The sequence below is a fragment of the Elgaria multicarinata genome, chromosome 6 (genome assembly GCF_023053635.1).
Source record: "Elgaria multicarinata webbii isolate HBS135686 ecotype San Diego chromosome 6, rElgMul1.1.pri, whole genome shotgun sequence".
NCBI classification, from domain to species: Eukaryota; Metazoa; Chordata; class Lepidosauria; order Squamata; family Anguidae; genus Elgaria; species Elgaria multicarinata.
Genome location: NC_086176.1, coordinates 103,605,539 through 103,677,627, shown reverse-complemented (window position 1 = coordinate 103,677,627; position 72,089 = coordinate 103,605,539). Strand labels below are relative to the sequence as shown.

Sequence of the window (72,089 nt, the reverse complement as noted above, 5' to 3'; positions counted from 1 at the left end):
TACAAGAAGGAAAGTCCTGCTGCAATCCAGTCCTGCTTATGGCTTTCCCATGGATATCTAGTTGGCCACTGTAGTGAATAGAATGCTTGACTAGACAGCCCTTTGGTTCGATCCAGCATGGCTGATCTTCTGTCCCATATCTCCATAGGGATGGCTACCTGTACAATCAGAGGAAGCTTGCTGTAGAACTATTAGGTGTGGCCCAGAGATAGGCCTAGGGTTGGTCGATAACTGCATGGGCGAGGAAACTCTTATATACTTTGGGTTGTATCCAATATTAGTCCTACTTAGAGCAAACCCATTGAAATGAATGGAGCTTAAATTAGACTAACGCTGGATAGAATCCATTGCTTTGCATGCCTTGGGGAAAAGGGAGGAAATAAATGACCCAAAAAATATGAGCATATCCTGTGGAGGCATCCTCTGCAGATCCGCTTCCTTTGCATTTTTGCTAACTGTTTTGCAGGTTGTTTGCTGCTGGACGTCTTCTTCCCTTCTTTCCCAATGACATTTAGAACTCTTCCTTTGGGATAGTGTGAAGAGTAGGATTGGAATTTCTTTCCTGTAGGATGCTGTTCTCCAACCCCACCCCATGCTTGCCCTCCTCTAACCACGAAGCCGCTGTGTGTTGCATTTAGTTTCAGCAGCTGAGCAAAGCAGCAAGGACAGCCAGACGGAAACTTCGACAACATGGCTTTGAATGAGCTGGTTTGACCAGGATTTCCAAATCCCTGGCCAGCAGCTCCCTCTCTTCCCCAAATTGATCTCATCCCCCCAGAGATTAATTTTTACACAATTATCCGAGAGTCTGTGATAATCGCTCCATAAAAAAAATGAAGAGATTTGAGGGGTTTTGAATGCAGAGGATTAAGCTTTAATACAAGTAATCTGTAGGAGGCTGGGCTGAATCTATGCCACTAATCACCCCTGCAACGTTTTCAGCTTCAGCCCTTCATCAATATACACTTTTGGAAGCTGTACTTCTATTAATGCAGCCCAAAATAGCATTTGCTTTTTTCTTGCTTACTCTAACCCCAAGCAGCTCTGGGTACTAAGAACAGAATATTAAGACCATACTCTAATCTAGGGATGTGAAAATCTGTAAAATTCAAGCTTGTTGAGGCTCCCCAATTTCCATCTTGGTGCTCCTCCCAACTCGGGTCCACATCGAATTGTGAGCTTCCCTGCCCTTTATTCAGAGAAGCATTCATGTGTATTTTGGTGTGCATTCTTCCAAAGGTGATACATTATCATGTTCATTAAAAAAAAAGCACTTTTCTCCCATTGATTAAAGTGTGTGAATGCGCATGTACATTTCTAGTGTACGCAAGCTCAGAAATGTGCCAACTTCAACCGCAGAATGCATTTGAGTCCGTGTTTGAGTTTGGGAGGTGCGAATCTCTTAAAATCTGGTCTAAACGAACTGAAATGAAATTCTCAAACATGCCTACTTCAATCGTCCTTATCTGTGTCACCGAAAGACAGTTTAAATGATAATGTCTTAAGTTGCTTCAGGAAGATGTACAGGCTTGCACTTTAGGAAGCATCTGGCAGAAGAGAATTCCAGACTGAAGGGAGACCACTGAAAACACCTATGTGCATCCTTGGGGACCTGGCTTGGTGTGTTTGCTGGTATACTTAAGAAAACATTCCTAGTAAGTCTTACAAAGTTTGGGAAATGCCAAAAAAATGACACACACAAAAAGGTTTACTAGACAGCTAACCCAAACATTCAGTGGTTTATAAATGTAATATAACTGTAAAAAATGTGTATTCCACAGTTGGCTACAGAATCAGACTCAAAGCGTGCTTATCAATGGTACCTTCTCAAACTGAAGGGGGGGTAACAAGTGGGGTACAGCAGAGCTCAGTCCTGGCCCAGTGCTCTTCAACATTTTTAATGATTTGGACAAGAAGGTGAATGCTTATCAAATTTGCAGATGACACAAAATTGGGTGGAATAGCTAATACCCTGGAAGACAGAAGCAAACTTCAAAGAGATCTTGATAGGCTGGACTGCTGGGCTGAAAACAACAGAATGAAATTTAATAGGGATATATGCCAAGTTCTTCACACTAGGAAAAAGAAACCAAATGCACAGGTACAAGATGGGGGATACTTGGCTCAGCAATACTACAAGCGACAAGGATCTTGGAATTTTTGTAGATCACAAGCTGAATATGAGCCAATACTGCAGGCATGTCTAGACCAGGGGAAGGAGGGGCGGAAGATCTCTTGATATTCTGCTTGCGAGATCCTCAGCTTTGAACACATGCAAGCACAACAGCCCGGGTGGAAGGAGGGATTTTGCACCCTTCTTCTTCTTCTTCTTCTTCTTCTTCTTCTTCTTCTTCTTCTTCTTCTTCTTTAACAGAAGATGAGCACACGTGCGCTCTAACGGAAAAGTAAGTTTTTTAAAAAAAAAAACATCACCCTAATCCCAATCCCCCACCAGCTCCAACAGGCATGGAGTGCCTGAAGAGCCCCATGCCTGTTTCCTGCCTCCTTGCATTTACTTGTGAGGAGGCAGGATGGGTGCCCACACACCTCCTGAGATGGCGGGAAGAATCAGAATAAAAGTGGTCCCACTTTTCCCAGGGAAATGGAGGGATCATTCCTCCCTGCTCCTGGGATCCCCTGTGCGTCATGTGGATGCACAGGAATGATCCTGGGGCGATCTCTGGGATAAACACTGGTCTAGACAGCCCTTGTATAGCTTCCAAATTGTGCGAGGTACTGGTTCCCCTCTATTTGGCATAGGTTAGGCCTCACATTGAGTAATGCATCCAGTTCTGGGAATCACACTTCAAGAAGGATGCAAACAAGCTGGAGCGTGTTCAGAGGAGGGCAATGAGCATGATCAGGAGTCTGGAAACAAAGTCCTATGAGGAGAGACTGAAAGAACTGGACATGTTTAGACTGGAGAAAAGAAGATTGAGGGGAGACATGATAGCACTCTTCAAATACTTAAAAGGTTGTCACACAGAGGAGGGCCAAGATCTCTTCTCGATCCTCCCAGAGTGCAGGACACGGAATAACGGGCTCAAGTTACAGGAAGCCAGATTCTGCCTGGACATCAGGAAAAAACTTCCTCACTGTTAGAGCAGTATGACAGTGAAGCCATTGACCTAGGGAGGTGGTGGACTCTCCCACACTAGAGGCCTTCAAGAGGCAGCTGGACAATCATCTCTTGGGTATGCTGTAAGGTAGATACCTGCACTGAGCAGGGGGTTGGACTCAATGGCCTTATAGGCCCCTTCCAACTCTACTATTCTACTATTCTATGATGTCCAATTAATTAAATCAATAATTGGCCATTTGCTATCAAGCCCCCCACCCCCCGCCCATCTTTCACCGGCACCACCAGCACCATCATAAACTGGAACTCAGTCTTGAACCTTTTCTTGGTCCCCTCTCTACATCCTCTTTTCTCTACCTTTTTCTAATCCTGTAAGACTGTGTTTCTTCAGCAGGGTGTGTGTGTGTGTCTGTGTCTGTGTCTGTGTCTGTATCTGTGTCTGTGTCTGTGTCTGTATCTGTGCCTGTGTGTATGTAAGAGTTCATTCCATAGGGTGGGATTGGAAATATCCCCATAAGGCACCAGAACTGTGTGTAGTGGAACACGGTTGGGAAATACCGCTTGATTTGACTGTTCACCTAACATCCATGCCTGGGCTTTTCATTTTCTTGGAACAAAAGAATCTGAAAATCCTTCTTCTGCATTCGCTCCATCCCAAGAGGGCCCCCTTTGACAGAACTGCAGCTCTGGGGGTTGTGCTGCCATCGGCGAACTAGGAAAAAATCTGCCCTTTGCCCTAACCAGGCACCTGCGCAAAACATACAGCCACTAGTGTACATCATATCTACTGCTTATCTTGCATTTACTGCATACTGGCCAACATTTGAAAAAAAAATCCAGAGAAGGCTAGATTTAGCCTCTCTCCATTTCTCTGCTCCAGCATGGAGGTTTTCATCCTCTCTAAACTGTGTCAAAAGCGAAAAGCGTGCCATAAACTCAGATCTGATGTTCTAAAACAGAGGTACATTGAGATCATATCCTATAAGACTCTGTGAAAAGCAGAAGCATTAAGATGCTTCTTATTAGCTGTATTTATTTACTTGATTTATTATTTATTTCCATTATTTATAAGGTGCCTTTCAGAGCAAGCCCTTCGAAGCCAGCATGCAAGACGTTTAAAAGCAATGCAATGAAAATTACAAGTCATAATAAATTACTAAAAAGAGCAACAAAATAAAATAGATAAAAGGCCAGAATGGATCGTATGACTATTTAACCATACTGTAATAAAGTGGATCCAGGATGTTTTTTATTTAGCTCTTATTTGTCGATTCTCATCAATTGCAAAGGCTTTTCTTTGGGCAAACATTGTATTTTAATTATGTTAGATTAAATAACCTGTTCAGTGTGCCTGTAAGTGTTTAAGACATTTTCAAATGATACCACCACTACAACTGAAGTGAGAAGAAGCTTGGGCCGTAGCTAGACCTAAGGTTTATCCCAGGATCATCCCGGGTTCGTCCCTGCCTGAGCGCTGGATGCCCTGTGTGGCACTTAGATGAACAGGTTTGACCCCAGGACAATCCTGGGATAAACCTTAGGTCTAGCTACGGCCTTGGTCATGGAGACAGAAGGTTCTTCCATTTTTGTGGAAATCAATTATTTTCCCCTCGTTCGTTATTTCCAGAGTAAGCTTATACATAGGGCCTTGCTAGACAAGGTCTTAGCGTGCTGTGAGGCCCGGTTTCCCTGCTGTGCGTCCAGATGACGCACAGGGGAATCCGGGGTCAGGCCGCGCTGAAACCACATTTGACGCACTATAAGCGAAGTCGCTTATGGCGCGGCTTTTCCGCAGCCCCGGCCTGAGGCCAGGGCTGCGGAACGTCTAGCAGAGTCCGTGGCTTTTTGCGGCTACTCGCGAGTAGCCGGGAAAAGCCACGGACTGGGCATAGCGCTCATACGAGCACTGTGCCCATCGGGCCGGGGGGATCCCAGGGGGGGAGATGGGGGGAAGGCCGGACCGGCAGGAGAGGGGGATGGCGGAGGGTGGCACATCTCGGGGGCGGGGAGGGATGGCGGGGGGTGGCACATCTCGGGACGGGGAGGGATGGTGGAGGGTGGCACATCTAGGGGACAGGGAGGGATGGCGGAGGGTGGCACATCTAGGGGAGGGGGAGGGATGGTGGGGAAAGAGTGGGCAGGGGGCATGGAGCTTAATTTAAAAAAGGGTGGGGGGGCTTAATTTTAAAAAAACCCACTTACCTTCTCCCACTTACCTTCGAGGCGCACGTGGCCCCTTTAACACAAAAAAAATGGCTGACGCTGCAGGGCTTCCAGAGTCCCTGCGTGTCGTGCGTCTAGGAGGCGGGGCAGCGTGCACTAAAGTTAGCGCGCCATCGCCCCGCCTCCCTGCCGGCTTATCCGGCATGGTCTAGCAAGGCCCTTAGTCACAGTCGCCCAGATTTTATCAGCCCACTGCTCTTTAGTTGGTTGCTTTGGAGACTTCCAACTGCATGTTATACATGACGTTGCAGCTGTACACAATTTCTTAAGAAGGTCTTTATGCAGGATTCCAGGATCATTAGGTTCAAAAAGATGCCACTGGAATCCCTGGTGCCACTGGAATCCCTTCCTCCATGCTTCTCTGTACACAGGGAAAGGAGTCCCTTGCACTGTACACGCGGAGAAAGGGATTGCTCAAGGAGGCAGGGACAGGAGATAACAGTGGGGACCTCCATGGGCCACATCCTGCCTGCCATCCCTGCCTACAACATAGAAAGCTGCCTTTATAACAGCTTTCCATTCTAATGGGTTGAAATGCCTCTGCGAAGGTTTAGATACTGGCAGTAAGAGCTTTCAGCTGAAAAGAATGCTGGGATTTTTTGGTACTAGTGCAAATCCTGTGTCATCATGAGGGTTAGTAGTCTGAGAAAGATTGAATAAAAAATTGTTTGCCTGTTTCCCTTGCGACTAGAACAACTTTATTATTTTAAAATAAATGTAATACACATAAACCTGCAAATGTGAAAACATAAGATGTTCTTTTTAAAAAGATTGTTTACCATTTCTTGAAGAGATCTAAGACTGATGTCTCTTTTTTACTATAATGTCCTTTCAGATCTTTCTCCTCAGCTTCTCTTCCTACTACTACTACTACTATCACCAACTGACTTTTCTTCAGCCCGTTTCCCAACATTCTGTGCCAGTCCTTCACTGGCCCAGCACTCAAGGAGCTCACGTGAGTAAGCATTACTACACATGCAGACTCACACTATGTCACATATTACCTTACATGTGCAATGCTGGACATATGCATTACCTCCCCTTTCCCTCAGCCCTCTCCATTCTCCCTTCTTGAGCTGCCCAAGGCTCGAGTTCACACTTTTTGAAAGTTTCAATTTTTTCTGCAGCTCTACACTGTTCAAATTTCAGTTAAAATGAAATATGAGCAAAATCGGTCTGGTAGATCTCGGGTAAGACCTTTTTCAAAATAGATGGCAGTCTTTAATGAGAGTTGCCAGCAACTGAACCTGGGACCTAGAACTGGGAGGAAATCACATTCCCTTACCGTGGCTCTGCTTCCTGCTTCTCCTCTGCATTTGCAATGAGCTGCAATTACAGGAGGAAGAGAGCAGCAACCATGTGGCTTGTACAGCTCAATGCGATTGAATGGGACAGTGCCTTCTAATGAGCATTTCATAGCACAACTTTGCTTGCACATGGCAGGAAAAGCTGACAAATAACGATGTCACCCAGAAGTGTCAGGTTTTCTGAGGTTTATTTTTTAGCTCTAAAGCTGGAAAATAAAGCGGGAGATGCAAAGGAGGCTGTTGTTGTTAGGTGGCTATAAAACACTCATTTAAAGAAGCTGCTACTGCAGAAAAAAGCATCTGTGCTACCACTGTGCTATGGTCTCTGCTGACAGTAAAGCCCACGCCACTGACCAGGCCCTTTTGAAGAATAGTTTTGGGGTTGACATTTTCTTTTGTTTTTCTTTTCATTTGGATCTTTGCTGTGTTAGTGACTGGGAGGGAATCTACACATTGTACTGAAGGTGCTTGCGTGCGCCTCCAGTGTGTCCTCAAAACGATGGTGTAGATGGAGAAAGAAGAGATGGAGGAAGAGGCGGTGGAGGAGGCGGCTGGGGAACCGGCCGCGTCCTTGCCGCCACCGCCGCCACCTCCACGCCGGCCTCCTGCTGCCAGGGTAAGAGCTACCCAGGTCGGAATGCTCAGCTGAAGCGGAAGCCGAGCTCTCCGACCTGGGTGGCTCTTACCCCGGCAGCAGGAGGCCGGCGGGGAGGCGGCGGCGGCGACGGCAGCAAGGACGCGGCCGGTTCCCCAGCCGCCTCCTCCACCGCCTCTTCCTCCATCTCTTCTTTCTCAGTCTACACCATCGTTTTGAGGACGCACTGGAGGCGCACGCAAGCGCCTTCAGTTCGACGTGTAGATTCCCTCTGGGTTTTATGTTTTTCCTGATTTGTAACTATTAGCTGCCATAAATTGCCTGGAGTGTTTCTAATAGATTTATTTGTTTTATAAACACAGATCAAATGTATTGAAACCTGGGAAGTAACTGGGAGGCATTCCGAAGGTGGTGAGAAGAAGAGTATGGCTGGGTTCAGAAAAGGGCTGTGCATTGTCCGTCCGTCCCCCCAATCGATTGATTGATTGATTGATTGCATTTATATACCGCCCCATAGCTGAAGCTCTCTGGGCGGTTTACAAAGTTAAAAACAGTAAACATTAAAAACAGACATGCAAAGTTTAGAAACATAAAAAGCATAAAAACAACAATATAATTGCAACAACAGCTATTCTGGGGTCAGTTAGAAACAAACAAACTCAGCACATGTTGTTAACTGCCTGGGAGAAGAGAAAGGTCTTAACCTTGCGCCGAAAATATAACAATGTTGACACCAGGCGAGCCTCATCGGGGAGATCATTCCATAATTGGGGGGCCACCACTGAAAAGGCCCTCCCCTTGTTGCCATCCTCCAAGCAAGGTTGATGAAAATTTGGAGAGTAGAAGAAGTGGTTAAACTCACAGAGGACATGACTACACCTAAGGTTGAAGAGGGAGGGAGGGGGGATCGTGGACTTACCTGCTTCTGCGAACCTCCCCCAGTATCTAGACGGCAGTGCGGCATCCCAGAAGGGAGGAGGGACATCATGGCCACCATTTTTCTTCTTTTTTACAGAAGAGGAGCTTTGTGCGGATTCCATCTACAAAAAAAGGTTAAAAAAAACACTGCGCCCCCCCCCCTGCCATCCTGAGGATGGTAAAATTGTTGCCCCCACCCCACTCCATGGGCACAGAGCCACCCTGCTCAGCTTCATGCCCATTTCAGGCTCCTGGGAGCACACATCACACCAGCCATGGTCCTCGGGATGGTCCCAGAACCGCAGCGAAAATTGGGATAACTGGGCAATCAGTTATCCTGGGGAAATGCAGGGGCCGTCCCTGCCTGGCCCCGGGTTGCCCTGTGCATAATTTGGATGCCCAGGGATGACGTCATCCCCAGAAAAAGGCATGGTGTAGAGACATGCCCAGAATTTATAAAACTGAGAGATGGAAGACAAAAAATAGGGGATTGAAATAATAATTGCTTCCCTTTATTCATGGAATCGAGGAGGGGATCTACACTAGTCAAGTTAGAACATGTCTTACAATTTTTAAGTGTGCATTTGGTAGTATTTTGCCACATGACGTTCAGTTTGTGATGTTTTATTGTTTTCTGTTCTCCATTTTTATTTTGAACTTCTCTGAAATAAGTCGTTCTATTTGGTATGATGTGGCTGATTTCATCATATTAAATGGGTTTTCCGTAGTTCTTAATTAGGCAATCACATTCCTGGGGTGCATGTTTAAGTAATTTCCGTGCCCAAAGTTGGAGCCGTTTTTTTCTTTCAAGCCTCTTTTTTGCAGACACTTTTAGTTTCACTTTTGGGAGGCTGCTTGCTGGATTGTTAGTAAGTGGAGGATTCTCAGAGAGAAGAGGAAGTGGGAGGGGAAATTGGCAGATGGGGAAAAAGAACAAACGGATTTCTTTTCTTAGTGTGGCCAAAAGGAATGCATTCCCATGGAAAGGGAAAAGTAAACGTTTTAAAAACTGCTGCGTTTTAAATCGTTCAAAAACAAAACGTTCAATGACTGTAAAAGCAACGTTTCATATACTAGTGTAGATCCCCTTTAGGTATAACTTAGATGTTTAAAATATAAATGTTTCTCTTTGTGGTAAGATAGGCATTTATTTATCTACTTATCTAAATATTTATTTGACATGAAATTGCTTTTGTAGTTTTTTGGTATAGTTTTTGGTTCAATTTCTGATTGTTTGGTATAGTTTGAACTGTATAGGCTAATTCAATTATTAATGACTATGGATAGGGTAAGATAGGGGATGGGGAAAGGCTCATGCACAGTGTAATGAAGTATGTTGACAGGATCCATTCAAAGGAGTGGAACACTAGTTCAAGATATGTTTGAAGGAAAATTAGAAGGAAGAAGAACAACAACAGGAAGAAAGGCCTAGAAGATGCCCTTACATACATTAAGTTGAAGACTGTGTGGGTGGGTCGGTGGGTGTGGAAACAGAGGAGAAATATGCTGACCTAAAAAGGTTTGCACAGGATAGAAAGGACTGGAGAGAGAGGTAAGTCCATTGGAACTATATTTTTGCAAGAAGCTGTATGGTGTTTCAGCAGCTCAACTCTTGCACAGCTTATTTATATTAAATACCATGTTTGTGTTAGCATAGGCAGTCTGCAAAGAAAGCTGTGCCCTTGTGCATTGCACTGTGTTAATCTAACAACACAGTTCTTGTAAAATTAATCATCCTCCGTTTCTTCAGCTCCTGGATTTAGCACTTACTCCTCTGTTTGATATAGTTCTTCGTCAGTTGCATTGCCAGAAAACATAGATTCAAACATAGATTTTCTACAGTGGAGACTGAAGTCAGCAATTCCATTCGCTTCTTTGCAATTTCCCTGTTTTCCTCCAGTATTACTTTTACACCTTCACAATCTATCAACCAGTCCCATCCTCTCACTGGCCAGTTTCTTTCATCTGTACAGTTTCAGCAGGGTGTTCCTCAAATTCCTTCTTGTTAAATTGGTTCTGACAGAGTTTGTCCTCCGTTTGATTTGTTTCTTTTTATAGGCCCCTTGACTCCGCTATTTAGCCATGCTGGCATCCTTTCAGAATGGCTCATGCCTCCTGCAACCTTTGTCCGATTTTGGCAGGGCCTTTCTTGTTATTGTAAGCCCATGGCTCTTCGCTTCCCATTCCACCCATTCTACCACATTGTCCTTGCTTGCACCATTAGCATCTTTTCGAAGAGGAGATCTGGGCCTTAGCTAGACCTAAGGATTATCCCGGGGTCGTCCCTGCCAGCTCCCAGGATCCCCTGTGTGTCATTTACATGAACAGGGATGACCCCAGGACGACCCCAGGATAAACCTTAGGTCTAGCTAAGGCCCTGCTCTGCTACCTCAGTACCACTACATTTCTTGCGTAGCCCCATTTAATTCACCTGCCTGCACTGGTGATTTGATCGCCAATGCGAGACAAGCAACTAAACTGCGTGCTGCACACCGCGAGCAAAGTTCTCCCACTAAATTGTTAATTCTTTTCGATACGTTTTTCCTGGACCTCAAATTACAACCATATACTGTAATTTACTGAGCAGAAAACACTGGATGTGTTATAAGATTGCCCTTAATTGGGTTGTTGATCTGTGGCACTAAATTGTGAAGCCATTAAGACCATTAGAGAAGCCAAAATAAGTGAAACAAGGGAACTGTTACACATAGCAGTGAGGAGGCAGCCTTTGTTTTTGCTGTAATTACAGCCATTGTTCACTTAAACAAAGGATGGGTAACCAGCGGTTGGCTGGGCAGATCCAGCCCTGAGTTAATTTGATGTGCCTCCTCCCCCTGAGGCCCTATCAAATGTTAATTAAGGTACGATAAAATGTTTGCTCACCGTTTAAATGCCTAACAGAGGCAATGCAAGTTTAAGGGCCAAAGAAGATGTGATGCTCATTGCATGAATGCCAGTGATGCAGATGTTTTTGGTAATGTAAATAGCAACACCGGGGTGGGTGGAGGCTAAGCAGTGGAATGGGGAAGAACTTCATCCTTCTCCCCTCTGCCATAATGCTGACAAAAAATGCCCACACCCCACTCCAGCTTCTCTTTGGCCTAATCTACACCAAGCAGGATATTGCACTATGAAAGCAGTATGGCAGCAGTATATAAAAGGCAGGAGCCAAACTACTGCTGTATAGTGGTACTGAAATGCACTGACAATCATTGGGGCCCATGGACACATACCATATACCGCTATCATAGTGCAATATCGTGCTTGGTGTAGATGGAGTCTAAGTCAAGAGTATGAAACTGGGAGGTTTCCACTAGATGCATACAGCAACTTTGGTAAATAGGTTAATATAAATACTTGTAGGAGATGCTAGGCCTGAACTTGGGTGCTCTATAACTGGGAAGTGCTTTCATTAGATGTTTATTTATTGAGAGCCTTCATGGCTCATTGCACTACATTTCCAGAAGGACACTGACAAGTTAGTACAGGTTCAGAGGAGGACAACAAAGGGCGTCATCAGATGAGCATTTTATAGCATGCTCGCTACTGCCCACTTATGGATGTTCGGGCATCCTTTATATGATGACATCCGCCTCCCGTGTGCCTCCTGCTCCTTCCACTCATTTTTCAGTTGCAAAATAGACCCCTTTTAATCTGACGTTGTTAAAAAAAAACACAGAATGTGCCGCGATCTGGTTGTTGAGATGATAACATTTGGATAGGGTGAGGACTATGTCTGTCTCCTTGGAAGAAAAGCAGACTATCAATGAAGTAAACAAACGTAGAGGTCCATCACACCAGTGGTTTAATGCACTCTCGCCACGTCTGGTATCTGGTTTTGTAGTGCAAGATTCACATGACGTCGTCCCTGTCGTCAACCCATCTCGTCTCTTTTCCTCCATTTTGCACATTATTTTGGTGTGGGGAAAGTCTGGATTATTTTCCCCAAGTGGATTTAATGCACCCTTAACCGCCCAGAGAGCTTCGGCTATTGGGCGGTATAAAAATGTAATAAATAAATAAAATAAATAAATAAATAAATTAAGCCTCCTTGTATTGCTGTCCTCATGTTTCCTCCTTTGTTGGGGGCATGTGCTTTGAATGGAGTCTTGCTGATGAAAGAGGAGGGGAGGGTGGTTCTCCTCCTCCAGCACACCCTGTTGAACAAGCAGACTTATGTTTAGTCGGTTGAATTAACTTCTTACTGCTCCAGCCCCACCCTCATTGCCCGAAGAAATGTATCCCAGCCAATGAAATGTTAAATCAGTAAATTGCTAGAAAACAGAGCTAGAGCGAGGGGGTGGGAAGAAGCCCACTTCCATCAGAGTACCACAACCAATGAACTGAAGGTGGAAGGAGAATGGGCGGGGTGGAGTTGAAGAGCAAACAAGCAGAAGGGAGGTTTCACAGTGCAGTGCAATACCACAACCCCACGTGAAAGGGACCATTACCTTGACGCGCTTATGAAATGGAGGTAAAAAACGTGGAAGCAAACCAGGGAGGGGGAAAATAAGTGTGATGGAGCCCACACTTACTGGGGAATAGTAAGTGTGGAATGTACTCTGTTCTGAGTAAATATGCATGGAGTTGTGATTACAACTCCACCTTTACTGCGCAAGCCCCTGACTCTGCGAGACCAAATGACATGAAGATTCTTAAGAGAGTGTTGCGTACAAACAAGCTCTTTACTGCATTTTTCCCAAGGGAAGGCTTGTTGGCTGAGTGTACAAAAGTAGCAGAGCTGGTAGTCACAAGAGTAGAAGCTAGAGATTAATAAAACTGCTTCTAATCATGAATTCATAGGGCTTCACACCCCAGCAAAGACTGACAAGCATCTGTTTTGAAAGAGTTGATTAAAAAAAAAAAGGAAAGGAGAAAAAAACCAAAGAAAAAAGAACAACCCAGCAATCCTATTTTAAGCATTGCTGCTTTGAGGCTATATCTCTAGCATCAAAGGGAAATCTAGTCCTAAAAGGGTTCACTTTGGAAGGTGCAAATCTTCAAAGCACAACTTCTCTCTGGAGTTAAAAGGGCTGTCCTGTTTTTTTATGAATAAGTCAAAATGCAAGAACTTTTCTTAAGTGCATGCTCGGCTCAATGGATTTTATTTTATTTTTAAAATTCTGGGCAGCTTCAAAGTGAATAAGTGTGGTTGACTTCTTTTATGTGGCATACTTGCATTTTCTTTTTCACAGAAGGAAAGGTTGTTGCCTTCCCTCTCTGATGATCTAAAACCCCTGTGTCATATTGGCACACACCAGAGAACCTTTGTTCTGACCTTCTGTTCAATCTGGCAATATGCAGACCGAAATTCCCTTCCATTTGTATTTCTGTGCTTCAGGTTAGGGCATCCATGTTGTCCTGATTCGAGGCTATTGTGGCCATTTCATACAGAGCCAGTATCAAGGGTAGGCACTCCCCAGCAGGGGCCATTAACATGAGTTCCCTGGAGTTGCTCCTCTTCTTCATTGTCATCTGCTTGTTCATCTGTGTTTTGCTCTGGCCCAGACAATGGTGGTGGTAAGAATGAGAAGGAGCAGGAGGCACCCCTGCCTCCCTACTCACTGGTTCTCAGCCTGTCCAGCAAGCAAGGGGTAGCAATGATGACAAAGATGATGGGGACCAAGAACAGCTGGTGACAATGGCAATGAAAAGGAAGGCTAGTCGCTGAGGGAAGGGGCTCATGGTGGGTGTCTTGCCCATTTCTGGTACTGTGCTTACTCTTGTATAAGTGGGCACCAGGCGGGACAGGCACCCACAAGTCCCATGGTCTCGGGATGGTCCCAAGACCGTGGGAAGAATCAGGTTTTCCCAGGGTTTCTTTATCCCTGGGAAAACCCGTGCCTGTCCCCCCTGCCCCCGGGAGTCCCTGTGCGTCATATGGACACACAGGGATTTGGCCATGACCAGCCCAGACTATCAGGCTGGTATAGACATGGCCCATGTGTCCATGTGAAGATCTGAAGCCTTCAGAGGTAAGATAAGGTCAGGCCTAGAGGCCTGGGGTTTTCAGTTGGGAGCAGGTATCCATGAGAGCAGTAGTTTCAGTTCTCCAGTTAAGTTTCATTTTCCTGGTTAAGTTTCATTTCTCCAGTTCAGTTTCATGTCTTCAGGGTTGAAATGGCACTTTCAGTTTTGGGGGAAGAGGGTGTAAAAAGAGAAGAGAGAGCCAGCCAGAAAGAGAGAGAGAGAGGACGAGAGCATGAGGAAAGAGCAGGAAGAAGCAGACTGAAGAAATAAATGCAACTAGGCTAAAAGAATTTGCATTTTTGCAAATTTTCTTTTCTTTTAATGCCTTTGTGTCACTTAGCTCTATTGCATAAATGCCTATATTGTAACTTCATAGTTTTAATTGAGTAATAAACTGTTTTGTTAAGCCACAAGTGTCTGGAGTGTCACTCACCCCTCATCTACAGCCTAAACCCCACATTATGGGGTGGGAGAAGTAAAAAGAAGGAAAGTGGGACTCTTAAAGCAAGAGATTCTTAAAGAGTTGCTCAAAGGGTCTAGGACACGGAAGGAACCTTGACAGTCCAGCATTACATCAGCCTCTATTTGAAGGTCTGACCATCAGAAGGAAGAGCTGGACTTTGAAACTGTCCATCAACATTTAGCACTTGGATAGCAATTTGAGCAGCCGCACAGGTCCCCTGGTGACAGTCTTCTGCACTATGGTGAGATGTATTGTATTTCTATTTAAATTATAGTTATCATTGCTAAATTTCCATCTCTGCATATACCGTATTTCTTTGATTCTAAGACACACTTTTTTCCCCATATAAACATCTCTAAAAACGGGGTGTGTCTTAGAATCACGGGTGCATTTATTATTTCTTAGAATCAAAGCTTTTTTTCTGTTGGTGGTACTGAAATTAGTATGCGTCTTACAATCGATGGCGTTTTAGAATCGAAGAAATACAGTATATCAACCTATGCCAACCTGTGTCCTCTTTTGGGGGCGATGCCTTTCCCTTTTGGGCAATTGTGTAAGTAGCTACCCTACGTGTTACATGGGAGATCCAGGATTATTTTTCTTCTTTTATAGCAGCCATGGGGGTGGGGAGAATTGGATGTAGGTCACATTGGGACTGTTTGGAAGGTTGTGTGATGCATTTTGCTAAATCCTGCTCACTCACTAACCACAGTCAGATCGTCTATAGCAGGGTTAGTGGCTCTAATCATGGCTTAAAGTGTTGGGTGCGACAGCACGGCTTGTGGTTAGTGCTAACCACAGAGAACCACCATTTTTGCTAACCACAGAGACTGAAGTGTTATCTGAACAGGTCCAATATGGGGTTTCCTTTCTTACCTAACAGTCCTGGTTTTAAATTGTAATCATCAGCCTTGAGAATTATACACTGAACAGCTGGATAAAAGGGGGTAATGATGATAATTCCTTTATTTTTTTAAAACAAAGGTCCTGGTGGGGTGGGGAGCTAAGAAATGAAAAGTGGTTTTCTTGCTGAGAGAGCGAGAGATCCTATATGGCACTCCAGTCCTTCCAGTGCTTGTCAGCAGGGCAGAAGTTAGGAGAGAGGTAAGGCTTCTTGCAGTTTTCTTATTGTTTGTGGATGGGAAACAAAAACTAGGGATGTGCTCCGCTTCTAATCGGACCGGCGACTTAGAAGCGGAGTGGAGGGCTTCGCCTGCCCTTAAAGCGGAGGCAAAGAGGATTGGGGGGAAGGCGGAGCATGGCGAAGAGGACCGAGATGAAGGCGGATCCTTCGCCTCAATCCGGAGCTCCGCCGGAAAGGTAAGTGGGGTTACTGGGCCCTGCCGCTGTCGCTGTCGCCCATGCAGCGACAGCGGCAGGGCCCTGTAACCCCCCCTGCCCTCCTCTCCCTTACCTGCCTCCGTCCGCGGTCCGTCGATATCTTTAATTGAGCCCGCGGTTCAACCAGGAAGTCTGGGCCGCTTCCTGGTTGAACCGCGGGCTCAATTGAAGACGCCGACGGACCGCGGACGGAGGCAGGTAAGGTCCCCCTCTCCCTTGGTCCCTTACCGGGCTCTGCCGCTGTCGCCACATGGGCAGCGACGGCGGCAGGACCCGGTAACCCCCCCGCCCTCCTCTCCCTTACCTGCCTCCGTCCGCGGTCCGTTGGTGTCTTCAATTGAGCCCGCAGTTCAACCAGGAAGTCTGGGCCGCTTCCTGGTTGAACCGCGGGCTCAATTGAAGACACCGACAGACCGTGGACGGAGGCAGGTAAGGGAGAGGAGGGCAGGGGGGGTTACCGGGCCCTGCCGCTGTCACCGCATGGGCGACAGCGACAGCGGCAGGGCCCGGTAAACCCCATTTACCTTTCCGGCGGAGCTCCGCATCAAGGCGAAGGATCCGCCTTCCTCCCGCCCTCCTCTCCTGGCCTTACCTGGCGCCACTCCCCTCCACTGCGGAGCTCCGATTCGGAGCCGGAGCTCCGCGGCGAAGAGGAGCGGAGTATGGGCGGAGCAGCGCGGAGCGGGCAGATCCGAAATTTTTGGATCGGCCCGTGGGGCGGAGCGGGGGGGTCCGTGCACACCCCTAACAAAAATACTCCTTCCCATTGCTGGATAGCACCCAGGGCCTGTGCTACCATTAGGCCAACTAGGCAGATGCCTAGGGCACAGACCTCAGAGGGACGCAGTACTGACCTTTAAGGGTCACAGTTTTATACAAATTAGCTGTTTTAAGAAAAAAACATAATAAGTTCAAGTTTTGTGTTTTTTATTTTTTCTACAAAACATCTGTTCTTAAAAATCGAAGTTGGCAAAAAAAAATAATTGGGGGGTGCAAGTAGCTCACCTTGCCTAGGGAGCAAAATAGTCTGGCCCTGGCCCTGATAGCACCTTATAGAATCATAGACTCGTAGAGTTGGAAGGGGCCTACAAGGCCATTGGGTCCAACCCCCTGCTCATTGCAGGAATCTACCTTAAAGCATACCTGACAGCTGGCTGTCCAGCTGCCTCTTGAGGGCCTCTATTGGGGGAGAGGCCACGACCTCCCTAGGTCATTGGTTCCATTGTCATACTGCTCTAACTGCCAGGACATTTTTCCTGATGTCCATCTGGAATCTGGCTACCTTTAACTTGAGCCCGTTATTCCGTGTCCTGCACTCTGGGATGATCGAGAAGAGATCGTGGCCCTCCTCTGTGCGACAACCTTTCAAGTATTTGAAGAGTGCTATCACGTCTCCCCTCAATCTTTTCTTCTCTAGGCTAAACATGCCCAGTTCTTTCAGTCTCTCTTGGATAGCTCTTTTAGACTTCTGACTGAGAGCTCCATCACACTTCCTTTTTTTATCCAGTTTTCATCTGTGGTTTCCCCCTTCCATTTCCTTAGCGAGTCGAGCGCTGGGCACTTTCACGTGTAAGCATTGTTGTGCTCTTTCAGCTCATGTATCTTTTCACCTGGAATGCTACTATGCCGGCAAAATCTCCCACCCTGTCCCCTACGTTCTCCTTTCCCTTGCAGTTATTTTTAATTTTAAAAAAAATATTTCTTTATTTCTGCACAAATACAATAATACAGCAGCCTGTGTAATCATGGTAAAATGATACACTATACTTTCCCCTAAGATCATATTAAACAAACTCCAAGGAAGGGAGGCCGTTTGTTGGAAGCAGGAGGGAACGCATGGGCCGAGACTGTTGCTTCCCCTTGGCCTGGGAAAGGTTTACAGGAGAGGAGGAGCGAAGGTTTGTTTTGCTCCTTTCAAATGGTGGGCAGATGAACAATCATTTTAACTAATTTCTTTTGTAAAGGTGGTCAGGTCCTCTCCTTTGTTCATAAGTAACCAAAATACTTACATCTGCTTAATTTTTAAAGATAAAGAGATCAAACTTGGCATGGTGATAGCTCTTAAGGAGGGCTTTAGCTATGCCAAGCTTGAATCAGATCTGCTCATGCCTAGATTTTTAGGATTTTTTAAAATGGAAATTAACAAAAAATGCTTACATCTGCATAATGTTAAAGATAAAGAGATAAAACTTGGCACAGTAATAGATCTTAAGGTGGGCTTTAGCCATGCCAAGTTTGAATCAGATTGGTTCATCCCTTGAATTTTTAGGATTTTTCCTGATAGTCCACCAGTGCAAAAGTCCACCTGTTTGAAATTGTGAGGGAATCTGTTTACCTTTACTTTGATCATGGGAAGCTATGAATCTCTAGTTCATAAAACAGAGATCTGCTGGTTCCCTTATTGAAGAGTAAATCCCATTGATTTTTAACTGCATTTACATCCATGTCACACTAAAATACAGTGCGTGCTTACCTTTGAGTAAACCCCATTAAACCCCATTCTGGCAAATGCAATTGAATGCAATTCTAGTAGGCTGAAATGGTGTAATGATGCAATGGTGTACTTAGGGGATTAAGGGATTAGGAAAAGTCAACCCCTTGCATGTCCACGGACTGGTCTACCTATCCTCATTTCAACAAAGTATTGTTGCACTATAAAACGTAGGAGAAAGGGTGGGGGGAGAACACACATATAAACCTTGATGGAGGACCAAAAGTACAAAGGACCAACTCAGCGAACTACAGGGGAGGTGGAGCAAACTGTGCTACAGTTTGGTACAGGGCACACCAGTACCTCACTCTTGTCTAAAAAAAACCAACCCCAAGTCTTTAATTGTGAAGCTTCACAGTTCTAGGGAAGTGGAGGGGTGAAACACCACCACCCCTGTTCCAGTGCATTTTCCACATTACTTTTAAGGTGAAAATATACCCCGGTCATGCCTACTCAGGAGTAAGAACAGAGTTAAATGGGACATCTCTCCCTCACCCTTCATGGTCCTCTTTTGTTAGCGAGACTGCCCTTAGGCACCCCCCCCCAACAAAGGATGGAATGGTCCGATAGTATGCCATGACAGCAATACACAGGAGGGAGGAGCACATTTATTTCACATGGAGGGGGGAAAAGCAGAATTTCCCTGCTCCAAAAAGAAAGAAAACGTGGAGGGGAAGAGGCGAAATGAGTGCAGGACGTGGACCACATCAAAACTGCATACTAGGCATGGAGCATGTGTGATAAATCACTGGTGTGATGGAACTCTGAAACCCGGAACGGATTGCCTGCCCCACTGATATTGGAGCCAACAGCCTCCACTGGTCAATGCCTTGATGTGAGACCACTTGGAAACTCTATGAACATTGCCTTGAACCCCATAGAAGGAAAGCAGAACATGTAAGTATAAAAGTTATATATAAAGAAATAGTATAATAATATCACAATGGTGGAGAGGGAACCTTTTTTTTCTTTTTCTTTTGTTCTTAACTACTCCTCGATTAAAATTCTAGTATTGCCACGGAGAGGCTTTGCTCTAACATTGTATTTTGGGCTGGATGCAGCCTATGGGTTTATGTTCACCCATCCTAACCCTTGAGGATACACACTGATCGTCATGTCTATTTCTTACTGTAAATTTCTGTTCCTTTTTCTTCCTTTCTTTTAAGCTTTGATGCAATGTTTTAAATTCTGTTTTTTATGGTTTGGTATTTTTTTATGATTTGATTTTTTTAGAAAAAATCTTTTTGTGAATATTTGAGGAGGCCGGACAGAATGAGAATACATTGATTAAATGCATGTTTACGAAGCCCTTAAAATGATATTGTGGTTGTTATTTTTTAAAATTTATTTTTTAAAAAAAAACAATTTAGCAAATGGCAGATCTTTCTGGAATTGTTGGATCAGGACATTTGGAAGTGCTAGAACTACCAATGCTTGACTCAAATTGCATGCTCCACCACCACACTCAATACCCTGTGCCTTGTTTCAGTGATGGATATATTTATAACCCAAATGGGTGGAGAAACCCGGTTATCCACGAAGACAGCAATTGCTATCAGGCCCTGCTCCATTCCCTCTGGTGTAAATTCTAAAATTCAAGCTGACTTCCCTGGTGTGGATCACATTTGGAAACGGCTTCCCGTAGCTCCATTTTTTCATTAAAATAAATTGCACAGGCATCTCGGTGACTGCACAGGTCATATCAGATCTTTTGCACTGAGGAAGGCCCCAGGTGGCTCAAATATTGTCTGCTTCGCCAAGTTAATGAAGAGCAAAACAAAGTCATATCTGAATTTTCTTTTCTTTCCTTTTCGGCTGTGGAGTGGGGGATATATATATATATATATATATATATATATATATATATATATATATTCCCATTTGTTGAAATTGTTTCGGAGGGAGAGTCTACTGCATGTTTCAGGGCACAGAATGTAAAGTTGGTTTGGAATTATAAATCTGAATTCCATGTTGTTATTATTATTATTATTATTATTATTATTATTATTAATTTATATAGCACCATCAATGTACATGGTGCTGTACAGAGTAAAACAGTAAATAGCAAGACCCTGCCACATAGGCTTACATTCTAATAAAATCATAATAAAACAATAAGGAGGGGAAGAGAAATCAAACAGGCACAGGGTAGGGTAAACAGGCACTGGGTAGGGTAAAACTAACAGTATAAAGTCAGAACAAAATCAAATTTTAAAAGCTTTAGGAAAAAGAAAAGTTTTTAGCTGAGCTTTAAAAGCTGCGGTTGAACTTGTTAAACGCTGCATTGGGGGTTTGTGGGAGGGGATATTACATGGCAGAAGATGGGTGCTGCAAAATTATTTTCGGTATATATCGTTGTCTGTCCTCATTCCTGTGTCCCTAATACATGAGGAAAGATTGTTTCTAGATGATGATGATGATAATGATAATGATAAATACGAGCTGTCTGAACAATCTGCAGATTTCAATCCTCTAGAAATGCTCTATAGTTAATAAGTAACTATGCTCTATAGTTAATAACTGGCCGGCGAGATCACATTACGCCAGTCCTTTTACAACTTCATTGGCTGCCAGTCCAGGTCCGGGCCCGATTCAAAGTGCTGGTATTGACATTAAAAGCCATAAACGGTTTGGGGCCAGGTTATTTGAAGGAACGCCTCCTCCCATATGTACCTACCCGGACCTTAAGATCATCTACAGGGGCCCTTCTCCGTGAGCCCCTGCCAAAGGAAGTGAGGCAGGTGGCTACTAGGAGGAGGGCTTTCTCCGCTGTGGCACCCCAGTTGTGGAATGAGCTCCCTAGAGAGGTCCGCCTGGCGCCTACACTGTACTCTTTTCGTCGCCAGCTGAAGACCTTTTTATTCTCTCAGTATTTTAACACTTAATTTTAACTTAAATTTAAATTTTATTGTTTTAACTCTGTATGTTAAGCTTATATCAATTTTGCTGCGTGGTTTTATCCTGGTTGTGCTTTTTATACTGTATTTTGTATTTGTGCTTTTAACCTGTTGGTTGTTTTATCATGGTTTTAATTTTTGTGAACCGCCCAGAGAGCTTCGGCTATTGGGCGGTATAAAAATGTAATAAATAAATAAATAAATAAATAAATTTGCAATACTGTGGCCAAATATATATATATATATATATATATATATATATATATATATATATATATGTGTGTGTGTGTGTGTGTGTGTGTGTGTGTGTGTGTGTGTATTGTAAGTGAACAGTCATTCCTGTTATTTGCCCCCAGCATTTGGCAGTTCCATCCAACTAGTGCTGTGCTGAATCCTGGCCCCTCTTTTCAGGAACGTTTTCTCTCCCCACAAAAGAAGCATTGCTTTTTCTGCCTATTTCGCAGGGAGAGGGAGAATTTTGGAGAATTTCTCCTTGGGGAAGGGGGCAGTGTTTCCATGTAACTTTTTACAGTGTAGCCAGTTGTTTAGGGATCTTCTTTCTAATATTTATTTATTTATTTATAAAACATCATTTGGAGGAGCCCTGCAGTTCTTAGTGGATGCCTGTTGGCGATCATGTGACCTCACCTCAACAATTGCCTACACTTAAAAAGGTATGTGGAAACCCTGTTCTCCTCACCAAGGAGAAAAATCTCCAAAATTCTCATCTTGCCCAGCCTCTTTCACTAGAGTTTTTGTTCCACCCACCCACCCATGCTGAAATGCCGAAAATGGAATAATCAATCACTTTTGGCACAGCGCTACATCCAACTATGAATAGTTTTCCATATTCTCCAATATTTGCTTGAGTGTTCAGGTGTTGGCCGTTCCAGACACTACACCATTGGAAATGGGTGGGGGCAGCAGTGGATCTATGCCAAGTCTGGATCTATACCAAGGGTTTCTCAGATGATCATGCCCCTTCCCCTGGCCACACTCCTTTTCTCCCAAACACGGATCGTTTGGAGGATTCCTGGCTTTTGTGCAATTTTAAAAGGTCAGGATGCCTCTCCTAAAGCTTAGTTACTGGCAGCTAAGAGCTTTAGGCTAAAATAGGGTGACCAAATGAAAAGGAGGACAGGGCTCCTGTATCTTTAACAGTTGCATAGGAAAGGGAATTTCAGCAGGTGTCGTTTGTATACATGCAGCACCTAGTGAAATCCCATTTTCATCACAACAGTTCAAACTGGAGGAGCCCTGCCCTCTTTTGTATCTGGTCACTCTAGTATAGCTCCTGCAGCTTTAACTGTTGTGATGAAGAGGGGATTTCACCAGGTGCTGCATGCACACAAATGACACCTGCTGAAAATCCCTTCTATACAACTATTAAAGATACAGGAGCCCTGTCCTCCTTTCCATATGGTCACCCTAAAATATGCTAGTCCTTTAGTCCTACTCTTTTTGCCTTTGCCTCACCACACCTTTTGTCTTTGGCCCGCCTCCACTGGAATGCAGCGTCCAAGATCTTCCCTCACATACATGTGGGTATGGGAAGAGTAGGTAGCATTGGCCCAGGTACTTAGAACCATGATTTGGACCACTTTGGGCCTTGGCCCTGCCCACAACTGGCACGTGGTGCCCAGAAGGTTACCCATGTTTGAATGCAGTACGTGGAGTGAAATACAGGTTCATCACCTCTAACCTAGTGAATATTTCAGAAAATAACCTTATGAAACTGAGATGGTAAGCTCAGTCCTCTTGCCTTTACCATTTTGAAAATAAGTGACCCAAGGAACCGCTGCCCAGGTAAAACGTTGCCCAGACCAACCAAACTCATAAATAAATACGACACCAGGGTTCTATGCTCAGCCTTATTGAGCATTATTTGTAAACCTACCAAAATTAATCTCAGTGTTGGATTTATTATATGCCCATGAGAGCTTCGGCTATGGGGCGGTATATAAATGTAATAAATAAAAATAATAACTGTGTTCATACTGTTCATTATTCTTTTTATTCAAAGTATATCTTGTAGATTGTGTAACCCATAGGGCACATTTATTAAGTAATAAAGTGTGCACAGCATTCAGCTTCCATTGTACAACGTTCCAGCTCTATTAAGTTGGGTGATTTACTCACAGATGTTTGTTTGTTTGAATCAATTGTGAGGGCTCCTCCTTTGATTTTTGATTTTTTGCAGCCTTAAAATCTTAAGCATGCAGTGAAAGGGAGTGGGGGAGGAATCCACCTGTTTATCTGTCTATAACCAGCTTGATTGTGAGTATAACTGGGGATTCCAAGTAATTTGTGAGGGTAACTAATCCATGTCAACTGATTTTCCGTATGTGCCCTCAGACTCACCTATCCCCTGCCAGGCAAGCCCTAATTCTTTGGGGGGTGTTCAAAACATCACCCTTTTATATTACACTAAACTCCTCTTGTCCAACTTCTCTCCTTAACAACCATTAAAACAAATTGGAGTTACAGCTCCCCACACTCTGGGGAGGGTGCAAGGGGGACAGTGGGGTGTGGCTATCACTTAGCACTTGTTAGCCACCCCTTTGAATTCCCAGTCCCCTTGGCCAAGGAACGGTAAACTAGAAGATTTCGTCTGTGTTTCCACGGTGTGCTTAGATGACTGCTGCTTATACAGATTTGCTACTGTGATTTTCCTGTGCTTTGCAAAACATAAACAAATGCATACCTCTGGGAATAAAGTGTATGTGAGAGACAGAAAGAGGAAGAGAGATCTTGCATATTCTTTAAGAACATTTATGCATGTTTAGACAGAGGGAAAAGCCCTACAATTGCTACGTGCTGGGAGTTGTAACATACATAGCATTGCACCCTTAATAGTCAGATTCTTCTCTCTCCTCTTTCAAAGCCACGTTTGAGAGGGGGTTGGGGGCAGTGGCCTTCTTGCCAAACTACAATTCCCAGGATTCTTTGGGACAACGGGTTCTGAATTTTAAAAAGCACTCTCATCACACAGTGGCTAATCAGCTGTCGACCAGGGATCAACAAAGCAGGAGAGTGCTGTTGCACCATGTCCTGCTTTGTTGGTCCCTGGTCAGTAGCTGATTGGCCACTGTGTGAACAGAGTGCTGGGGGGATTCCACACGTCGTACTGAGGGCGCTTCCATGGTCCCCCGCCTTCTTCCGCTGAGCTCTCCGACCCGGCAAGGACGCCTCTTCCTCGTCTCTTCTCCAGGCAAGCTACACAATCGCTTTGGGATCGCACTGGGGGTGCATGGAAGCGCCCTCAGTACGACGTGTAGAATCCCCCCTGGACTGGATGGACTTTCGGTCTGATCCAGCATGGCACTTCTTCTGTTCCTAATGCTGGAGAAAACCCTGGTTTGTGGGCATGCTTGTTCATTTGTTCATTCTCTCTCTCTCTCTCTCTCTCTCTCTCTCTCTCTCTCTCTCTCTCTCTCACACACACACACACACACACACACACACACACACACACACACACACACTAATTTCAAGTCACTAGTTCTTTGTGGAACCAGACCCTACCCTCTTGCAGAATCACAGTAGGAACCCAAACATTATAAAATAAATAATACAAATTAAAAAGGCTGACCACTCATAAGAAAGACCATTTCTGTAGCAAAATATATTTCTGCCCCCACTCCAGCCTCTATTTGGATGCCACAAATGAGTACTGAAAATATAGAGGTTCGCCAACCCTGACAGAGTCTCAACAACAACAACAAAAACAAGGCTGGCAGCAGCCAGTTAAATATTGTTGAGCTGATGATAGTCATCTGATATTAAAATCAATCCGTTATCATTTGGTCACATTTTCATAAATCAGCTCATTGCCAAACCCATTAATAGGGAGGACCCCAAAGAACAGTAGTTGGGGGAGAGGCCATAGCTCAGTGATAGAGCACTTGCTTTGCATGCAGAAGGTCCCAGGTTCAATTCCATGCATCTCCAGGTAGGGCTGGAGAAATACCTGGACAGCCGCTCCTAGGCTAGATCTACACCAAGCAGGATATAGCACTATGTGGCATGAAAGTGGTATATGGAGGCAGGATCTACGCTACTGCTTTATAGTGGTATTGAAGTGCACTGACAACTGTTGGGGGCCATTGACACATCTACACCAAGCAGGATATAACACTGTGAAAGCAGCATGAGAGCGGTATATGGTATGTGTCAATGGGCCCCAACTGTTGTCAGTGTCAAAAATCCTTGGCAAGATACACCAAAGGCCTGACTCAGTAGAAAGGCAAGTTCCTACGTTCCTGGTTTTAAATAATAATAATAATAATAATAATAATAGTCAGATCAGTTTGTGAGTGGCACATAACCAATATGATCACACTGGGCACAACCTGCAATCCTATGCACACTTCATTGGGAGAAAGTCCTAATGAATCCAGTGGGACATATATCCAAGTAAACATTTGTAGGAGCACACATAATTTTCACCTGTGTGCAATATGTTTGAGGAATCCACAGTAATAGTCCTAGAGAGTAGGAAAACTTACAGATCATTTTGAATGGAATAACGGGCTCAAGTTAAAGGAAGCCAGATTCCAGCTGGACATCAGGAAAAACTTACTGACTGTTAGAGCAGTATGACAATGGAATCAGTTACCTAGGGAGGTTGTGGGCTCTCCCACACTAGAGGCATTCAAGAAGCAGCTGGACTACCATCTGTCAGGGATGCTTTAGGGTGGATTCCTGCATTGAGCAGGGGGTTGGACTCGATGGCCTTGTAGGCCCCTTCCAACTCTGCTATTCTATGATTCTATGATTCTATGAATTTGATAAAGGCCATGACGTCTGCTATACTCTAGTAGCCATCACTAGTCACGGTTTCCATGAAGATGTTCATCACAGAGATCCAGTACGTCAAGTTCTTTTTTCGCTGTGAATTTTCCAGCAACACTGTGTCACGAAGACTGCTTAATTTTCTTGAATGAACCATGGGAATGGGAGGCCTATCAACCCAGACACTTGTCCGGAGCACGACTGCAGTTTGTTTGTTTGTTTTTGAAAAAGACAACTAATTGAGGTGCAATTTTGCACCGGTCATAGCAAAAAGCCGCTTCCTGTACATGAGGCCTCACCACATCTTTAGTTTAGAAGCCCTAAGGCAAACCTGGCTTCTGTGTCAATTATAGAAAAATCAATGAAGATACTATTCGGGGCTTCTTTTCGCCATTCAGTACGGATGATATCCTTCAGTTTCTAGCAATGATTCATTTACTTCCACCCTCTCTTGGGAGCTGCTGACATCCTGCTATCTTTAAACTTTAAGAGTTTAAAGAATGAGAAGCAAAAACAAACCAACAAAGCCATCCCCAACATGCCTTTTCTTTCCTTCTGGAGCACATTGCGATGCAAAGGACATTCACCTTGACTTAAGCGGTTACTTTGGTGGACCACTTCACGCATTACACGGTGTGTGTTTTTAAAGTGCTCACTTTAGTTTGTTTTTAAAACTATATGTGCCTTTAGAGGGATCCTACAACTAGGGCTTACTTCACCCCAACAATATATGAAGAAGAAAAATTATTTCAGGGCTTTACGACTCCAGACCGGTGGGGGAGGGGGAGGATGGAATGATTGAATTCTCCTTCGTGTTGAAAAAAGAAAACGCCTAACTTCTACTCGTGTGGGTTCTATGGGGCTTAATTAGAATAAACGTCCAAAAATATATAACTTGAACAAAATATGTCTTTAGATGATGTCAGTTTACAGAAATATGCCACAAATTGTCCTTCTATGTACAAAAAAAGGGGGGGGATCTCTTGCTTGTAACCTAGTCCCATGGGGTTCTGTATCTCCAGGAGCTGAGTATTTTGGAAGTCTGTTTTGTAGATTTTTCTTAACTTTAATTTCACAGGGCAATCCCCCATCAGTAACTCAACATCGTAGTTCAAAGTATTAGCCCTGCCATAATATAATTAGGACAAAAATCAAGGATGCAAAAAATAAAAATAAAAAATTCCCCACCCCACCCTTGAAATCCTACTCTATACAATTAGTAGTAGTTCAATTTACCTTATACAAGGTGATAGGAGCCCATAATTAAACAGCAATCTTCTAACATGCAGCTTTCAGCAGAAGAACTGGATCTTTTTTTAGTTGTTTTTTCTCTGGCCCTCCCGCTGAGTGAGAGCCCTGACCCAGGGACTAAACCATCTACTCCACAGGGGTTATACCTGCACACAGGGTGGTATCCAATTAGCCCTTCCTGCTGATGGAATGGCTTCTGTTAGAAGAATGCACCGCTCTCACCCTCAAAATCTGCTACAAAGGCAGGGTGACCATATGAAAAGGAGGACAGGGCTCCTGTCAGTTGCACAGTTGCACAGAAAAGGGAATTTCAGCAGGTGTTATTTGTATATATGGAGAACCTGCTGAAATTCCCTTTTCAATACAACTGTTAAAGATTCAGGATCCCTGTCCTCTTTTTATATGGTCATTCTGTTGACAAAGGGTTGCAGGATGTTCCAGAGCAGGTTGCCAGGCAGAGGGGAGGGAGGGCTGCAGGAGGGAGGAAAGGAGAGGAAAGTCTCACTGCATGAGTGGAGACAACCTTGGATTTTGCCCACAGAAAGCAATAGATAAAAAGAGTTCTAGCTTAATTTTGCCATGATGTGCTACTTGACTACATGCAGGGATTTCCCTCCACTCACCCTTGAGTAGCATTCAGCCTTTCAATGCCTGCTTGTAATCTGAGATTAGGGCCAGCTCTTGGCTTGTGAGGACCTTTGGCATAGGCCTCCCCGCACACACTACTTGGCCTCCTTACCCAGATTTCTCCAGCTGGCTTACTCAGTGGCATTCCTTTGGATGGCTCTAGATGTCCACCCTTCCAATCAGCACTGGACAGCCTTCATTCAAATCCACCAGAATTCCCTGAGTCACCCAATGTATCATCACATCAAGGCCAGCTGAAGACCTTTTTATTTTCTCAGTATTTTAACACCTAGTTTAACTTAAATTTAAACCTTGTTTTAATTCTGTATTTTAACCTATATCAATTTTTGCTGTGTGGTTTTATCCTGGTTGTGCTTTTTTATATTGTATTTTGTATTTGCGGTTTTAGATTGTTGGTTGTTTTTATGCTCTTCATGGTTGCAATTTTTGTGAACCGCCCAGAGAGCTTCAGCTATTGGGCGGTATAAAAATGTAATAAATAAAATAAATAAACTATCGGAAATTTCAAATGGTAGCTCAGAGCTGCCTGTTGCAAGGACCCAGGGCAGGGGTTGGTGCCTGGAAGTCCTGCCAATGTTTGTGAGTCCTTGCCATTGCCTGAGGATGTTTGATGCTAATGGATGCCCTGTCCGAGATGGTGGCATCCAAGCCCAGTTTGACCATTTGCCACCTCCCTCACATTGCACAGTGATTCCAGTCGGAGAGTCAGCACTGGCTGCAGTTCCCACTGAGAGTGCACTTGGAGGTACATCGTCTGGAGGGCTGCAAGCTTTAGGACACACAATCCTATGCGGAGATAAGTCCTACAACTCCCAGCATTCCCCATCCCAGCATGCTGGGATTGCTGAGAGGTGTAGGACTTTTCCCTGTCTAAACGTGCATAGGATCATGCCCTTAACCAATTAATCCACTTTAATACTGTGTTGATCAACTGAGAAGGTACTACAATTAATTGGTAGCAGATTTATCTAATATACGTTTGGTTGGATCCAGATTTAGGTGTGTACAACAGGGCTTTTGGGAGCAGAAGTTCCAGTTTGCTCTCCCAATAGCAGCCCCCTGAAAAAGTACATGGGGAGATTCTGGTGGGTGGGGTAAACTGTAGTGTGGGGAGAGGGGGATCCCCTACATTGGGCAGTAGCACCTTCCATGAGCCATGGGGGACAGATCCTGGATCCAACCCATTATTGTTAAGAAAAGGGCTTATAAACATTGCAAATGGAAAGTATCCCCCTTCTTAGAAAACACAGAATGCCTCTTCCAAAATGCCTGCTTGACCCATATGCTTCCATCTTCTAAAAACAAAGAAAACATGCCTTTGGATTTGTCACTATTGTTTTTGTTCATAAACAACTTTAATCAAGGGATTCATTGACTAAGGCTGCAATCTTATGCCCACTTACCTGGGAGTTAGCCCCACTGAACTTCTGAGTAGACATGTAAAAGATTGCAGTGTAAGTGCAAAATCCTATGTATGTCTACACAAAAGTAAGCCCCACTGAGTTCAGTAGGGCTTACTCCCAGGTAAGTATGCACAGGATTACAGCCTACAGCCTTAGCTAGATCTAAAGATTATCCCAGGCAAATGGAGGGGTCATCCCTGCCTGCTCCCAGGATCCCCTGTGTGTCATTTGGATGCACAGGGATGATCCCTGGATGATCCCAGGATATAGGCCTGGTCTAGCCATGGTCTAAGACTCTAATTGAGCAATAGCTAGGAATACTTGAGGAATTTGATCTTTATGAATTCTGATGTGAATTGACCAGATCTACACCTCCCAAGTTGGTGTATAGACTGGAACATAATTATGCTTCAAATCACAGTTTTTGGCTCAAAATCTGTATCAAATATGTGTTCAATAATGCTATCCAGCTTATCCTAGAGTAAATTGTGCTTAGAAATGTATTTATTTATATTAATATTAAATGTTTATAAATTTGTATTTTGTGAAAAACTATGTTAAAAATACATATTTAAATCATATTTATAAACACAAAGAGATGCAGATGGTTTTTGTATGTTTTTTGTTTTTAAATCACAGATTAATTTTGGGACTGGACAGAATGGATTTATTAGCAAACAGGTGCAAAACTATCCTGTACCAGAAGTAGACTGATCCGGTCATCTCTACTGACAAGTCTAGTAATATGTGAATAGCACAGTGAACTAAATTGCTTAACAGATCATTCAGCCAAAGAGCTAGAATCTACAGATGTATAAGAATTTTTTTAGTTCACAAATCACCTGAAATTGCCCCGTTCACAATCCTGAATGTGAACAGGAGTGATTTTTTCCCAAAAAAAACTGTTTGGATATTCCCAAATGTGTGGTAGCGTTTGAAAAATGTGCCTTATTTGGGGGGAAATGCACATTTTGAAATGCACATTTTTAAACATGCATTTTCATGCTCTAATCAATGGGGATGTGCGCACTTTTGAAAAATGCAGGCAGAAACACTCTCTTTTCCCATTTGAAATGTGCTCTTCTCCAGTTTGGACAAAATGAAAAACAGGTCATCAGCTCAAATGTGAGCATCATCACAAATCAGGTCTGAAAGAATATGGGAGCCATCTCAATACAAGCACTCCAGGTGGAAGAGGCCTACACAATTTATTTATTTATTTATTTATTTATTACATTTTTACTCTCTGGGCGGTTCACAAAAATTAAAACCACAATAAAACACCCAACAGGTTAAAACACAATTACGAAATACAGTATAAAAAGCACAACCAGGATAAAACCACACAGCAAAGTTGATATAAGATTAAAATACAGAGTTAAAACAGTAAAATTTAAATTTAAGTTAAAATTAAGTGTTAAAATACTGAGTGAATAAAAAGGTCTTCAGCTGGCGATGAAAGCAGTACAGTGTAGGCGCCAGGCGGACCTCTCTGGGGAGCTCGTTCCACAACCGGGGTGCCACAGCAGAGAAAGCCCTCCTAGTAGCCACCTGCCTCACTTCCTTTGGCAGGGGCTCACGGAGAAGGGCCCCTGTAGATGATCTTAAGGTCCGGGTAGGTACATATGGGAAGAGGCGTTCACACAACACAGCACTAGGCCAGTTCGTTACAAACATTTTAATAATAAGAGGTACAATTGTGCCAACTGGTTGTGCCAATTAGGTTACAATTACAAACCATCAGTCAGGATTTCAAACTATATCAGTTATTCTAGTCTGTTTCAAAACAACTGCATCAGTTATATCTATGGAGCCCGAGTGTATTTCTGCTTCAACTCTATAATGTCTTCATCAACTTCTCCTGTAGTTCAGTAACATGTTCAATAACAATTTACTATAACTGATAACACTGCAGAACAGTAATTACACTTAAGAACATAAGAGTGTAAGAAGTGCCAAGCTGGATCAGACCAAGGGTCCATCTAGTCCTACACTTTGTTCACACAGTGGCCAACCAGCTGTTGACCAGGGACCAACAAAGCAGGACATGGTGCAACAGCACTCTCCCACCCATGTTTCCCAGCAACTGGTGCACACAGGATTACTGCCTCGAATACTGGAGGTAGCACACGACTATCAGCTCTAATAGCCATTGATATCCTTCACCTCCAGGAATTTATCCAACCCCCTTTTAAAGCCATCCAAATTGTTGGCCATCACTACATCTTGTGGTAGCAAATTCCATAATTTAACTATGTGCTGTGTGAAGAAGTACTCCCTTCTATTTGTCCTGAGTCTCCCACCAATCAGCTTCATGGGATGACCCCATTGGGTTCTAACATTTTGAGAGAGGGACAAAAAGGGCCCCCTTTCCACATACTCCACACTAAGCATCATTTTGTACACCTCTTTCACGTCTCCCCTTAGCCTCCTTTTTTCCAAGCTAAACCTCCTGCATGGACAATTTCTTACAGTGGTATACTAAGCCAGATCTACACCAAGCAGGATATACCACTTTCAAACAGTTTGAAAACTGTATATGGAGTGTGTCTTGGGTCCCAACATTGTCACTACTGTTATAAACTGTTTTAAAGCAGTAGTGTAGATCCTGCCCTGGTCAAGATAAAGGCAAAATAGCCCCATTTATTAGTACGTTAATGCTGACACAGCTAATAGCCCTGATAGTTGTGTGCTATCTCCAGTATTTGAGGCAGTAAGCCTGTGTGCACCAGTTGCTGGGGAACATGGGCGGGAGGGTGCTGTTGCACCATGTCCTGCTTGTTCATCCCTGACCAATGGCTGGATGGCCACTGTGTGAACAGAATGCTGGACTAGATGGACCCTTGGTCTGATCCAGCATGGCAGTTCTTATGAAATAATTCTTTAAAAAAAAATCAGTTCACCCTTTTTGTTTTGTATAGAATATGGGAGCCAACAGAGAAAACGCTGGAATGCAACACTTTAGCAACTACCATGCCCCATGGGCTCCCTCTAAAAATTGACTGAACCAAGGATGGCAACGGCAGAGCAAAGAGGTCGCGTGGAAGCTCCCTCGTTTGTGCCTGTTGTCATATGTCCTTGAAAAGGTTGTCCTCCAATGTTCAAACCATCGCAGCATATTTGAACATTTTGGGGCATGTCCTGCTCTCAGTGGCTCTGCAACAAGACAATTCACATAACATCAGAAGCCACTTACAGTAAATCTTGTCTGGGAAGCTGGTTTACAGATTGTCAAGAAAGGAAGTGTGAGAGAAAGATGATTGCCCGAGTTCCAGAGTGCGCTGAAATGGACAGTTTTGCTAATGCCTGAGCTAGGCCCACATTCCTCCTCCTTGCCATATAACTTGAACATAGCTAGAAACATGCACCATCCGTGTTTTATTCCCCCATTCCCTCATTGGGTCTTCAGTCTGAGGGGAAAGCCTATGCAGGTGTGGGCCGTGGTGCACGAGGAAGCACTGTAGGCGAGGCAGCAGACAAGAGATGGATCAATTAAAGCCACTTTGGCAGAACCACAAATACTATGTCAAGTCCTTTCACGTTTTCTACTTGGCTTGTGATAAGACGTATCGGATTCATTCATAACTTTCACTTGAACTCCAACAACTGTACCTATGGAAGGGGGCCGGGGTAGGAAAACATCTCCTTTACAGAGGTAACAAGGCATTTTTGTGATTCTTATTGTAAACTGGACTGTGTTGTTCCTATTCATGGGAAAAGGTGTTTTTACAATAAATAAATAAATAAAAAATCAAAGTGTCCCCTGTCGAACAATCATCTATCAATCCATTGAAAAACTTTTATTTTCTTAGACGTAGGGCATAGCAATCAATCATACACACATCAATAACTATAAACAATACACAGAGATAATAATAAAAAAAATAGTGTATGCCATGTAAGAGTTCCAGAGAACAGCCACAACTTTGGATTTTAAAATAAAAAAAATCTAGCAGCTGCCACAACAGAAAGTGACTGTTAGAGTAGTCTCTTATCCGTTCAGCCAAAAAACAAAAACAAAAAATCATGCTTTTGATAAGTAGACCAATAAGAAATTCTGGATGAGAGATAACATCTCTTCCCTAGCAGGCTTATATAGAGAGCAATAAAGGAGATAAAGAGTAAACCCAGCACAGTGCCATCTCCAGTTCACACACATGGCCCATATACAATTCAAGTGTTTCTGCATAACCCCTCCAGGGCCATTAAACTAGCTAAAAGTGGGCTAGATGGAACAACTATTAGGTGGATTCACAGTTGGCTACAGAATCGGACTCAAAGAGTACTTATCAATGGAACCTTCTCAAACTGTGGAGAGGCAATGAGTGGGGTACCGCAGGGCTCAGTCCTGGGCCCAGTGCTCTTCAACATTTTTATTAATGATTTGGACGAGGAGGTGCAGGGAACGCTTATCAAATTTGCAGATGACACAAAATTGGGTGGGATAGCTAATACCCTGGAAGACGGAAACAAACTTCAAAGTGATCTTGATAGGCTGGAGTGCTGGGCTGAAAACAACAGAATGAAATTTAATAGGGATAAGTGCCAAGTTCTACATCTAGGAAATAGAAACCAAATGCACAGTTACAAGATGGGTGATACTTTGCTCAGCAAGACTACAAACAAAAAGTATCTTGTAATTGTTGTAGATCACAAGCGGAATATGAGCCAACAGTTACAATATGGCTGCAAGAAAGGCCAATGCTATTTTGGGCTGCACTAATAGAAGTATAGCTTCCAAATCAGGTGAGGTACTGGTTCCTCTCTATTCGGCCCTGGTTAGGCCTCATCTAGAGTATTGTGTCCAGTTCTCGGCACCACACTTCAAGAAGGATGCAGACAAACTGGAGCATGTACAGAGGAGGGCAACCAGGATGATCAGGGGTCTGGAAACAAAGCCCTATGAAGAGAGACTGAAAGAACTGAACATCTTTAGCCTGGAGAAGAGAAGATTGAGGGAAGACGTGATAGCACTCTTCAAATACTTAAAAGGTTGTCAGGAGGGCCAGGATCTCTTCTCCATCGTCCCAGAGTGCAGGACACTTACCTAGGGAGGTTGTGGGCTCTCCCACACTAGAGGCATTCAAGAGGCAGCTGGATAACCATCTGCCAGGTATGCTTTAGGGTGGATTCCTGCATTGAGCAGGGGTTGAACTCGATGGCCTTTTAGGCCCCTTCCAACTCTACTATTCTATGATTCTATGATTGTCTGCAAGTCCAGGTGGCCCCTGCCAATGTTCGGATCCGGTGCCTTCATTTGGCAATTGAGGTTCTGGCTACTGCTGCTGGTGCAAACATAGTCTAGTATTTGATGGAACACACACACACACACACACCCCAACTCCACAGTGGGCTGCTCTAACTGCATAAAAGTCATTATTGTGCATATACCATCTGTTGTCATAGATGGCAGATTCTGCTCCTGTTCTCAGGTGTGCTTCTCCTTATTTATTTATTTATTTATTTATTTATTTATTTCATTCCTATAACACCCAATAACTGAAACTCCCTGGGTTGTTGTTGTTGTTGTTGTTTGTATCCCGCTTTTTGCCCAATACTGGGCCTCAAGGCAGCCAACACAAGTTCTTTCACCACCAGGTCCCTGTCTGCTATTCATCCTGGGCTGGATCCAGATTTACGTTGGATCAACTGTGCTGGCAGAAGTGGACCTCCAGGTCTCCTCTTGCCCACAGCAGCCCTTCCAGACCCTTTGGAAATGTTACAAAAGAAGTCAGGAAACCCTGCTGGATGGGGTGAGTGGAGGTGGTGGTGGATCTTCAGAGATTGGGTGAAAAGACGTTCCTCTAGCAGATCTGTTCCTGTGGAGGAAGGTCCAATGCCCTGAGATTCCCGTTCCTGCTTACCTTCAGTCCTGAATTTGGCACAAACTTCAATGTCATGCTTCTTTCACCCTGTCTCCTTCCTTCCTGAGGAATTCTAATCTTATTGTGACTTTTAGTATAGCTATATGCTACAAAAACGTATTGGTTTGGGATCTGTTTAACTATCATGGCTTCCCCCAAAGAATCCAAGGCACTGTAGCTTGGTAGAGGTGCTGCAAATTCTATATTATAGAGGCCTAACTCCATCACAAAACTACAGGTGGAGGGACAGGGCATGTGCAGTGTTCATCTCCAGCCCAATCAAGGCATGAAATGGGCCAAGATGGAGGACAGAAATGGGGCTGCAAATCCTCCATCGATGGTAGCTAGACTCTTCAAAGGAAAACAGACCAGACACCCTTGAGAATGTTGAAGAGTCAAATTTAATTGCATATAGGCTGCACAGGGAGTGGGGAACCATAGTTCTGGGCTCCCAATCTGACCTTCTGGAGTTCTCCAAATGGCCATGCCCCTTTACCCTAGACTGACCCCTTTTTCCTCCAAGCATGTCCCTTTACCCTAGACCTCCCTTTTCCTCCAACCACCAAACATTGATGCTTCCCTTCTTTTTCTGCAATTCCCCCCCCATACTAGAGGTTGAAATGTCTACCATTCACCTTTTAGCAATAGCTACACCCCAATAGCTTTCAGTCCCACCCATCACTGAAATGTGGCCCTCAAGTGCTTCTACAAAATTGAATTGAAAGACATTCCCATACATTCCCTTGGGCTACAGGGAGAACCTGGGCACCAAGATAAACCTTAACATGCACCTTCTGGAATGCAAATATGGGATGTCACCATTTGATTTGTCAAGAATTTTCCTCGAAATCCCACAGCACATCAGCACTGTTTTAACAAGTTGTGTTTGCAACCCTGAAAAGCAGAAATATAGACCTGATTCCCAACCAGTAAACTTTATTGATTTTAAAATTATGTATATCTTATAAGATGGATGAGAAACCATGTTTTGTATGGCAGAGTGATGAGCACAGCTCTTTGACCTCATTGGCAGTCTCTGGCTGGCAGGGTTATAAGCCAGAACTAACTGGATGAAACAGATTAGATCACAGCCATATTGAGTAGGGCATGCTGGTTGGGGATGATGGGAGTTGCTGGGGGAAAAGAAGTTAGGGGATGGTCTGAGGGTACATGTTTCAGTCACTTTGGTGAAGCTAAGCAGTTTTGGGTCTGAGCAGTGGCTGATTGGGAGACCCTGTAGAATTGCCCTGGAAGCTACATTGAGTTCCTTGATGGAAGAAAGATGAGATATAAGTGCATTTGATAAATATATAACAACCCTGTAGCATAAGCTAGTATTATCCAGTCTCCTGGAGAGCTGCGGGAGGAGGGCTGTTTAGAAAAAGAACTGCAGGTTTCAGGTGGAAAGTAGTCTATCATAGAATCATAGAATAGTAGAGTTGAAAGGCGCCTTTAAGGCCATCGAGTCCACCCCCCTCCTCAATGCAGGAATCCACCCTAAAGCATCTCTGACAGATGGTTGTCCAGCTGCCTCTTGAAGGCCTCTAGTGTGGGAGAGCTCACAACCTCCCTAGGTAAGTGGTTCCGTTGTCATACTGCTGTAACAGTCAGGATTTTTTCCTGATGTCCAGCCGGAATCTGGCTTCCTGTAACTTGAGCTCTTTATTCCGTGTCCTGCACTCTGGGATGGTCGAGAAGAGATCCTGGCCCTCTTCTCGATCATCTCAGAGTGCAGGACATGGAATAACAGGCTCAAGTTACAGGAAGCCAGACACCAAGGGCACCCCCAGACAGACTATTCCTTGCACTAATGGTGTCATGAAGCTCTTCTGTCTCTCTCTGTCTCTCTCTCTCTTTCTCTCTCTCTCTCTCTCTCTTAATAGATCTGGTCCTTTTTGTGCTTGCATAGTTGTCTCTTACGTAAGTTCTGTTGGAGAGATCTGGGAAAGGGTTCACCTTCCTTCCTCACAGGATGAGGAGCTACATATAGGGGAAGTTACTCCCTATCTTAAATTAGGCCCTGGATCGACAAAAGACAAGCTGCATAACATTGAGGTGGCGGAATTAGGGTGGAAGATTCAGATTCTTGGCCCTCCCAGGTTCTGTTTGTAATATCTGGACTCGTGGGGTAAATAGGAAACATCTCTTAATAGCTCAGGGGCTGAATTCAGTTTCAGGAGAGCTCCCAGGAGCCATGTTCCAGAGTTGGGAGGAGCCAAAGGGTGTGGTCAGAGGCAGAAGGGGTGGGACCAAAAGAGTTTAAAGCTCTTACTGCCGGAAACTAAGGCTTAAGAGAGGCCGTTCCACCTTTTAGAATGGGAAAAACACTGCTAAAATCTGGGAAATCAACAATAAATTGTTGGGGAAGGAGGGCGTAGGGACCAAACTGGGACTCCTGCAGAGGCAGATCCAGTCCCCAGGCCTGAGATTCCCCAGCTCTGCTCTAAAAGATTACAGCTTATCATGGTGCAACTGTTAAGCCTCGTGCCATTGCTCCATTGCCCCTGATGGGCCCGCTCATTTCCTGGATGTGTTCTGTACTGTGGCATTGGGATTGAGGTACAGTGTCGGGGGGGGGGGGCTGTGCTCTCCATAATGTGCTCAGAACTCATTTGTCCTCCTCTCCCAACAGCCAGCTCATGGCAGGTTTTAGGCAGGGTGTTGTTGTTGATTTTGTTGTTGTTGTCGTTTGATCTGGAGCATGTCCTGTTTAGCCAGTGGCATTTTGGGCAGGAAAGAAAATGGCCCCATTTCAGGTCTGGACTGAGCATTAGCAGAGAGCATCTTCAGAGAGAGGATGCCTAAAAATCTCGTTCCTTTATGACCCCCTGCCGGCTTTTGAATGGGGCCCCTATTTAGGCAATAGGATCCAGAGCATCCTACACAAAGGAAGAATCTGGCACCATCCTATCATTTCCAGCAGGGTCCAGCTTTTTTTTTTTTTTACCCCACCTCCCACCCTTGCCATTTCAAAACTGCAGCTCATAATATATATATATATATATATATATATATATATATATATATATATATATATATATATTCATTGTCCCGGCTCCCCTGTATGTGCGTGTGTGTGCTCTGAATTAATCCTTTGGAGTCTCTGTGTGTGTGTGTTTTCCCTCCCCCTCCTTAGCCACACCGCCACACACACACAAGCACACACACACACACACAAGCACACACGCATACAGCTCCATCCCTGCTTTCTGGGTGTGTGTTAACTCCAATGTAGCTCTCACAGCCCAGGATTGGGGCTTGTTTGTTTTTCTCATTCAACGCCCCCCCCCTCACCCTCCTCGCTCTTTCCCGCCCCCAGGCATGAGAAACTGCAAGATGGTCCGAGTGGTGAGCGTTCTGGGTCTAGTGATGCTCAGCGTTGCTCTCTTGATTTTGTCCTTCATCAGCTACGTCTCCCTGAAAAAAGACAATATCTTCACCACTCCCAAATACGCCAACACGGGGGTTCCAAGAATGTATATGTTCCACGCCGGATTTAGGTGAGTGCTTGTAATATATATGTCTGCGTGTGCGTGCGTGTATGTGTGTGCGTGTGTGTGTGTGTGTGTGTGTGTGTGTGTGTGTCATTCCTTCTTCCACTTACAGGGTGGGAAAGGGGTGGTGATCCGGATGGTGATCTGGATAAAGAATATGCATGGTGGGGCGAAAGGAGGCGGCAAGGGAGAGGTCAGGGGAATATTATTATTGAATCCACACTCTGGGACACCCCCCCCCTCTCTCTCTTTGCTTTGGTGCCAAAGGTAACCCACCCACCCCCCACTCCGCCCCGTTTAAAATGCTTTGTGTGGGAATCGATCCGATCACGCAGATTTGAGCTTTTGCATCAGTGGCCAGAGAGTGCCAGGGAGGTGGGTTGCGTTGCGGTGGGTGGGTGGGGGACAGACGCGGAATGAGGGGAAACTCCAGTTCCTGTAGATAGATATATAATACGATGCTGGCGAGGATCATGGTGGCTCTTTGCCCGGTTCATGTATATTCTAGGGAAAACGCTAATGGCGCAGGCGCCCTGTTTCTCTGAGGCTGGAGATGGGGAGGAAAAGGCTTCAGCGCCGCGTCTGCCCAGCTATTAGGGAAGAGCATTTACGCAATCCTTCAACGTGCAAAGGCAGGGGAGGCTGGTGGCTCCGATGTCAGTGGGGCGCTGAATCTGCTCTGGGTTTCAGTCAGAACCAGCCAGAACGCCAAAGGAGCTGTCCTGGTATATAAGGGAACGCTACGAAGGATCTCCGGCTGCTCACCCACCTTCTCTGCCTTTCTCCTCGCCCTTTCAGTTTTCCTCTTTCTTTCAGTTCCCTGTCCAGTCCCCCAAAGGGTGGAGAGGGGATCAGGAAGGGAGCCCTTTGTGTGATGATGGGCTTTAAAATGAAATGAAACCCTGCTGCGAAGTCCTCCCCCCACCCCCAATGCACGTTTTTCAGTTTAAAACTGGGAAAGGGGACATCTGCGCAGCAAGCCGAAGAATTAGGAATGCGTGTTTGGGGTGGGGGATGTGCCAGGCGGAAGTCAGGGGAACGGTTCGAGCTTCCTCATCCTCTTCAGCTCCGGGTTTGCAAGTCCAGAGGCCGGAAAAGTCCCTAGGGAGGGCAGGCAGGGGTGGGGGGAAGTACCCACGATGCATTGGCTCTTCCGCCCCCAAATGAAAAATAATAAATAAAGCTCTCTTCCCCATAGCTCGAGTGTGGATGTTGTTTGAAAGACATCCGCCCACCCCAAGTTCCCATACTGGGATGGGATGGGATGGGAAACGAGAAGGGTTGTTAAAATGAGGGAGGTGCCGAATGCTGGAAGGAGGAGGCGGAGACGCGAGGACCTGGTCTCCCAGGCGCTGCTGAATGGGGCGGCCGCTGTCCACGGTCCTGATTTTACATCCACGCTCTCTGTTCCTCCCTCTCTCTCTGCGGTTTGAAGAGTTTCGTGCTTTAGACAGGGCTGTTTAGATGTTGCCATGGCGTTGGATCCAGGATCTGTCCTCTGCAAGAGGAAGGGGCCTTCCACCGGAAGAAAAACTATACTTGTGAACGGTCCCTTCGCCCAATGGAGGCTGGTGGCTCCGATGTCAGTGGGGTGGTGAATCCACTCCGGGTTTCAGTCAGGACTCTAAAGGAGCTATCTGCACCTTGGAGAGCTCCTTTGGAGTTTTGACTGGTTCGGACTGAAAGCCGGAGCGGATTCACCATCCCACTGATGTTGGAGCTACCAGCCTCCATTTCCACACCCAATTTGGGAGGATCTCCTCCAACCTGAGCTGCTAATGGGCCTGGTTTTAAGGTACTTAAAGTGAAAATTCAATGGATTGTAACACTTCAATGTGTGAATTATTCTGTTCCTTTTCAAGTTGTTCTGTGCACAGGTGCTACTAGTCAAGAGTAAACAATACTACTGGGCCAGGTGGACCATCAGCCTGATTTATTATAAGGCAGCTTAACATGTTCGTATGTGTTCTATATATGAACTTGAAATGGTTTTTGCATGTTGTCTTCTCCAAGCTGTTGTCTGAACATGTAGTGTTGCTCATAACATGTATTTTCATTATCACCACTGATTATTTGTAAACGTGCCTTAAGTATCCTAGGAACAACTTCCTCTCCTCATATAGAGCAATTCAACACATCCCTTTCGGCAGCTAACATGGAGATCCATCACAAATGTGTGTGTGTGTGTGTGTGTGTGTTTGCTACATGTTTGTAGAATCACAGCATCACAGCATCATAGATCTGGAAGCAGTGAAAGCTGGTGTCTCTGATTTCAGTGGGGCTGTGAATCCATTTTGGGTTTCAGTGAGAACCAGCCCAAATTATAAAAGTGCTGAGCCCTATCTCCAAAATAGGTTCAGGACCTTGGATAGCTCCTTAAGAGTTCTGGCTGGTTCTGACTGAAACCCAGAATGGATTCACAGCCCCATCAAAATCAGAGCCATTGGTCTCAACTGGTTGGAACGTCATTTAGTCCAACCCTCTGGTAAGTGATTCCCTAGCCTCTGCTTTTAAAAAATCTTTAATGAAGGTGCATTCACTGCCTTCCAAGGTAGTCTGCTCCACTATTTAACACCTTGAACAAGAAGTTCTTCCTAAGATTTAATTGAAATCTCCTTTCTTATAACTTGAACCCAGTGGTTCAGGTCCTACCCACTGAAGCAAAAGCAATCAAATATACTTAATCATGTTTTGGCATTTTCATGGAGAAATCGCCATACTGTGATTGTTTCAGGTGGCATCAACCTGCTAAACTAACCTATAAACTGACTCTTAATCATTCAAACACACACACACACACACACACACACACACACACACACATTAAAGGATGCTTTACATGTTACAGTTTTCCTACTCAGCTGTATGTATAAAGGATTAAATTCACATGATTGCATACATCTAAGCTTGAAGCAAAATTCATGCTGGTAAGACTATCACACATAAAGATTTTTTTTAATTATTATTTTTTGTGAACTGCCCAGAGAGCTTCGGCTATTGGGCGTTATAAAAATGTAATAAATAAATAAATAAATAAAATCTATGCATGAGTTTCTAGTGTTCTCATAGATGGAAATTCTTTCTGTATGAAAATAGTAGGCACATCATTATATGTGTTGTCTGCATGCATGAGCAAATCAAGAAGAATATGTACATCTGTAATTGACACATTATTTATACGTGGGTTTCATGCATAGCCATACATAGAAGTGCTTCCTGGAAAAGCATTTCATGTGTAACAGTAAATTACATTACTAATTTACTGTTCCATGAGTTTACATAGGAAATAGCCTACTTCATGAGAAGTATAAAAGACACTAGTAGACACATGTTCCTACTGTAAAGAGGTACATACTTGCACTTAGATAGATAGTGTGACACTTTGGTTGTAAAATGGCCTCCCCAAACAGGTCCAGGCTTATATGCTTTCAGAAATCATGTTTAGGCCTTTAAAACAAAAACTGAAATTTAAATTTAAAATGTATTTGAGTTGAATTCGATTTAAAGATATTAATGATACACTGTCTTTATTGATTGCTTTGTTTAATTAGTTAATTTTAAATGCTGTCAGTTTTTACTTTTTTGCTATTGTCAGCCAATCTGAGTTTTCATTAAGAAAGAAAGAAAGAAAGAAAGAAATGACAACAAAGTGAGAAACACATGACCTTCTCAGTCCAATGATGTATGTGATAAAGTAGGATATTGCCAATGAACAGTCATTCCAAAATTCACTTCTGGACTTAGTTGGAAGTAAATTCCATTGAAATCTTATAATCCCGTAGGACCTTTAGAAACTATCTGATCCTTTGTGGCATCACTTTTCATAGGCTTGGATTTGCTGCTAGACTCTTCTGAGTAAAGCAGCAATAGGCTAATCCAGTCTTCTCCAGACTGGAGCCTTCCAGATATATTGGGCGAAACATCCTATCATTCCCACATGCTAGTTGGGATGATGGGACTTGTGGTGGGCACCACATTGGGGAAGGCTGGACTACGCTATATGAAGGTGCATTAAGTGGCCACAAAGACTCTGCCACCACACGGGTGAGTAGTGCTAATGTCATAAAGGCTGACAGAGGTTAGAAGTGGGATCTGCAACAAAATGTTGCAGTGTGGCATGCTGGCTGGCTGAAACTCTGCCTTCTTCCAGGATACTCCATTCCATTACCCTCCCCCTGGTTTTCCAAGGAATCCCTTCCTCCAAGGGCAGTCAGTATTCCATGGCTACTGAGCATGCACAGTTTTTACAGGGCCGATTTTGAGATTTCCCCCCCCCTCAGGTTTTATTCCCCCTCCCTTAAGAACTTTTGTACTTCTTCTGCTAACCTTGAATTTCCCCAAGCCACATGTGTGCAGGTGGTGCTATTTTAGCTACATTTATGTACATTTTAGCTACATTTAGTGACATCATTATGAAACCCTATTCCCAAAATGAGTCCAGCACCTTCAACAACTCCTTTAGACTTCTGGCTAGTTGTAACTAAACTAGAATGTAATCTCCACCCCACCAAAACCAGATCCACAACCACCCCTGTAGAAATCATTGTTAATATATATAATTTCTGACAGAGCAGAAATTGGAAGTTTTGGAACATGGACCATAGAGTCAGAATTGTTCAAGGAAGGGAACAGGAGGAAACAGTGAATGAAAGAGAAGGAGATCCGAAGAAGAATAGCCATGCAGTTAAAGAGGAGACATTTATAGAAGGATGGGTAGAAGAAGCACTGGGCCTTAAGAATGGAGGAAGCAGTGAGCAAAGAGAAGCAGGAAGAATTAGGAAAGGAAAGTTGGAGGAGAGCGTTCTGCAGGGAAAGGGGAAAAGAGAGAGACTAAGGAAGCAGTGCAGAAATATGACACACAGAAGATAGAGAACAAGGAGATGACCAAAAGGGAGCCCATAAGAAGGCCATCATGACTGAATGCAATGATGGTTTCAGGCCTCTAGCTATCCTGGAACATGCCAAAGCACTTGGGGGGGGGTCCTTGGACTGTCCCATTTTGGGCTGCAAGAGGGTCAATAGCATTTTGAATGTTCTCCCATTTAGGGGTAAAGGGAATCTCCCAGCACATTAAAAAAAATAGCATGTCATAGAGCATCCTTCCCCAACCCATCGCCCTCAAGAGGTGTTGGATGACTAGGCTGTCCATGCTGGCTTCAGGTGATGGAAGCTGTAGCCTGAGTTGGGAAAAGCTGTCATGGAGAATTTACAAACTGTAATGTGGCTACTCATCTGGAATGAGACATACCCAGCTAAAGGCACAATCCTATGCATGTTTAGACAGAAAAAAGGCCTACAACTACCAGTATGCCCCAGACAGCCATGCATGTTTTCTAGTACACCATTTTTCTGTCTAAATATGCATAGGATTGCAACCTAAACACATTTAGATTCTCAGTGTAATGAGCCACAATAACTTTGTTGATTTGACAATGAAGATGAACATGACCATTGGTACATATATCATCCTAGGCTGTAATCAAATAGTTAATTGAGCCTGGAATGCATTCACTGACACTGTGATCCTTTTCAGGTCCCAGTTTGCACTGAAGTTCCTTGACCCTTCATTTGTACCCAATACAAACTCTTTGAACCATGAATTGCAGGATAAAGCTCCCAAATGGACATTCAACAGAACAGCCTTCTTACAGCAAAGGTGAGCGAGATGAAGACTTTAGCCAGCCACTGCAAGCTGTAGCCATTGCAATAGTTTAATCATCCCTTTGATTAATTATTTGGCAACTGAGAAATGTGTGCTCTTGGGAGTTTGAGAGAATACTAAGCAACTGTCAAATTGAACTAGGAATAAATTACCAAAGCTTTGAGCTGGGTTCTGTGTTTCAGTTCAGATGTTCTAATTTTTCCAAATGTTTTAATTGCTTCTCAAGCCATTTGAGCTGGCAGGGGGAGCAGAGAGACAGGTTATATCAGGACATTAAACCAGAGTCCCTGCTCTTTTGAAGAAAATACAGATATTTAGTCAAGGACCTGGCTTATTTCAAATCAGGTTGGGGAAAGTTTATGCCACCCTTTTCCACCTTGATGGTCTCCTAGCACCCCAGACTCTCTGACCACCAGTCAGATTCCCAAGGTGAAAGCAGCCCCACTGGCTCAGCTTTCTCAGAATTCAAAAATCAACAGAAAAAACTGGGGATGGAGTGACGGTGGGGAAATCCACACAGAGGGAAGGAAGAGCCACCAGCAAACTTTCTTCTTCCATTGTTGTTTATCCTTTCTGGATGTCTTTGAGCAACGGCTGGGGAGAGCTATTACTTGGGGATGCTCTGCCTCTAGGCTTCCTGCATCAAGCAATGAGTTGGACAAGATGGCTTAAAACAGGGAGGAGCAGAAGGTAGATCTTCAGATGGTTTGGACTTTAGCTCCCAGAAGCCAGGATGACCAGTGGTCAGGAATGCTGGGAGTTGAAGTCCAAATCACCCGGAAGTCTACTTTCTGCCCAGCCCTGACTTGCAAAGCTCCTTCCAACTCTTTAATTCCCCTTATTTCTCTCTTTCACCACTAATTTTCCCTTAGAGTCCAGGGAGGGGGAAGAACAGGGAAAATTAGCTACTAAAGAGAGAGATATCATGGATTAACGGACGAAGCTGTGGCATCTCTTCTTTTTCGTTGGGCGTGGCATTGCTATCCCTTCCAGCTTTCTGTACCAATTGGTGGGGAAGAGTTCAGAATTCAGAACAGACAGAGCCTTCTAGAGTTAGGATTGCTCTAATATTGTGTACTACCATGTATCAGATTGTAACTAATCCATTCCCTTCCTGCCAAGAGCACACAACTCTTCATCCATCTGGATTGGGTATGTGTGGGGAGGGTGGGACGTTAACTTGCATATTAACAAAATGCATTTATTAGGCCAACTCAAAAGTCACTAAATATTGTTCAAGCTTTGGGGTTCTTCGAAACTCTTCTTCAAGCAAGATGGTAAACAAAGCAAAGCAAAGAAGGGGTGGGGGGAAAGCGGTTCATGTTAAAGCCATGGAGGCTGCATTCATTAACCCATTTATTATTAAAAGTATTTCTGTATCACTTTTCTGCACACCCAGGGCCTCAAACTGATGTAAAATAAAATCACAAAAGAAAGAAAAAAGCAAAAGAAAACCAAGACCAGAACATGGTTTAAAGAAACAAATCAACCATTTTTAAAGCCAAAAGGCTGGGGAAACAATACCATTTGAACTGTTGGTCTAAAATGCAGTAGGGCCATGGCTTAGTTGTTGAGCACATGCTTCACATGCAGAAACTCCCAGATAGGGGTGTTGGAAGCATCCAGTTGGGGCTTGAGGCCTGGTGATTTCCTGCCAGCTCAGTCCCCTGGACTGGAGTCCACACACCACACACTTGCCCGACTCGGCACGCACTGAGTTTGGGCGAGCACAGCAGTCCCCTCTGGTTTGCGCCATCACAAAATGAAGGCTTGGCCTTTTCCATAAAGAGCCATTTTTGTCACAAATAGACCCAAATTTCCCAAAATTACAGGTGTAAATGGTCTAAATTTTAAATGGTCTAAATTTTAGACCATTTACGCCAGTAATTTTGCATAAATGGTCTAAATTTTAGACCATTTAGGCCTGTAATTTTGCATAAATGGACTCTTTACAACTACCATTTATGCAAAATGGGTCTTAGTGAGGGAGAGGGAGGCTGTGCGCCACTCATTGGGTGCCCGCAAACTGCCTGGTGGCTCTATGCACATGGCAAGCAGAGTCAGGTGCCCAGCAAGCAGCATGGGGTGCAGACAAGGGTGAGTTCACCCATAGTCCCAGATTCAATTCCTGGCACCTCCAGGAAGGACTGAAAAAATCCCTGCCCGAAATCCTGGAGAACTACTGCCAATCAGTGTCAACAATACTGGGCTATATGAACCAATGGTCTGACTCAGTATAAGCCACCTTCCTATGTTTCTAATAGGGATGGAGCCAGCCTGGCCCACTTGGGAGGGAGTCCCACAGTTGAGGTGCTGCTACCCACCAGCTTCATCTCTTTAGGTGGTGGGACTTTCAACAAGGCCTCTCTTGAAGATCTCAAATTACAGGCAAACTCACATGGAAGGAGGCAGTCTTAAGTTACAGTCTTAAGAAGGAAAGTGGGAAAGGCTGCAGACATTCAAATTAGGCTCTTACCAGACACCGAGATGGTTTTAACTTTCAAGGGCTTCCACCCCTTCCAACAATTGCAATTTAAATCAGCCTTTTCCCCCTCCGCCACCCACAATTTTGCTTTGTTTACCATCTTGCCTGTGGAAGAGTTCTGAAGAACTTGAAAACTTGCATGATATTTTGTGGCTTTTTGAGTGGGTCTAATAAAGATATTATATTGATAGATTTTAGCATGGGGGGATTTATACATTCACCAAAATGGTTACCGTCATTTTTTGTGTGGAAAAACAAGAAACTGGAAATGTGTGGGGAAGGGGGGGAGGATTCTTTCTGTATTTATTGTTTTGTTCCCAGTACATTTGAAATGGGTCAAGTTATAACAAAGGTATTAATGTCAATTGACACTCTTGTCTCATAGTTGCCTATAGATGTAGACTAAGATTATGCAACCATACAGCAGCATTAATTAAGAATTATAGTTATATTGGAACAACTGAGTGGGCCAGCTGACATGCACAGTTAAGAGATTGGAAGACAGCAAGAAAATTTGTGTATTGTGTTTTGTTCACATTTACATTTAAATTGTTTTATTTTTTCTTGAAAATCACCCTGGGAATATGATTGATGGGTGGTATAAAAATACCTATAATAAATAAAATAAATAAGCTATTACATGTTTCCTTCCACAACCTCATGCATTTCTTCAGTAAATTCCCCTCTCCCACCTTACCCACAGTTAAAAGTTATGTTGGCACATGCCATTTAACCTAACCAAAGATAAAGTCTAACCAAGTTCCCAGTTAAACTGTGTTTTGAAGGTGGTTAAGAAGCTCTGCTTAAAAAGGAATTTGGTTAGCTGTATTCATAGATGAAGTTGCTGCAGATGATTTTTTTAAAAACCATGACTGAAGCAGGAGGGGAGAATTTGCTACAGATAAGGGAGAGGCTATGGGAAATATGCATGGTCCTATTGTCACATCTAGCTCTGCTCCCCCTGGGTTGGAAGAAGGTGCTTCTGGTGATCAATCAGAATCAGACTCTGAAGTAGAGGAGTCAGCGCCAGAAACAGGCCAGCCTGTACCAGTGGGGGAGAGAGCTCTCATGGGCTCTTCACCAGCTGGTGGTGAACTCTCTCCAGAGCTTATCTCATCAAGGGCAAATAATACACAGTCAGTGGGAAGCCAACATTCTTCCGAAGGAGAGAGCACAGACAAGTTAGCTGATCCTAGAGTACGCTGCAGACAAAAACAGGTGGAGTGAAAGGAAGGCGAGAGAAAGTTGGCCCAGCTCGCATAGCGTCAGAAGCCGCCTCAGAACTAGTCTCTCTGAAGTTAACGACTCTTAAGAAAAAGCTTTCCATTCTTCTTGAAAAGACAATTGTCTCGATTATTTTGCATGGTTTTGCCTAGGGGAAAGTTCCAAGAGATTAGACTCTCTTCAGGTGTGAAATGTTTATTGCTTAAATAAAGCTTTGTGAATTACTTAGCAGGCCTCATTATTGTCTCCCAAGAAGGCAAGAGGTTTTAAGAAACATGACACCTATAGCGCATAAGAACATAAGAAGAGCCATGCTGGATCAGAACAAAGGTCCATCTAGTCCAGCATTCTGTTCACACAGTGGCCAGCCCATGGGAAACTCACAGGCAGGACATGAATGCAACAGCACCCTCCCACCCATGTTCCCCAGCAATTAGTGTATATAGGCTTACTGCCTCTGCTACTGGAGGTAGCACATAGCCATCAGGTCGATTAGCCATTGGTAGTCTTCTTCTCCAGGAATTTATCTAACGCCTTTTGAAAGACATCCAAATTGGTGGCCATCACCATGTCCTGAAGCAGCAAATTCCATAGTTTAACTATGTCCTGTGTGAAGAAGTCCTGCCTTTTATCTGCCCTGAATTCCCATCCATCAGCTTCATGGGATGACCCCATTGGCTCCTAGTATTATGAGAGAAGTGGCATATTGGTAATGCAGGCAATGTGTTTGAACCATATCAACAAGCCAGTTTTAGCAGTTTTCATTCCCACCAGGAGAAGGTCTTTTGAAAAGCTAATGGACCTTTATTGCCCATTCAACATCAAGCCATCCCAAAATAATTTGCATTATCATAGAATCATAGAATAGTAGAGTTGGAAGGGGCCTGTAAGGCCATCGAGTACAACCCCCTGCTCAATGCAGGAATCCACCCTAAAGCATCCCTGACAGATGGCTGTTCAGCTGCCTCTTGAATGCCTCTAGTGTGGGAGAGCCCACCACCTCCCTAGGTCATTTGTTCCATTATCGTACTGCTCTAGCAGTCAGGAAGTTTTTCCTGATGTCTAGCCTGAATATGGCTTCCTGGAACTTTAGCCCGTTAGTTCATTTCCTGCACTCTGGGAGAATCGAGAAGAGATCCTGGCCTTCCTCTGTGTGACAACCTTTCAAGTATTTGAAGAGTGCTATCATGTCTCCCCTCAATCTTCTCTTATCCAGGCTAAACATGCCCAGTTCTTTCAGGCCACAGCTAGACCTAAGGTTTATCCTGGGATCATTCAGGGTTCGCCCCTGCCTGAGCACTGGATCCCCTGTGTGTCACCAAGATGAACAGGTTTGACCCCTGAACGATCCAGGGATAAACCTTCGGTCTAGCTATGGCCTTTGTCTCTCTTCATAGGGCTTTGTTTCCAAGAGCGATAGCTTACAGCAATACCTTATTGCTAGGAAAACAATTCTCCCACCCCCACCCTGACCTGCAGGTTTAGGGAAGACAGCAGCTAAGCTCTGAGGCAACTGGGAAACCCGAGGGGTGTGTCAGATGACACTATCATTCCTACTACTCAAAAAGTCTCCATACTTTGTCCTTGCAAGCCCTGGTTCCACTACAACACTGCATAACTCGTGATTGATCCCTTACCCATGGCTAAGACAGAACCAGCATTACATCCACACAGGCTCAGTGAAAGATGCAGAATAACCAGAAATGGCATGCTTTGTTCAACCAACAAGCCATTCGGGTGTGTTGCCTGCTTTCAAATTCAGGAGATTTCTTCTTTGGAAGTGGACATCTAGAGCCAGATGAAATAAAATGAGATGGCATAAGCCACACTGCTCTGGGATCAAAGTGGGCATGTTGACTGTTGATTCGATTATAATTTATTTGGTCCTGCACAGAGAAGAGGCTATCTGGTGGATTATGTGGCTTTTAAAATTGCAACGGCAAAAGCAAACACAATAGCATTTGGGTTAGACATGTCATCAGCTCAGGTCCCCTTTTGATGTACCTTTGTAAGGCAGACGACAACACAATGTGAAATTTCATTAAATAGGCAAGAGTCCATTCAGTTTCAATTTGGTGGTTGCATCTAGTTGTCAGAGGGTTGCAATGCTGTTTCCATGGAACTGTTCTGCAACATCCTATGTATCCTTATTCTAATGCTGGCAAATCCAAGACAAATTGGTCTCAGATTAAAAAAACCAAGAGTATCTCTTAGGGATACTGGAGCTTTGTTCTACTCATTGACAAGCAGAGAAAAAGGAATACATAAAGAAAAATGACATTGCTGAATATGTCTTTAGCGTACTTCCTAAAGACTCAAAAGTATTTCATTGTGTTATCCTTACAACAAATCTGCAAGTTTAGTCACTGTTATTATCCTCTTATTACAGATGAAGCTGAGAGAGAATAGGGGGAAGATTTCCAGGGTTAAAACCGGGTTAAACCGGGTTAATGTCATAGTTTCTCCTGAAGGCTCCTAGGAATTTTAGTTTGGTACTGGTGTTGGAGGGTACCCTTTTAGAAAGATTCCCCCCCCCCCCCATGAATGACAATGTCCTAGAATTCCTTTGGAGACAAATGGACAATTAACTAGGGCTGTGCACCACCACCCCGAACCATTTCGGGGCCCGATCCGGACCTTCCCGAACCAACACACACACCCAATCTGCTCCGAAACCAGATCTGGAGCGAGATCCAGAGGGCTGGATCAAGATTCGGATCCCATTTCCCCCCCCCCTTCCTCAGTTACTTGCCTCTGCAGCAAGCGACGGAAGCAGGGAAGAGGGGAAGGGGGAACAAAATGGGGGCTGAATAGGTTCCCCTCCCCCCCTTACCTGGCTTTGCCGTCCACCGCCACATGGACCGCAGTGGCAGCAGGCGGTGGAGCTAGGTAAGCCCCCCTCCCCCCTTACCTGGCACCACCACTTCTGTCACTGCATGGACAGCGCCGGTGCCAGGTAAGCCCCCCTCCCCCCCCACTTACCTGTGTACCTTGAGCACTCCTCAAGGTGGAAACAGGCTGCGGCCTGCTTCCGCCTTGAGGCCTGGGCCCCAGTTGAAGCCGCCGCCCGGACTGCGCCGGAGTCAGGTAAGGGGGGAGGGAGGCTTACCTGGCTCTGTTACAGCACAGACTGTGGTGGCGGCGGTGCCAGATAACCCCCCTCCCCACTTACCTGGCTCTGTGGCGGTGGATGGGGGAGCCAGGTAAGCTCCCCTCCCCCACTTACCTGGATCCGGAGCTTAGGAATGGTCCGAATCGCTTTGGACCGTTCTGAACCGCTCCAAACCAATCCGCACCTCCCCTGATCCACTCCGGAACCAGGCATCGGAGGTACGGATCGGCCCGCTCCACTTCAGATTTGGGGATCCAGAACGGAGCGGAGCGCACCCCTACAATTAACCCCATTTACAGTGCAATCCTATACTGTCTACTGAGGTGTAGACCTCATTGTGTAAAATCCAGTGGAGGCTGGTGGCTCCAATTTAGTTTAAGTTAGACCTCTAAAGGAGCTGTCTAAGGTGCTGAACCCTATCCTCACAATGGGTTCAGTACCTTGGATGGCCTCTTTAGAGTTCTTGCAGCTTCTGGCTGAAACCCAGGATGAGTTTTAAGGCCCACCAGCCACCAGCCTTCACTGGTAAAATGGGACTTCCTCCCAGGTGAGTATAGTATTGCAGCCTTAAGCATGCAGCATAGTAGGGGTGCAGAATCTCAGGCCCATGGGCCAAATCTCACCCTTCAGGGTGCCCCAGATGGCCACACCCCTTTCCCCCAACCACCAGTCATTTAGTGGTTTCCTGGCTTTTCTGTAGTTTACCACCCACCCACCCAACCTCAAAGCTTGACATGTGTTTCTTAAGGCTTCATTACTAGCAGTAAGAGCTTTAAGCTAAAATAGGCTGGTATTTTGGGGTTTGGCCTCGCGCCCCCCCTTTGCCTTCAGCTCCACCCACCACTGGAAAGTGGCCTCCACAAACATCTCCAAAATGGAATTCAGACCTCAGGCTGAAAGAGGTGCACCCCCAACCCTACCCTGCGGTCCAGTTAGGGACATGAGCTTGGATCTGGAAACCAGGAATGTCGGGCTGGAGCTAACAGCTACAAGCGAGGAATGATTTTGAATGGGAAAACAGCTGCCAATTGCAGCCTTCTTAGGATGCTTTTCACTTTTTATAAAAGTAGAGGCTTCCTTCTATACACACTTACCTGGGAGGAAGTCCCGTTCTACCAGTGGAGTCTGGTGGCTCCAATTTTGCTGGGGCTGTGAATTCGTTCTGGGTTTCATTGAGAACCAAAAAGAACTCTAAAGGTGCTAAACCTATTTTGGGGATAGAGTTCGGCACCTTGGACAGCTCCTTTAGCATTCCAGCTAGTTCATAACATAATGTACATTTTACCGCTAAGCAGGGCCGGCGCTTCCATAGAGGCCAGTTAGGCGGCCGCCTAGAGTGCCACAGTGGTAAGGGGGCGCCGAACGGCATGCCCGGAAGTTGCCCTCCCACTCCCAGAGCCGCTCTGGCCGAGTGATGGCAGCTTCCGGATGTGCCGTTCCGAAGCCTTCCGCCCCCCGCCCCAGCATCCCTTGCTTGGCTTCAGCTGGGCATCCGCCCAGCAGCCAAAGCCAAGTCGGGACGCTGAGGGGGGAAGGAATGGCTCCACGTTCTGACTTCTGGCGCGCACTGAAAGTTAGAATGTGGAGCTGTCTGACTGCCCTCCCCCAGCTTCCCGGCTTGGTTTTGGCTGAGCGCTCCCAGGCAAAGCTAAGCCGGGATGCTGGGAGGGAAGAGGAGGAACGGCTCCACGTTCTGACTTCTGGCATGCGCCGAAAGTCAGAACATGGAGCCGCCTGACTGCCCTCCCCCAGCGTCCCGGCTTCGTTTCGGCTGGGCCCTCCCAGCCAAAGCCAAGCTGGGGGGGGGGGGAATGGACAGAAGTGGAGCTGCTCCCCGCCCACCCACCGACCCCACCGCAGCATCCTGCCAAGCCAGGAGGACTTCGGGGGAGGGACAGGTAATCTGTCTCTGCCTACCTGGGGTGGTGGGGGATACGGTGGGGTGGGAGGGGGTGAAAGCAGGTCACCTTGCTTAGGGTGCAAAAAAGCCTGGCACTGGCCCTGCCGCTAAGGCCACTTCATGGCTGTACTGCGATGTGAAACACAGCTCATGCCATGTGCAATTAACTACTAGATGTGTGGTGCCTAGTAGGTAGAGATTGCACATTATTTATTTATTTCGTTACATTTATATTCTGCCTTTTTTCCTCCAAGGAACCCAAGGTGGCATACATAATCCTCCTCTCCATTTCTATCCCCACAACAACAACCCTGTGACATAGGATGGGCTGAGGGGCTGTGACTGGCCCAAAATCACCCAGTGAGCTTCCATGGCCAAGTGGGGCCTAGAACCTGGATCTCCAGACTGCCAGTCCAACACTCTAGCCACTGCACCACACTGGCTCTCATTCTGATACAAACAGTATCGTCAAGAACAAGGATGGGCAAATGGTAGAACTTGATTACCTGGTAAATCTCGAGGTGATTAGCAGTAGATCACCATGGATTTCTGACTCCCAACTTTTTAACAACAGCAGCAACACAACATACCCCACCCCCAAATGATACTGCTGGAATAAAGAAATCTTGGGATAACAAGGGTTGGGGTTGCATGGACTTCTGTCTTGTTCTGGTACTCAAAACAAATTTCTGGGCTCAGAATTCTTTCAGTGTATGTCTTCTGCATCAGGCTCCAGTTGTTGGATCTCCAGGTCCTAGTAAAATCCAAAGTAGATCCCACAAGTAGAGATATCGGATAAATCTGCAATGGGTTCAAATGAGTTCAGATTTCGAACCACAACAGACTGGATTTTTCTGACTTGTGCAGATTCCATGGACTTGCAGACTGTTTACCAAAAAAAATCATCTTTGGGGATATTGCAGAAATCGGCACTTTCACTAATGCACACTTGCGCAAGTGGAACCAAATCCTTATACATCCCTAAAAAAATCCAATCTGTCAATGCATGGATGACGGAATGAAAGACACTTGATAATCCACGGAACACTGAATGAATGGAATGATCAAAAATCCATACATATCTACCCACAAGCCTGCTGAATTCCCATCCCTAATCTAGGCTTCAAATAAATTAGGGGTGGAGAGGAATTCCCAGTTACCTTCCACATTTGCATTCCATCACAAGTAGAGGAATGATTATAAATGTTGATCTCATTTGATGGAATGATAATGAATGTTGATCTCATTTACCCAGCATTGTAAAAACATCCTGTTGCACATTGCAGATACAGAAGCACCTAACAATATGATGACTTCAAAATATGGAGTCAAAGATCCTAAACTTTATACTGGAGATGGGAGGAGCTTGACATAGGAATACTGTTTTCAGCAGCATTGCCAATGTCATCGATGACACATATTTTCAGCCTGAGCTTTTAAAAGGAAGATCAGAGTTCAAGTGTAGCAAATAAGTAATGAATTTTTTAAAAAAACACAGGTTATTTAGTTTTCTCTTGATGATGAGCAAATGGAAACCATAATGGCATTTTTACTAGCCTTATTCACTTTAGAGGGAATTTTAATATTCGTAATTGACCTTATGGTTCCCCAAACAGAATATTAAGGACTTCTATGTCTGCAAAGGGGAGACAAAAGAATGTTGCTTCAGGATGCCAAGAGATGATACTGGAAGTGCTCACTCCAAAATGTCAAGCGCATTATCGCTAATGACATTTAAGATTGACTTGAGAGTTCTGTGTTGATGATAAAAGGAATCAGTGGCAGCATTTCTCTGAAAGCTCTTCCCCATCCCCTGAAATGTAAAATATATTACACTTCCGCAGTTTAATTTACTTTAAAAGATTTGTGTATACTGCATAACTGTCAGGTAGCAATCCCAAATGTCAATGCATTTTAAGTGGGATCAAGCAGAATTTGACATCTAAGCGTCTGTGACCAGAGTCTTCAGATGATTGTTTATTACTCAGCACAAATGTTCATTTGTTTTTGTATCTGAGACATGAAAATACATTCCTTAATATAAAAACTCTGAAATCGTAATGATAATTATATTCCAAGAGGTAGTACAGAAGGGTTTCTATAGCACCTATTTGATAAAGTCTAGAGATAATGAGTTTGGTATAGAAGAGTTTCTTCCTCTGGATCCAACCCATTGTTTATAAACATAGGCTTCAACAATTCTCCTCCTCTTCTATATTATTATTATATAGAATAATAGCTCTGGCTATTGGGCGGTATAGAAATGCAATAAATAAATAAATAAATAAATAAATAAATAAATAAATAATTGCATTTATATCCTGCCTTTTTTCCTCCAAGGAACCCAAAGCGGCATACATAATCCTCCTCCTCTCCATGTTATCCTCACAACAACAACCCTGTGAGGTGGGTTGGGCTGAGAGTCTGTGACTGGCCCAAAGTCACCCAGTGGGTTTCCATGGCTGAATGGGGAATGGAACCCGGATCTCCCGACTCCCAGTCCAACACCTTAGCCACTACACCACACTGGCTCTCATTCTACTACTACACATGGCAGAAAGTATCTGGAGCAGGTGGATTCAATATTTATCCTTATTTATTGTATTTTTATCCCATCTTGGTGACTCAGTAGCCAAGACAGCTTACAAATAATGGATGGGATCAAACCTTAATCATGCTTAAATTAGACCCATTGAAATTAATAGGACATAAGTAAGTCATGACTAATGTCTTATTGATTTCAGTGGATCTACTCTAAGCAGGAATAAGTCTGAATCCAATCCAATTTATTTATTTATTTATTTATTTATTACATTTTTATACTGCCCAATAGCCGAAGCTCCCTGGGCTGTTTACAAATGACTATTAAACACACACACACACACCATCATAAAACATTTCAAACTAAACTAAAAATACAAATGCATTAAATATACACATACAAAGAATCCAATTTACTTTTAAGACAGAAATGTTAAATGCAATAATGGAATGAAAGCATAGCCTTACAAAATACTGATCCATTTATGAGGTTTTCTTTATCATCATCTCTTCATTCCATAACCAGGTTACTCCTTAGGACTATTTGCATAAAACAGTGCTCCAATTCTCCTATTGGGTTCCCATCCCAAAAAGAGATGACTGTTATTATCTAAACATTATACTTGGTGAACCAATAAATGACTGCTTGTGTTTGTCTGCGATCCTCCTTATTATGTTTTAGCAACTATATCATTCATACCAGCATTGTACATCGGGCTTTGTAAGAGTAACTTGGGCTAGGTCTACACTACTTCTTTATAGTGGTATTGAAGCGCACTGACAACTGTTGGGGCACATTCCATATATTGCTTTCATAGTGGGCTCATCTACCCACTTTCATACCACTTTCATACTGCTATATCCTGCTTGGTGTAGATGAGGCCATGGGCCCCAAAAGTTGTCAGTGCACTTCAATAGCACTATAAAGCAGCAGTGTGGCTCCTGCCTTTTATATTGCTTTCATACTGCTTTCATAGTAGAATACCCTGCTTGGTGTAGATGAGCCCAGTGTTATATCTTGCTTTTTATTCCACATTTGTAATGATTCAACGCAAGATATAGATCTGGCCAATAAGCAAAAAATAATAATAAGTTCCCAACTACAGCCTAAATTTAGATGGTGGGGAAGACAATTAAGACAGAGCCAGAACTACACCACACAGGGTCCACTATGAAAGTGGTTTGCAAACGGTATATGGAATGTAGCCCCAACAGTTGTCAGCACACTTCAATTATTATAAACCAGTAGTGTAGATCCTGTCCCAGAGAGCAAACGTAGTTATAACTACTTTGGCTTCATTTCACTTGGGAATGAAAAGTAAAGGGTTACCTTGTAGCCCTTAGGGGAAATGTGGGTTTTGAGAAAGGATTTGAAGAAAGAGAGGCAGCTGTGGAAATTTCTTGGTCCTATAGCCTAATCCCCAAAGCAATACAAAGCATAACCCCAGATCTTGATGGCCTTTGTTGAACCTTACATTGGATTCTCATCAACCAAAAATGTGATACATACAACCATGTGCACCTACCTGTTGGCCTTACAGTGTCTGGATCTTCCCTGAGTGGTGAGGAACTGATGTGCTCTATGAGTTTGTGCAGACATGAAAGAAGGAAAATGTTTCTGGCAAGGGAGGGAGGTGGTGTGGCTAAATAGGCAGCCACATATATTCACTACACCAACAGTTATCACCATTGTCTGATAGGGCAATACTGCTGTGAATACTGAAAATTGTTTGACTCAAACTCAAAGACTCGAGAATAGAGATATAAAGGCTTGGGGAGGAACTGTAATAGAAACCCTGAAAAATCAAAGGGAGAAAACATTTTCCACCAAATTTTCCAAACACCTTGGTTGGTGACAGAAAAAGCATGATTCCCCCCCCCATTTATTTCTGGGATTCCCCCCTTTTCCTTAGTTTCCCTCCCCCCAGGCCTTTACAAGTCTCATCAAGACATTGCTATTCATGTGAGAAACTCAATTTTAAATTGGCAAAGAGCCACAGAGAAAAGGCCACTGTGGTGTCATGTGGTGCTCGAACTGGGCCCTTGCTTTGTCATAAATCTCCCCCACTGATCTTGGGGAAGCCACTGTCTTTCACCCTAACCCACGTCACATGGTAGTTTGGGAGATAAAAATAGGATGACCCCATGTCTGCACTCTTCAAATACTTAAAAGGTTGTCACACAGAGGAGGAACAAGGGGAGATCTACACTACTGCTTTTAAAGCGCTTTGAAAACATTTTGAAACCTGTATATGCAGTGTGTCCTGGGCCCCAACAGTTGTCAAAACTGTTATAAAGTGCTTTAAAGCAGTAGTGTAGATCCCCCCCACCCAAGATCTCTTCACAATCATCCCAGAGTGCAGGACATGGAATAACGAGCTCAAGTTACAGGAAGCCAGATTCCGGCTGGACATCAGGAAAAACTTCCTGACTGTTAGAGCAGTACGACAATGGAACCAGTTACCTAGGGAGGTTGTGGGCTCTCCCACACTAGAGGCATTCAAGAGGCAGCTGGACAACCATCTGCTTTAAGGTGGATGCTTGCACTGAGCAGGGGGTTGGACTCAATGGCCTTATAGGCTCCTTCCAACTCTACTATTCTATGATTCTAAGACCCATGCTGGATCAGACCAAGTGTCCATCTAGCCCAGCACTCTGTTCTCACAGTGGCCAACCAGCTGTCGACCAGGGACCCACAAGCAGGAGATAGTGGAACAGCAGCCTCCCACCATGTTCCCCAGCAATTAGAGCATTTGAAAGGTGAAAGTGTGGCTATAAGGGATGAGATGGTCCTGAAATAGCACCAGAGGTGGGGGGGGGGTGAGTAGAGCACAATTAGGTCATAGTCATAGTCCCAGCACAATAATGGAGTTCCATACACTGGCAGGTTAACAGTTTTTCAGAGTATGGCAGATGAATAAATAGCCCCATACTGGGTCTACATCTGTGGTGACAGGAGATGTATTAATTATAGCTGTATGTTAGATATGGTTTGATATTTTAAGTGGAGAGTTGTATGGCAGTTAAGTAATGTACAATCAATAGTTTTATGTTCTTTCGTATGGTTAATAGGCTTATAAGTTAATTCAAACCCATATCGTTATGGATATTATGTACTGCTTATCCTAATGCACTCGTCTGATTAAGCATGTTATGCGTTAGGAATAAGGATGCAACTAGATGAGAGTCAAGGGGATCAATCACAGTTTATTTCCAAGCTAAAGCAGGTGAAGGGGGGTGCAATTTGGATCAGGACCAGAGGATGAAGTTTAACTTTAACCCACCCCACCCACCCCACTATCCAAATTCCCCATCCCAAAACAACTCTTTGGCCCTTCTTCACCTAAGGATTATCCCAAGAAAATAGAGCGATCATCCCTGCCTGCTCCCAGGATCTCCTGTTTGTCATTTGCATGCACAGGGAGGATCCCGGGAGGATCCCTGGAAAAAAGGCAAGTGTAGAAATGGCCTTTGCTTAGAGGGGGACAGAAACTTTATGTTTTCTCCAGTGTCACGGTCACTTTTTGATTCATCTCCTCCCCCAGAGCTGTTTTTAGCTTTCGAATGGCAAAGCAGGGAATCCAATCACAGATCCAGTCTGGTTTGACCCTGATGTTCATAGGAAAGATATATTGCAAAATCCTTATAATATAATATCTGTATTCGGCCAAGTCAAAGATCACCAAACAAACCACAAATGTGCAAGCTTTTGAGATCTCCAGATCTCTTCATCAGACAAGATGTTACAAAAAGCAGGTTGGCAATGGAAGGAAACTAGGATGGGTGAAATACTGGCTGGAAGTTGTAGTCATGATATCTGCATACACAAAAGCCCTATTCAGCATTCCGAAAGCAACAACAGTAAATATGTAGGGAGAGGCTTTTGGAATGCCTGAATAGGGTTAGAGTATTTTTGAGTATGTTGTTGCTTTTCGAATGCCTGAGTATGTTGACGCCATTAAATTGGTGGATTTTTGAGTATGTTGTTGCTTTTGGAATGCCTATATAGGGTTGGGGTATTTTTGAATGCCTGAATAGGGCTAGAGTCTTTGGAATGCCCGAACAGGGCTGGAGCCCTTAGGTGAAACGGAGGAAGACAGCTTGCAAGCATTCATGTTGGGCTCTGCCAGGTGATGTGGTAGTTTGAGTTTTCCATGCCCCTATAACAGGGCTGCAAAAACAAATAGAAGGCAGTAGTTTTTGAATGACTAATATATATATAAGGTGCCTGAACGCACACAACTACCCAAACCACTAGTGGAGAAAGATGATTAACAAGAAACCCATTTATTATTATACAAAAATTACAAAAAAGCTGATGTATCCCATAGTTGGTGTTGGGTACTATAATTCAATAAACCAATAATTGGAATGATATTCCTACTATAAGACTATAAAAGTCTATAATATAGCCCAACAAAATCACACTAACACACTTTAGTATATTAAACACATTTGGCAATACATCAGTACATAAACATATATTCACAGATACATTATAAAAATAAGGTTTGTTCTTATTATATTTTGTTCTTTCCAGCGTTGTAAGTTGTTGGCAGGATTTTGCAATATATTTCCCGTTTTCGCTGCTCAAGCTTCCTCGGAACAAACGCCATATCAGGTTAAACCGTCACTTATGGAACATTCATCCTCAAAAACTTTCTCGCGGGGAAGAAAACCCCTCCATCTGAAGGCGGCCTGTCTGTTTATGGTCTGAAGAAAAACGCGGAAAGCAGCTGTGTTAGTGTGATTTTGTTGGGCTATATTATAGACTTGTATAGTCTTATTATAGTACCCAACACCACCTAGAACAGGGGTGGGCAATGGGTATCCCCTTTCAGCCCCAGGGCCAAATTCAATGTCAGAGAAACATTCAGGGGCCACATTCTAGTGGTGGGTGAAGCCAAAAATATGGGGCCAAGAATACAAAAGAAACCAGTATATTGTAGCTTAAAGCTCATATTGCCAGTAACTAAGATTTAGGAGAGACATTTCAAGTTTTCAGAATGGGGCTAAAACGGCACAAAAGCTGAGAAAGCCCCATTCTCCCAGGCCTGAGGTGCCCCAGGCCTTCCCTAGGACCCCTGGAAGCAAAGAAGTAGCAAACAATTGTTGATCCTCCCTTTCTGAAAATAAATAGTCCGACTGCCAACACTGTCTCCATCCTGGGCAAACCAGGCAGGTTCTTCAGCTGGTGGAAAACAGAAGTAAAAAAATCATCTAGGCAGACATTATATTAACAAAGCTGGAGATAAATTCAGATGCTGTGCCAGGAAAAAATATATATAGGGAAGTTAAATTAAAGTAACCCTAATTTATGTGGTTAGTCCCCAGATTTCCGGGAAGGGGGAATCAACTGTACAATGTGGACACATGTGCATCGGATTTTATGTGCATGCCCTCTATTCAGACGTTATACTGATAAATGTAGCACAAAAAGCAAAGGTAGCCATGTTGGCCATAAGAAATATATCAACACGTTGGTGAAATACCTCTATTAGGCCAACTCAGAGGACACCAAAATTTTGCAAGCTTTTAAGTTCTCCAGACCTCTTCATCACAAATGTAACAAAAAGAAACTTGCAGGGGAGGGAGAGGGGGGAATGGAAGAAGAAGGGGGGGAAGCCTGACTTGATAGTGAAATCATGATGTCTATATTACGGTCAGAATTTTAAGATGAAATAGAAGAGGAGGGTTTGAGACATTCAAATTGGACTCTACAAGGTTATGTGGTGGCTTGGGGTGTTACCTGGATTTCCCCCCAGGACTGCTGGGAACAAGAATGGAGCATAGCTTTTTTGTTGTTGGCCCCACAGTACAGGAATACTCTCCCAAGAGAAGCCTGCCTGGCACACACACGGCTGTTTTTTCAGTGACAGGCTAAGACTTTCCTATTCTCCCTGACTTTCTGCAACTTTTAAAGTACATTTTAAAATATTTTATTATTTTAGTGTTTTATTATGGTTTTACCTCTTATACCGCATATAGATAGAAGTATTAGCATTTTATGCTGTGTTGCTATGTTTATTCATTTTATATTGTTGATTTTATTGTGATTTAATTTGTAGTTGTACTTTTGTTATAGTAATATTTCTAACAACAACAACAATAAAATATTCTATTTCTCATTTTGAGAAATTTATTTAATGAGGTACGTAATAAATAAACAGGCAAACACACAAATGAAATGGTGATTGATCCCCCATCTTTGCAAATATAAAATCCAGATGTTACTCACAACTGTCTCCTATTTTGGGCAAACAAACCATGTAGAATCCCACATAGGTGTGTTCCCATTGAAGTCCGATGCTCAAATCCTGGGCAAACCACATGGCATCCCAGGTAGTACAACTGGCTGACACAACCGTGCTACTCCAGCACAATAGGGCAATGTGTTCTCTGAATCATCCAAAGTGTGCTGTATTCGTGTTGTAAATGCTTGTTTAAAAGAGAGAGCGAAAAGAGAACAGACATAGCTTACAGTCAGGCTTGAGATCTCACATCTCTTTCCAGGAAATTAGTCCCCATACCGCAGAATTTCTCGATACAAAGGCAATCATTCAACCTATGAAGTGAGATCCACCAATTTAATGGCATTCTTTTGCTTTGTTTTTAGGCGAGAAATTCTTCAGCATGTTGACGTGATCAAAAACTTTTCTTTGACAAAGAATATGGTCCGGATTGGACAGCTGATGCATTACGATTATTCCAGCCATAAATATGTTTTCTCCATCAGCAATAGTTTCCGGTTGCTCCTGCCAGACGTCTCACCGATTCAGAACAAGCACTACAATATCTGTGCTGTCGTTGGAAATAGTGGGATCCTCGTGGGCAGTCAATGTGGGCAGGAAATAGATAAATACGATTTTGTTTTCCGTTGCAATTTTGCCCCGACTGAGGCATTCCAGAAAGACGTTGGAAAGAAAACCAACATTACCACTTTCAACCCTAGCATTCTGGAGAAGTACTACAACAATCTTTTGACCATTCAAGATCGAAACAACTTTTTTCTCAGTTTAAAAAAGCTTGATGGAGCCATTCTCTGGATCCCCGCCTTTTTCTTCCACACTTCAGCAACCATCACAAGAACATTGGTTGACTTCTTTATTGAGCATCGAGGGCAGCTAAAAGTCCAGTTGGCTTGGCCGGGAAATATAATGCAACATGTCAACAGGTACATCTTCTTGCATTTAATTTTCTCAGTGGTGTGGTTTCCTTGTGCTATTTATAGCGGGACTCATGTGCAGCATCCAGAATCATAGTTTTAAGAGAGAGAATGGATTATGTACTCGATTGATTGATTATTTTTTTAAAAAACATGTTATTCCCCCTTTTTCTTTTAAAAATAGCTCCAACTGGTGAGGAACTTTCCCAAAGGGAAAGAAGGTGGAGACACACTGAATCACTGCTAGAACATGTGGCCAGGGAGACTGTGGCTTAGGCAGAAAGCTTTTAATTGCAGGACTGTCACTAGTGTCAAGTCAGAGAACAAGGGTATATTGTACCATAATTGTTGTCAACAGGTGCCAAACTACCCTTACCTTCAAGACATGTTATTATGGTTTTAACTTTTGTGAACCGCCCAGAAAGCTTCGGCTATTGGGCGGTATAAAAATGTAATAAATAAACAAAACTCTGTGGCACACCTGGACTGGATAGGGTGGGGTACCTCTGGCTTCTCCTTTCCCTGCTCCCACCCCTTCCCCTCAACCACCAATCATTTGATGGCTTCATAGTTTTGGTGCATTTCCCCCCATTCTAAAAGGTTGAAATGCCTCTCCTAAGTCTTGATTAGAATCAAAGAATCATAGAATAGTACCTATAAGGGGCCTATAAGGCCATTGAGTCCAACCCCCCGCTCAGTGCAGGAATCCATCCTAAAGCATCCCTGACAGATGGTTGTCCAGCTGCCTCTTGAATGCCTCTAGTGTGGGAGAGCCCACAACCGCCCTAGGTAACTGGTTCCGTTGTCGTACTGCTCTAACAGTCAGGAAGTTTTTCCTGATGTCCAGCCGGAATCTGACTTCCTGTAACTAAAGTCCATTATTCTGTGTCCTGCACTCTGGAAGGATCGAGAAGAGATCTTGGCCCTCCTCTGTGTGACAACCTTTCAAGTATTTGAAGAGTGCTATCATGTCTCCCCTCAATCTTCTCTTCTCCAGGCTAAACAAGCCCAGTTCTTTCAGTCTCTCTTCATAGGGCTTTGTTTCCAGACCCCTGATCATCCTGGTTGCCCTCCTCTGGCAGGAAGGGCTTACAGCAAAAATCTGTGGGTATTTTAGCCCCTCCCCTTTTGCCTTTGGCCCCACCCACAACTGGGGTGTGACCCCCATGAGCTTCTCTGAAACAGGTTCAACACCCCTAACCTATGACATCTGGGACACAGGTTGGCCATCGCTCCTATATAAATCCCTTTGCCGAAGTCCGGCCATTCCGGTGTGCACTCAAGACCTTGGGCATGAACATTGAGTCCTGCCAGCGCTAAGACTACTTGACCAGGCTCTTCAATATCAGGGAATGAACAGCATGCTCAATGGAACGTAGGAGGCTCCAGAGCAGTAGAGGCTGGTGGCTCCAATTTTGGCGAGGCTGTCAATACATTCTGGGTTTCAGTCAGAGCCAGCAAGAATTCTAAAGGAACTGTCCAAGGTGCTGAAACAATATTAAAGCCAAATCTAAAATGTTAAAATATGCAAATGAGTAACTAAAAAGTCCAAGGTATCAGCAAGCTGTATAACAGCAGCCAAACATCCATCTTATACTGGATACAGATATGATGTCAAGCTGAAAGACTACCAGAACAATATTGTCTTGACCAGTCATCATAAAGCCAGAAGGGGAGGAGCTTGATGTACATTTTGGGGCTGGGAAAAGTTCCACAAGGCCAGTGCCACCAAAAAAAAAGCAGGGGGCTGCTCTGCAGGGCCACCCAACGAACCTCAGGTGGGATGGGTAGGTTGAACAGGTTTCCCAAGGATGATTCTGGCAGTGTGGGCTGGTGACTCTGATGTCAGTGGGGCAGTGAATCTGCTCTGGGTTTCAATCAGAACTAGAGCTTTATGAATTGCATGCAAAGGACTCTGAAGTTTTCCAGCTTATAATCTGCTTTTATTGTGAAGTACTCTGAAGTTTTCCCGTTTATTATCTGCTTTGACTGTGAAGTACTCCCATGCATCCTGCTTTAATTGTGCTTCAAAGGCAAAAGACCCGACCTATTTTGGTACTACTTTTGAAGTGAATCATTTGTTGTTTTCCAAGTGGCCACTGGAAGTGCAGGAGCAGGATTTGATATGTTTAAAGAAAAATTAAACAAATGTTTACATCTGCGTAAGTTTTAAAGATAAAGACATCAAAATTGGCACGGTAATAGATATTAAGGAGAGCTTTAAGCATACCAAATTTGAATCGGATTGGGTCATCCTTTGATTTTTTAATGATTTTTTACATTTCCCCCCTTAAACCCATTTCCTGGTATGCAAAGGATCGTAGGAGCGCTGCCTCCCGGGGTGCGATTTATCTAACAACAACAACAACAATGACAGCTAAATGCTGTAGGGGATAATTCGAGGGAAACAGGTACGTGAGATGAAGCTACTAGCCAGAACTCTAAAGTAGCTATCCAAGCTGCAGATCTGTAGGCTTGGATAGCTCCTTTTGAGCTCTGTCTGGTTCTGACTGAAACACAGAGTGGATTCACTTCCCCACCGACACCAGAGCCACCATCCTCCACTGGATGATGATAATGATAGGCAGTGTACATTTTATTGGGCAATCTAAAAATGTAATAAATAAATAAATAAAATGTTGTTAATGATTTATTTATTTATTTTATTACATTTATATACCGCCCCACAGCCAAAGCTCTCTGGGCGCTTCACAACAATTAAAAATGGTAAACATTAAAAGTATACAAAATTTAAAAACCATGATGATGCATTTCCAGAATATTTCCATTAACTTATCATCTCTTTCCCGCATCACGCTTTCTTATTGTTCCACAGGTACTGGAAAAACAAACACTTGGCCCCCAAACGACTCAGCACAGGTATCCTCATGTATACGCTTGCGTCGGCAATCTGCGACGAGATCCACCTGTATGGATTCTGGCCGTTTGGATTTAATCCGAACAACCGAGAAGACCTTCCTTACCATTACTTTGATAAAAAAGGAACAAAATTTACCACCAAGTGGCAAGAGTCCCACCAGCTCCCTGCCGAATTCCAGCAACTCTTTCGGATGCACGGCGAAGGTCTAGCAAAGCTGACTTTGTCCCACTGTGCCTAAGGATTTAACACTTGAAGTGCCAATGATTGCTATTGTGGTTGCTGTGTGCGTTTTTTTAAAAGAAAAAAGTGCCCAAAATGAATTTACTGTTCTCCGAAACAGAATTCTAAAAGAAGAAGTATTGGTGGGGTGGTGGAGGCGGGTACAGGGATTCCTTTAATTCACATAGGCTTTGAATTCACCCTTTTATTCCCCCCCCCAAATCTTTCAAGGCATGGGAGGGTGGCTTCCACATATTTCGCAACGCAAACGTGTTTCTTCTATTCGTGCAGTAGGAAAGCCAACACTGTTTACAGCAGGAAGTTTTGCATTTCTAGTCATGCTGCCAAGAACATTCTCTTTGAAAGTATTTTCATAACCATCTATTTTTCGCATTCTGCAAAGTGTCTCAACAGGTCAGCTGTTAGAATTCCTGTATTTGCTCATTAAGATTAGCTTCTTTTCTCGGCTAACTTGCGCTACTACTATTAATGGATGGAAGATGTTTGTGTTATTCCATGGACCATTTGAGAACTATCCCTGATATCCTGACTGAATGATGACTGTCTCCACCATAAACCCCACTGGATTTATCAGAGGAAGTGGCCATTGGCTTGTTCCAGAGGTCTTCTTTTATCATCTTGTTCCATTGTGTTCTTCCTCTTGTTCTGTTGGACTGTCCCAGAGGACTTTTTAAAAAAATCTTTTTCTTCTGTTGGATTGTTCTAGAGGTCTTCTGTTTAGTGCTCTGCAGAATCCTGCCCACTATTTTTGGGAACTTTCTCTCTCCTTGTGAAAGAGGCATTATTTTTTCTGCCTCTTTCGCGGGCGTGAGGGGAGGAAATTCAGAGAACTGGGAAGGGGGCCACGGTTTCCACATCCCTTTTTTAAGTGTAGCTGATTGCTGAGGGACTTTCTTCCTATTTGGAGGAGCCCAGCAGTTCTTAGTGAATGCCTATTGGAGAATGCCTCTCCAATAAGCATCCAGTAAGCACTCCTGGGCTCCTGAAAATGCCAGGGGGTGTTTTTAAAAAAGGAAAAGAAAGAAAAATGAACCCTCAACAATGGGCTACATTTAAAAAGGTATGTGGAAACCTTGTCCTCTTTCTCAAGGAGAAAAATTCTTCAAAATTCTCACCTCTTCCAGATTCATTTGCCCGAGTTTTTGTTCTCCCTCACCCCACCCCTCATGAAATGCCAAAAATGGAATAGAAGGAATCTTTGGCACAGCACCACTTCTCTTATTCTTTTGAAGCTAAACCCAAGGAAGAGTGAAAGACAGTCTCCATGCATGCATCCACAGATGGCAGGGATCTTAACTGGATACCCACAGGAGGCATTCAGACTTTGGTACCATTCTTTTATAGTCCTTTCCTCTCTCTACACAACCCAAGTTGTGGCAGCCATTGCTCTTTGCACAACTGGGCCTTACTTGGCACTGAAAAGACCTGAGTCCCAGGCCCATCAGCCAAAAATTTGCATACGTTGATTCATATCTATACATGCAAATATAGAAATAATTACTAGGATTGATTTATATCTCACAGGAGGTAAAATCAGCCAATAAACTGCTCACTCAAACCATCACAAAATAAAGAAATAATTAATTTGCACCCTGCCTCAAATCAACCCAAACGAATAGAAAACTTCCCCCCACTTTAAGGTTAATTTCCATGCAAGGACATATTTGTGGGGGGGGGGGGGGGAAAGGTTGCAGTAAAACTGATATGATTGAATAATTATGGATGCAATCCTATACACACTTACCAGGGAGTAAGTCCCATTGAACTGGAAGTAGGCATGCATAGGATTGCATTGTACATTCTTAAAAGCAGGTTGCAGCCTTGCTTTCAACTCATTCCACTTCCCAAAACTTCAGTTTCAGAAACTATTAAACTTGCAATCTAAACAATTATCCTGCAGAAGGAGAGTCCAGGCTGGGCTTGGTTTGGTTTAGTTTGTAAATAAACACCTTCGTTGAGTTTTGTATGAGCATTCCTATAGACAAGTATCCATTCTTTAAGAACCTCTACTGAAATACATCCCATTGACATACCACTGGAGCACCTAGAAGATCGAAGCTAATCAGCTTGTATTTCAGTAGAATCTTTCTTACTTTGTTTGTTTTAACTTCAAGCTTTGGTATTATGGACGTATGATTTAAAAGCTTCATTGCTGTTAGCTGGGTTGATTGAGGTGGACACCCATCCTTAACTACATAACATTCTCCAAAACATAGCTAAAAACATATCCTCAGTCCCATTATTCCACCATCACCCATTGTAGACCCAATTCTTAACATATGGTGAAATCATTGACATCAGTAACTGTTTGCCAACACATGGGGCTGAGAGTAAAATAACAATGTGACAATGAATAGTAGTTGGATAATATATTTGATACATTTTGTATCTTTGGGATAAATAAAGGCTATAGTTAGACCTAAGGTTTATCCCAGGATCATCCCGGGTTCGTCCCTGCCTGAGCGCTGGATGCCCTGTGTGGCACTTAGATGAACAGGTTTGACCCCAGGACAATCCTGGGATAAACCTTAGGTCTAGCTACGGCCAAAGATGAATCATGAAATGGAAGCCTGCTGAATACCATTTTTGAAAATGCCCCCCTGCGGATAATAATTAAGGTTGGCTGAGAGTTTAATTTCAGTACAGTTTTGATAAGAGTTTACTAAAATTCATAAAGTTCCCCATATTCAGGACCAAAAGAACTTGACATTTAGGGAGGGATGTGAGAGAAACTGGAATTGACCAATTTGTCCACCCAGGCTCAGGACTTTGAGAGTTTAACTCCTAAAAGTCTGGGGTTGAATCTCTGTGGACTCAAGCATGTTAGTGCATAATTAGGGTTGCCAACTCATTTTTCTGACGGGCTCCTCATCTATCACAGTGATATGGCAGCTAAGTATTTCGTGGCCCTCTCCATGCTGAGAATTGCTGTACCTATTGAATTTGACTGGTGCAGATGGAAGAGAACATCATTTCACTGCTTGTTCTAAATGAGAATTTATCAAAATCTGTGGAGTTCTTTATATTCAGGAGAGAAATTTATTTATTTGAATGCCTGAGAAACTGGAACTGAAACCAACAGACTCACTCATCCCATAATATCCTAAATAAGTTCTATCTTATCGTGTTAATAGCTTGAGTTCCTAAGATTTTTAAATAAAGCATGCATTTAAGTAACAGGACAGACAGTGATGGAAGAATTTAGAGACCCCAAGCTAAATCCCAAATTAAGGACTTAGTTTGATGCCAATTTATTGTATTTGGATTCAAATCATTGTAGCTAGCAATAACTGAGAGGACGGTTTCCTTGGACATTTCAATAGCATGGACCTTTGATTTGTAATATGTTCTTGAATTAATAGGGACACAGGAAACATTGGGTTTGTATTACCCAACAAACGATGAGCTTGTGTTGCCCAACAACCAATGAGTTACCCAACAACCGATGAGCTATGTAAGATCATATATATGATCTTAGCCAGATCATATATATGATCTGGCTAAGATGTATAAGGGAGAGATCCTAAGATCTTGTGGAGCTGACGTCTCCCCCCCTTCACCACTGCCCATTGTTGGAGGCCATCTTGCAGTGCTGGAAAGCTTTGCAACTACTGCTACTCTGCCCTTGGTGCTCCAACAGTGGTGGAGGGGGAGGGAGGGGCATGTTAGGGTCAGAACGGGGGATCTACAACATCTAAATTCCCTTTATTCCCAAACACACACACACACACACACACACACACACACACTGAAAGGACAAAGAAGGAGGAGGAGGAGGAGGAGGAGGAGGAGGAGGAGGAGGAGGAGGCCATAGCTAGACCTAAGGTTTATCCCTGGATCATCCAGGGGTCAAACCTGTTCATCTAGGTGGCACACAGGGGATCCAGTGCTCAGGCAAGGGCGAACCCTGGATGATCCCAGGATAAACCTTAGGTCTAGCTGTGGCAGAAGAAGAAGAAGAAGAAGAAGAAGAAGAAGAAGAAGAAGAAGAAGAGGAGGAGGAGGAGGAGGAGGAGGAGGAGGAGGAGGAGGAGGAGGAGGAGGAGGAGAAGAAGAAGAAGAAGAAGAAGAAGAAGAAGAAGAAGAAGAAGAAGAAGAAGAAGAAGAAGAAGAAGAAGAAGAAGAAGAAGAAGAAGAAGAAGAAGAAGAAGAAGGAGGAGGAGGCTAGTGCTGGACCTGGAATACTTATTTCCCCTCCCATTGAAAAAGGAACAACCAGCAGGAATAAAGCAAGGAAAAAAGGTGGAGGAGATGGCCCCAGCTATTGTCCTAGCTAGCACGATCCCAGGAGAGCTTCGGAAGTAGATGTTTCTCCATCACAGACGCTTCCTCCACACACACACATGCGTGCGCACACACACACACACAGAGTGCTGCCCACCCCTGTCAGATTACCCTCTTATTGGACATAATGGCCTGCAGTAATCAAACAAGTTAATTACAAGGAGTAATTTCACCGACTTACTCAAGAAATCCACCCAAGAAGGTGGTGTGAGCGTTATAGCTTATGGCACTGTAAAAGGAGAGAAGGAGAGAGAGAGAGAGAGAGAGAGAGAGAGTTCCCAGAAAGAAAAACACATAATTGCCACATTAAAAATGGGCATTCAGGGAGGTATTGACAAAGAATGGGTCATAGCATAGCAATTGATTTTCATGTGGAATTTGCCTTTGAAATTTCATAACCTCATTGAATATTTTCTAGCCACAGATTTCATTAGGGAATCCTACTTCAAAATCATTAGCCCAATAACACCCAAAGTAAATTACTTTTCTTTAATAACAACAACAAAAAGTATCAGTGCTTTCAGTTTCAGTGTAGAGGTCACTCCTTAAAGCAATGTGTCTGATTCATAGCCATCTATTTCACGATATGCTTTTTTAGCCTGGCTTTTAGTTGAAAATGAGGCATGATCAATGGTTAGACAAAATTGAAAAGAATATAAAACCACTTGGCTTCTATTTTCTGCTCAGATCACTTCTAGAACTTCCATTGTGTTTGTACAAAGCAACTCCATTGCAGAGCCCAAAAGAGGCTGATCAACAATAGCTTAAATGCTTGAGTATCTTAGATCCTAAAACAGCTCAGAATGGTCATGCAACATTGATGATTTTAAGTGAGTTACGGATGCTAGGAGGCCACAGCTGCCTGAGCTGCATGGATTCTAGGAGAGCATGAGTACTTGACAGAGGGATTGAAGAGATAAATAGACATTCTCAAGTAGCAGCAGAAATATCATGTAGCGCAATACAGAGCTTTAATGGTCTGTCCATCAAAATAAGTTTAATCCAGTGGTCCTTGGTCCTCTAGCTTCAAAGAAGTGATCTGTTCCTGGTGCAAGTATTCTGATGTACAGAGCTTCCCAACCAGGAGTGGTTGCCTTGCCCCATTCATTTATAGTGTTATTTATTAAATATATTATTACTTATTATTATTTCAGTGGAAAGAATAAGTCCATTGTAGCTTGTATCCCTAAATCAATGGCAAGGGGTGGTGTACCACAGTCCATGTACACAAAAGGAGGTCCATGTTCTCATCTTAAGATACCATTCATAGTATAAAATTCTTTTGATTGGGCTGCTTGACATCTTTGTTATTCTTCACAGCATTGTGCATGAAGACCTATTCTGCATTCACGGCAGTTAAATGAAAACCATGACTTGCCTGTGGTGGAAGGAAGCTCACACCCAAATGTATGTGATCAATGTGCATGCATATTCCATTTCCCATGTCTGTAACATGCCTTCATCCTCACTCAGAAGACCCACAAGAGCATCACAAAGAGATGCATGTGCAAACTCACAAAATATGCGTTCATAGTCATTCATAGAAATGTGTGTCCAAGAATTGTGGGAATCTATATAGCCAACATGTGCTATGCTCTAGATTTGATTCAGCATCAATTTAACCTTTGTAAACCATGTGGCACAGAGCGGTAAAGCAGCAGTTTCTGCAGCTGAAACTCTCCCCACAGCCTGAGTTCGATCCCAGCGGAAGCTGGTTTCAGGCAGCCGGCTCAGGTCGACTCAGCCTTCCATCCTCCCGAGGTCGGTAAAATGAGTACCCGGTTAGCTGGGGGAAAGGTAATAACGGCTGGGGAAGGCAACAGCAAACCACCCCGCTATAAGGCCCACCAAGAAAAT

General features: G+C 43.9%; 1 protein-coding gene across 1 annotated transcript; it reads left to right on the top strand.

Moving 5' to 3' along the window:
- Positions 1-38,565: 38,565 nt before the first annotated feature.
- ST8SIA3 (ST8 alpha-N-acetyl-neuraminide alpha-2,8-sialyltransferase 3) lies at positions 38,566-65,955 on the top strand. Its single transcript, XM_063128693.1, has 4 exons — positions 38,566-38,744; positions 44,272-44,394; positions 62,279-62,836; positions 65,664-65,955. Exons 1-4 carry the CDS (start codon positions 38,566-38,568, stop codon positions 65,944-65,946), a joined length of 1,143 nt encoding a protein of 380 aa, XP_062984763.1. The 3' UTR covers positions 65,947-65,955.
- The last annotated feature ends 6,134 nt before the right edge of the window (positions 65,956-72,089 follow it).

Coding starts and splice junctions, on each gene's coding strand:
- ST8SIA3 (XM_063128693.1), top strand. CDS start 38,566: ATGAGAAACTGCAAGATGGTCCGAGTGGTGAGCGTTCTGGGTCTAGTG. Junction 38,745..44,271: donor ATGTTCCACGCCGGATTTAG/GTGAGTGCTTGT, acceptor GATCCTTTTCAG/GTCCCAGTTTGCACTGAAGT. Junction 62,837..65,663: donor ATAATGCAACATGTCAACAG/GTACATCTTCTT, acceptor ATTGTTCCACAG/GTACTGGAAAAACAAACACT.